The sequence below is a fragment of the Gorilla gorilla genome, chromosome X, assembly GCF_029281585.2.
Source record: "Gorilla gorilla gorilla isolate KB3781 chromosome X, NHGRI_mGorGor1-v2.1_pri, whole genome shotgun sequence".
Taxonomy (NCBI): Eukaryota; Metazoa; Chordata; class Mammalia; order Primates; family Hominidae; genus Gorilla; species Gorilla gorilla.
In genome coordinates, this window is record NC_073247.2 from 81,194,676 (window position 1) to 81,266,764 (window position 72,089).

A 72,089-nucleotide genomic window follows, 5' to 3' on the forward strand; every position below is an offset into this window, starting at 1 on the left:
CTTAAGTTCGTAGGTTTGATAGTTTTCAAAGTTCTTTCAGTCCACATTAGACTACCTATCACCCACTACCTACAAACCAGAGGATAGACTGAGTCAAACAGCAAGATAATAGAAGGGTATCTCCTGGTCTAGGCATCACAGCCACCATGGGGACTCCATCTAGCTCCCCACCACCAAGCTAATCTCTAAGAACTCCTTGTCCCTCTCCACCCAGAGCATGCCTTGGCCTTCTAATTATAGGCTTCACCCTCTACTTCCTAAAACCACAGAGTACCACCATAGTCACAGACCACCCAGGGAAACCTAACAAACTCTGTGTGATTCAGCAGGAAATGATACCAGGCTTATGGCAATAGGCATCAAACACTAGTCAAAGCTGGGCTTGTGACAGTCAGCTGTTTCATTCAAAAGACTAAAAGGATATTCCTTTATAGCGCTGGATCAGATATGACTTTTGTGAAGCATCTATTGTGCAATTCCTTCATCTGAGCATAACCTCTGACAGTAGGCTATGCCTACTATACATTTGGAGATGATCATTTTAATGATGTATGAGGAGTCAGATTGTGGTAGTCCAAGATAGGAGCCAAAGCAAATCTTCTCTAACCCCCTAGCAGGTTTACACTTTTGTGGAATCCCCCCAGAGACCCCAACAAAGAATGGCAGTTTGACTGGAGAAAAGTATCTATAAATTTGTGAATGTGCCCTATAACCATAGATATCCTCCATGATCCACAGATCTGGCATTCTAGAAATTAGAACAATATAATTGGCATTTTCTTACTCCCCATCCTGAAGGTCTTTCTCTCTAGATTGGTCTAGAAACGGTGGTCTGAGGACCACATGGACCTCTCAAAGTTGGAATTTATCAGTCTACAGTCCTCCTACATGCAAAATAATAGCTCAGAATACTAAGGAGGCATGTCTGGGAGTGTGTTAAGATGTCATGGAGGTGGTCCGTCACACTTGGTCTAAGAGGATACGGGAGATACATTCTGCCTTGTGATTGGAGTGTTTAATCCATTCACACTTAATGTTATAATTAACATGGTAGGATTCACATCTGTTGTTTTGCTATTTGTTTTCTATATGTCACATCTTTTTTTCTTCTGTTTTTCCATACTGCCTTCTTTTATATGAAATGCATATTTTCTAGTCTAGTATTTAAGTTGTTTTGTTGTTGTTTTACTACATTTTTATTGTTTTTTTTTTTTTTTTTTTTTGACGAAGTCTCACTCTGTCGCCCAGGCTGGAGTGCAAGTGGCACGATCTCGGCTCACTGCAGGCTCCGCCTCCCAGGTTCACACTATTCTCCTACCTCAGCCTCCCAAGTAGCTGGGACTACAGGTGCCCGCCACCATGCCTGGCTAATTTTTTTGTATTTTTAGTAGAGACGGGGTTTCACCATGTTAGCCAGGATGGTCTCGATCTCCTGACTTCGTGATCTGCCTGCCTTAGCCTCCAAAGTGTTGGGATTACAGGCATGAGCTACCACACCCGGCCTAGTTATTTTCTTAATAATTGCTCTGGGGATTACAATATGCATCTTAATTTAAAACAATCTAATTCAAATTAATACTAATTCAATTACAATAGTATATAGAAACTGCAGCTCCCTTCTACCTCCCTCTTTTGTATTATTATTGTTGTACGTCTTTTTTTTTTTTTTTTTTTTTTTTTTTTTTTGAGACGGAGCCTTGCTCTGACGCCAGGCTGGAGTGCAGTGGCCCGATCTCGGCTCACTGTAAACTCCACCTTCCAGGTTCAAGTGATTCTCCAGCCTCAGCCTCTCAAGTAGCTGGGATCATAGGTGCCCGCCACCACACCCAGCTAATTTTTTTTTTGTATTTTTAGTAGAGACGGTGTTTCACCCTGTTGGCCAGGATGGTCTCGATCTCCTGACCTCGTGATCTGCCTGCCTCGGCCTCCCAAAGTGCTGGGATTACAAGTGTGAGCCACCACGCCAGGCCTATTGTCATCCCTCTTTATGTTAATTCCATTAACAGTTTTGTAATTATTGTTTTACGCATTCATCTTTTAATTTAGTTAAAAGAAGGAAAGAGTAAACCTATATATTTTTATACTGTATATTGATCTATGCAATGACCTTTGCCAATGCTCTTTATTTCTTTGTGTGGATTCAACTAGCCATCTAATTTGTTGTCCTTTCAGCCTAAAGGACTCCTTTTAGTATTTTATTTTATATTTTATTTTATTTTATTTTATTTTGAGATGAGGTCTCACTCTGTCGCCCAGGCTGGAGTGTAGTGGCACGATCACGGCTCACTGCAGCCTCGACCTCCCTAGGCCCAGTTGATCCTCCCACCTCAGCATCCCGAGTAGCTGGGAATATAGGCGTGCACCACCATGCCCAGCTAATTTTTGTATTTTTTGTAGAGACCGAGTTTTGCCATGTTGCCCAGGCTGGTCTCAAACTCCTGGGCTCAAGCAGTCTGCCTGCCTCGGCCTCCCAAAGTGCTGGGATTACAGGCATGAGCCATGTATTCCCATATTCCCAGCCCGTTCTCCAGCCCTTTTTTTTTTTTCTTAACAACAGAAATTTATGTTCTCACAATTCTGGAGGCTAGAAGTCCAAGATGAAGGTTTTGTCAGGGTTGATTTCTGATGAGGCTTTTCTTCCTGGCTTGTAGACAGCTGTCTTCTTGCTCTGTCCTCACATGGCCTCTTCTCTGTGCATGCAAGGAGAGCAAACTTCAAGGCCTCTTCCTCTTCTTATAAGGACATCAACCCTGTTGAATTAGAGCCCCACCCTTATGACCTAATTTAACTTTAATTACCTCCCTAAAGGTCCTCTCTCCAAATACAGTCACATTGGGGGTTAGGGCTTCAACATATGAATTTTGGGGGAAACACATTCATTCCATAATATTTGGTATTATGTAAAGAAGGTATTTGGCAGTTGACTGTTCTCACGTTCAACAGTCCCCTGAAGACTTTGTCACTTCCTATTAATTATTCCTATACTTGTAAATCCCTGACAGACAGATTGCCTTTTTAAAAATGTAATCTTGGGCTAGAAAAGATATTTTTAAATGCACAAATTATAAATGTATAGCTCAGTAAACTATCACAAAGAAAACATCTATGTAAATATATAACCCAAGTCAAGAAATAGAACATTGCTATATCCCAACTTTTACCTCATAACTTTTACCCTTTCCCTTCTCCACAAAGGTAAACCACTATATTGACTTTTAATACTACAGTTTAGTTATGCCTGTTTTTGAACATTATGAAGGGGAATCTTATAGTGGATGCTACTTTGCAGTTGGCTTTTTAATTTGGTGTTGTTTGTGAGATTCATCCATGTTGCTGGGTGTAACTGTAGCTTGTTCATTTTCACTGCTGTATAGTATTCCACGGCAGGAATATACCACAACTTATTTATTCCTTCTACTACTGATAAACATTTGGGTGATTACAAATAATCCTACTATGAATATTTTTATACATCTAATTGGTAGAATTTAGAAGTGGATTTGTTGGCTCACAAGGTATATGTGTTGTTAATTTTAAAATACATGACAAATTATTTTCTTTTTTTAAACTTTTATCTTAGTTTCAGGGCTACATGTGCAGATTTGTGATATAGGTAAATTGCATATTATGGGGATGCACAGATTATTTTATCACCCAGGTGCTAAGCACAGCACCCAATAGGTAGTTTCTCAATTCTTACCCTCCTCCCACTCTGTACCCTCAAGTAGGCCCCAGTCCATTGTTTCTTTCTTTCTGTCTATGTGTACTCAATGTTTAGCTCCCACTTAAAAGTGAAAACATGTGACATTTGGCTTTCTGCTCCTGTATTACATCACTTGGGATAATGGTCTCCAGCTCCACCCATCATTGAAGAGACTGTCCCTTCCGCATTGTGTGTTCTTGACACCTTTGTTGAAAATCAACTGACCATATATGTGTAAACTTATTTCTGGGCTCTCTATTCTGTTCCATGGGTCTATGTGTCCGTTTTTATGCCAGAACCATGCTGTTTCGGTTACTGTAGATTTGTAGTATATTTCAGTCAAGTAGTGTTGAGAAGTGACAGCTGCTGGCAGTCCTCGCAGCCCTCGCTTGCTCTCAGCGCCTCCTCGGCCTTGGCGCCCACTCTGGCCGTGCTTGAGGAGCCCTTCAGCCCCCCACTGCACTGTGGGAGCCCCTTTCTGGGCTGGCCAAGGCCGGAGCTGGCTCCCTCAGGTTGTGGGGAGGTGTGGAGGGAGAGGCGTGTGCGGGAACCAGGGCCAGCGCGAGTTCCGGGTGGGCATGGGCTTGGCCACCCCGCACTCGGAGCAGCCGGCTGGCCCGCAAGCCCTGGGCAGTGAGGGGCTTAGCACCTGGGCCAGCAGCTGCTGTGCTCGATTTCTCGCCAGGCCTTAGCTGCCTCCCCGCAGGGCAGGGCTCGGAACCTGCAGCCTGCCATGCCTGAGCCTCCTCCCCCTGCCGCCCCCGCCCCCCAGCCCCCCCAGCCCCCTCCCCCCCGCCGTGGGCTTCTGCGCAGCCAAGCCTCCCGGACAAGCACCACTCCCTGCTCCATGGTGCCCAGTCCCATAGACCACCCAAGGGCTGAGGAGTGCCGCGCACGGGACTGACAGGCAGCTCCACCTGTGGCCCCAGTGTGGGATCCACTGGGTGAAGCCAGCTGGGCTCCTGAGTCTGGTGGGGACTTGGAGAACCTTTATGTCTAGCTAAGGGACTGTAAATACACCAATCAGCACTCTGTATCTAGCTCAAGGTTTGTAAACACACCAATCAGCACCCTGTGTCTAGCTCAGGGTTTGTGAATGTACCAATCAGCACTCTGGATCTAGTTAATCTGGTGGGGACTTGGAGAATCTTTATGTCTAGCTAAGGGATTGTGAGTGCACCAATCGGCACTCTGTATCTAGCTCAAGGTTTGTAAATGCACCAATCAGCACTCTGTGTCTAGCTCAGGGTTTGTAAATACACCAATCGACACTCTGTATCTAGCTAATCTAGTGGGGACATGGAGAGCTTTTGTGTCTAGCTCAGGGATTGTAAATGCACCAATCAGCACCCTGTCAAAACGGACCAATCAGCTCTCTGTAAAACAGACCAATTGGCTCTCTGTAAAATGGACCAATCAGCAGGATGTGGGTGGAGCCAGATAAGAGAATAAAAGCAGGCTGCCTGAGCCAGCAGTGGCAACCCTGTGGGGTCCCCTTCCACACTGTGGAAGCTTTGTTTTTTTGCTCTTTGTAATAAATCTTGCTGCTGCTCACTGTTTGGGTCCACACTGCCTTTATGAGTTGTAACACTCACCGTGAAAGTCTGCAGCTTCACTCCTGAAGCCAGTGAGACCACAAACCCACCAGAAGGAAGAAACTGCAAACACATCCGAATATCAGAAGGAACAAATTCCGGACACGCCGCCTTTAAGAACTGTGACACTCACCGCGAGGGTCTGCGGCTTCATTCTTGAAGTCAATGAGACCAAGAACCCACCAATTCCAGACACAGTGTGATGCCTCCAGCTTTGTTGTTTTTGCTCAAGATTGCTTTGGTTATTTGATATCTTTTATGGTTCCATATTAACTTTAGGATTTTTTTTCTGTTTCTGTGAAAAACGTCATGAGAGTTTTGATAGGAGTTGTGTTGAATTTGTAGATTGCTGTGGGCAGTATGGACATTTTAAGAATATTAATTCTTCTAATCCATGAACACAATGTATCTTTCATTTTTTGTGTGTGTTTTCTTCAATTTGTTTCATCAATGTTATATAATTTTTAATGTATAGATCTTTCACCTCTTTGGTTAAGCATATTTTTAGAGCTATTGCCTGGACCCTGGATTTACTGGAGTCTGGGGCTAGTCTGGTGCTGGGGCAGGTCTGGATACTGGATCCATGGGAGCAGTCCCAGAGGCTGGGTGTGTGGTGTTTGTTTGGAGGCTAAGTCTGAAGGCTGGCCTGGTGCCTGGGTCCATGGGGGTCATCCCAGCACTGGGGTCTGCTTGGACAAGCCTGGACCCTGAGTCTGCTAGAGCATGGGGTTGCAGGAGACAGCCAGGAGCCTGTGTCCACAGGAGACAGCCAGGGGCCTGTGTCCACAGGAACCAGCCTGGAGGCTGGGTTCATCGGGGCAAGCTTGGGTTTGGGGGCTGCAAACTGTAGCCTGGTGCCTGGGGCTAGAGGTGCTGGCCTGGAACTGGGGCCTAGCCTAGAGGCTGGGTTCTTATGGGCTAGCCCAGTGCTGGGTGGTCTGGAGCTGCTTATGGCAACTGGGGTCCAGCCTGGAGGCTGGTGCCATGCAGCCCTGCCTCGTGCTGGATTTTACTGGGGCAGCCTGGTGTTGGGATCCCAGGAAAAGTCCAGTGCTCCTTCCCCTTTGTGGGGGATATCTCCCTCTGTGCACTGTGCTGCCTGGGGTTAGGAAAGGGGTGACAGAGGTAATATGAAACTGTCCTTTCTACCCTCTTCAAATAATCTTTTCTTATTTCTGTGCTACATTCAGCTTCTGTCGTCTCTTACCTCGTCGTCTTAGCTCTTGTGAACGTATCTTTGTGTGTTTATAGTTGTTCAAATTGATGTTTTTGTTAGGGGATGAGTGCTAGGAAGTCCTATTCTGCCATCTTTCTGATATCACTCTCCCTCAACTTTTGTTTGTCAGAAAAAGCCTTTACTTCTCCTTCACTGTTAAAGGCTAATTTCACAGGGTACAAAATTACCAGTTTTTTTTTAATATCAACATTTAAAAGTATTACACTCTACTGTCTTGCTTGCATGGTTTCTGAGAAGTCAAATGAAACTCTTATCTATAGGTAAGGTGGTTCTTTTCCCCTCTGGCTTCTTACAATATTTTTTCTTTATATTTGATTTTTGAAGTTTGAATAAGATATGCCTAGGTGTAGATTTTTTGGTATTTATCTTGTTTGGTGTTCTCTGAGATTCCTAGATCTGTGGTTTGGTGTCTGGCATTAATTTGGAAGAAATTCTCTGTCAATATTGCTTCAAATATTTCCTCTATTCTGTTCTATCTTTATTCTCCTTCTGGTATCCCCATTACCTGTATTTTACTCCTTTTATATAGTTGTTCTGCAGTTCTTGGATATTCTGTTACTTTTTTTTCCCCAGAGCATTTTTTATCTTCATTCTTCAGTTTTGGAAGTTTCTATTGCCATGTCCTTAAGTTCACGGGTTCTTTCCTCAGCTATGTCCAGTCTATTAATGAACCCATCAAGGGCATGCTTCATTTCTGTTATAGTGTTTTTGATCTCTAGCATTTCTTTTTTTACAATCTCTTAGAATTTCCATCTCTGCTTACATTATCTATCTGTTTTTCCATATTGTCTACTTTTTCCATCGAAACCCTTAGTGTATTAATCATAGCTTTTAAAATTTCTAAACTAGTAATTCCAATATTCCTGCCATATCTGACTCTGGTTCTGATGCTTGTTTACACTCTTTAAACTGTAAACAAGCAGTTTGCAGTTGTTTAAACTGTGGTGGTTTTTTTTTTTTTTTTTTTTTTGCCTTTTTGCATGACTTGTAGTCTTTTGTTGGAAAGTGGACAAGATGCCTTGGCTACAGGGAACTGTGGTGAATAGGTCTTTAGCAATATAATAGTAAGGTGCATTGCTAAAGGAGGGAAGGGGAAGCATTTTATACTCCTATAATTAGGTCTCAGTCTTTTGGTGAGCCTGTGTCCCTGGACTGTGAACTTCACAAGTACTTCTTGGCTTCCCCCCATCTTAAGTGTGTCAGGATGGCTAGCGGGGACTGGGATTGGGTATTTCCTTTCCCCCAGGTAGGTTAGACTCTGATAAAAGTTCAGCAGGTTAGACTCTGGTAAAATAGTTTCTCCTGAGGGCGGACCTTGTTAAGAAGAACAGAATGTTCTGCATATTTCAAAATGGTTAGTTTTCCCCCTCCCCTTGCTGAAAGAATGAGAGGATTTTTCTGATATTTACTGTGAGAACCTCATAGAGCTCCTGGAGCTAAAATTCAAAAAAGAGTTGGGGTCCCCTAAGACTGGGTCCCCCTGGAGTTTTTAACCCTCATATTGTCCACCTTGAGTCTTGAGCAACTGGTCCATTACAGTTCAGGTTTTCTTCCCCTGACACTAGTTCTTGCAGAGGTTTCTGTTTATAGGTTTCTTCTCTGGTAAGTAGTGATTCTGTGTATTTGCTTGTCTGTCTCTCCAGTTTTGAGGACAGTAATTTGCCCTGTGACCTTACTTCTCTGATGGATCTAAGAAGAGTACTTGAATTTTTAGTTTTTTTCAGCTTTTTACTTGTTGTTAGAATGGAGTGGCAATTTCTAAGCCCTTTACATGCTAGACTGGAAACCAGAAGTTCTTTGTGTTCACTTAAAAGATAAAATTTCAAAAAGAAAAATTCTTAGCTGCAACCATAGTCTAGATGATGCCTCACTGACTCTTGCAAATGTTGGTGAGAGTCAGGATTAGGCTTGACACATGGGTTATAAACCTGTATTGATAGCCTGTAAGCCCCAAGTTTTTCTGTATGTCCTTGATCACTTAGGGGTTTGCCATTCAAGTACTGCAGGCATTTTGTCCTGTATCAACAAAGCCAGTGTTTCCCAAAAGTCAGAAGTATCAGAACTATTTTTTAAAAATTAATGAGGCTCCCATCTCCAGAATTTCTGATTTAGGAGATCTCCGTGAAGCCTGAGGATTTGTTGTTTTGTTTTGTATTTTCTTTCATTTGGCTTTTTATTTGTTTTTTGATTCTCAGCCATTGGGATGCCCATCGAGGGTTAGAAACTACCAGTCTAGCTCTCCCTCTCCCTCTCCCTCTCCCTCTCCCTCTCCCTCTCCCTCTCGTCTTCCCACGGTCTCCTTCTCCCTCTCCCTCGTCTCCCCATGGTCTCCCTCTCCCTCTCCCTCTCTCTCCATGGTCTCCCTCTGATGCTGAGCGGAGGCTGGACTGTAGTGCTGCCATCTTGGCTCACTGCAACCTCCCTGCCTGATTCTCCTGCTTCAGCCTGCCAAGTGCCTGGGATTGCAGGCACATGCCGCCACGCCTGACTGGTTTTCGTATTTTTTGGTGGAGACGGGGTTTCCCCGTGTTGGCCAGGCTGGTCTCCAGCTCCTAACCGCAAGTGATCTGCTAGCCTCGGCCTCCCGAGGTGCCGGGATTGCAGACGGAGTCTCGCTCACTCAATGCTCAATGTTGCCCAAGCTGGAGTGCAGTGGCGTGATCTCGGCTCGCTACAACCTCCACCTCCCAGCTGCCTGCCTTGGCCTCCCAAAGTGCCGAGATTGCAGCCTCTGCCCAGCCGCCACCCCGTCTGGGAAGCTAGGAGCGTCTCTGCCTGGCCGCCCATCATCTGGGATGTGAGGAGCCCCTCCGCCCAGCCACCCAGTCTGGGAAGTGAGGAGTGCCTCTTCCCGGCCGCCATCCCGTCTAGGAAGTGAGGAGCGTCTCTGCCCGGCCACCCATCATCTGAGATGTGGGGAGCACCTCTGCCCCACCGCCCCGTCTGGGATGTGAGGAGCGCCTCTGGCCCAGCTGCGACCCCATCGGGGAACTGAGGAGTGTGTCTGCCCCACTGCCACCCTGTCTGGGAGGTGAGGAGTGTCTCTGCCTGGCCGCCCCGTCTGAGAAGTGAGGAGCCCCTCTGCCTGGCAGCCGCCCAGTCTGGGAAGTGAGGAGTGTCTCCGCCTGGCAGCCGCCCCCTCCAGGAGGTGGGGGGCAGCCCCCGCCCGGCCAGCCGCCCCTTCCGGGAGGGAGGTGGGGGGCGCCTCTGCCCGGCCGCCCCGTCTGGGAGGTGGGGGGCCCCTCTGCCCGGCCGCCACCCTGTCTGGGAGGTGTACCCAGCAGCTCATTGAGAACGGGCCATGATGACAATGGCGGTTTTGTTGAGTGGAAGGGGGGGAAGTGTGGGGAAAGGAAAGAGAAATCAGATTGTTGCTGTGTCTGTGTGGAAAGAAGTAGACATGGGAGACTCCATTTTGTTCTGTACTAAGAAAAATTCTTCTGCCTTGGGATGCTGTTAATCTATGGCCTTACCCCCAACCCCTTGCTCTCTGAAACATGTGCTGTGTCCACTCAGGGTTAAATGGATTAAGGGCGGTGCAAGATGTGCTTTGTTAAACAGATGCTTGAAGGCAGCATGCTCCTTAAGAGTCATCACCACTCCCTAATCTCAAGTACCCAGGGACAAGTACTAGGGACTAGGCCTAGGAAAACCAGAGACCCTTGTTCACATGTTTATCTGCTGACCTTCCCTCCACTATTGTCCTATGACCCTGCCAAATCCCCCTCTCCAAGAAACACCCAAGAATGATCGATATATACTAAAAAAAAAAAAAAAAAAAAAAAAGACGGTGCAGAATTGAATAAATTGAACCTCAACACTTAATTGTTTCAGGACATGAAATCCAAAACAACCTTCTGTAATGGCCAGTGATTGGCACTTTTGAGCATTTCTTATTTTATTTTATTTTTATTTTTTGAGACACAGTCTTGCTCTGTCGCCCAGGCTGGAGTGCAGTGGCACGGGCTTGGCTCACTGCAACCTCCACCTCCCGGGTTCAAGCAATTCTCCTGCCTCAGTGTCCCGAGTGGCTGAGACTACAGGTGCGCACCACCACACCCGGCTAACTTTTTGTATTTTTGGTAGGGATGGGGTTTCACCATGTTGGCCAGGCTGGTCTTGAGCTCCTGACCTCAGGTGATTCACCAGCTGGGCCTCTCAAAAGTGCTGTGATTACAGGAATGAGCCACCATGCCAGGCCACTTGTGAGCATTTAGTGTCCTAAAACAAATTCTCAGACAGATTATAAATGTGTACATTTTTACACTGAAAATACCACAAAAGGGGCCAGGCACGGTGGCTCACACTTGGAATCCCAGCACTTTGGTACGCCGAGGTGGGTTGATCACCTGGGGCCGGAAGTTCCAGACCAGCCTGGCCAATAAGGTGAATGGTGAAACTCCATCTCTACTAAAAATACAAAAAGCACACAAACAAACAAACAAACAAACAGAACAGCTGGGCATGCACCTGTGGTCCCAGCTACTTGGGGGGCTCAGGCACAAGAGTCACTGGGACCTGGGAGGTGGAAGTTGCAGTGAGCTGAGATTGTGTCACTGTCACTGCGCTCCAGCCTGGAAAAAAGAGTGAGACTCCTGTCTCAAAAAAAAAAAAGAGAAAAAAAAGAAAAGAAAAAAAGAAAGAAAGAGCCCCTCTTACAACTAAAAAAGTCTGGGCATAGCAGAACAAACAAACATGAAGACTTTCAAAGATGATGCTGTGGTCTGAAGGTTTACGTCCTACTCAAATTCAAATGTTGAAATCCTAAACCCCCAAGATGATGACATTAAAAGGTGGGGCCTTTAGGAGGTGAATAGTTCATGAGGGTGGAGCCCTCATGAATAGAATTAGTGCCCTTACTAAAGTGGCCTGAAGAAACGTGTTTCCCCATTCTACCATGTGAGGACACAGTGAGAAGGCACTGTCTATGAGCCAGAAAATGGGCCCTCATCAGACTCTAAATCTTCTGGCACCTAGATCTTGGACTTCCTAGCCTCCAGAACTGGGAAAAATAAATTTCTATTGTTTTTTTTTTTAAAAAAAAAAAGAAACTACTAGTCTATATCTCTTAATTAGAATTCTAGGATTCAAATTCCAAGTTGTCAATATGCATTTCTTTAGTGTGACCTGCAGGTGGTGCTGCTGTAGTATTCCAATATAACTCAGAAAAAGAGCTAATGGAAAGAAAGCCAGGTTTAGGAAGGAAATTAATATAAATTCAAAGCCCTAAATCCAACCAGAATAAAAGATGGCATTCTTAGGTGACAGAAAACTAAAGGTTAATTCATACCCCGAAAGAATCATTTGTTCCTCGTATTACCTCGGAGTGGATCTGAAATGCCATTTTCCACCCTTCTAACTTGAATGAGCTTATATGTAGATAGCCAGCAAGTCCAGATTCATCAATACCTGGGCTCTCTCAAAACACCATTGCCTTTAACCACTGAAGACCTGCCACCACCTGAAATCTTCTCACTTCTCTTTTACAAAAAAGAGCCAAATTCAAGTAGAGGAACTTGAAAACTTGATGAACTTCTGCCATAGTTTATACATAGAGTCCTGGAGCCTGGGGATGCGGAATTAGAGTGAACACATTCCCTTTTCAAGGCTGAGCATCCTAACTGTAAGACCTAAGAATAAGTTGAAGGTCTGATACAGGAATAGAACTTTCCTCTTCTGAGAACACCTCTCAAGTAGATGATAATTTACTTGGCGAAGTGGATAATTTGGCTGTGAGCCTAGCCCAAAGATAATGTTGGCAGCACTTATCACAGATGAAGCGCAGGGTCTCAATTGCTCCAGGAGATAAGTTTCTGGTTCTCAAGCTAGATATTTCTAAGGTCAAGCAGACATATGGCCAGGGAGTGGTGGTGGTTTGGATTACTTAGCTCTGAGCTCCAAGGTGCCACCAGAAGCAGATGCCCTTCAATAAAGCAGAGCTTCCTAGCCTGTGTGCTGCAACACAGATATTAATCTCCTCAGCCTTAAGTGACTGGGCAGAACCTGAGGCGGCTGGAACCTGGACCAGTCACCTCCCTGACCATGAGTACTTTCATGTTTATCCTACTGTGCTATACAAATGTTACCATTTTCTATGTGTGCTATGAATGAGAAAGGTTAGGAAGTTCTGCAATAAATTCTGCCAGGACTGGGGCAGGCCTGGACCAGGTAATTGCTGGGCCCACTAGACTCAAATCCCCAATAATGCCAAAGACCACCAATACATACAATACATGGGTATCACCAGTCTTTTTTAATGTGCGGTTCAGATATCAGGGTTATGGCTGAGCCAGCCCTATTTTCCTGTCACCAGCTGCTCCAATGTTATCCAGTTATGGATTCAGGCCACGCAGCATGGTCTTTTCTTGTGGCCTGCCCACTAAGCTACTATCAACTAGGACTACTTCCCTCTCCAATCTGTATCTTCATGCACTGGTTCCTCCTCATTTGCCTCACGAAATCACGTGACCAGTGGTTCTTCAGTCCAGGGTGTCTAGGAATTTTTCTGGTTCCATGATCTAGGCTAGTGTGTCTCAGATAACACTTTGTCTTGGAAGCATGACCTCAGGGTAACATTGTTTCCTTGTGTTGATAGGTCAGTAGAATGTGATAAAATGATGGCTAACTGACCTTGTTTATAATAGAGGCAGAAAATAGTGGTGTTTTTTTCTATTAGAACATGGATGTAATGTGGCTAGAAATCTCATGGAATCTTTCCTGAGGGGGGCTGCTAACCTATATGTAAGGAACAGTCTATCTTTCTACTACATATCTGCCTCCAATTCATACCCCCACCTAGATTAGGAGATAATTGAGAAATGCCAGCAGCCCAGAATTTCCATGGAAGTCTATAGCAACACAGACACAGATTGGAAGCCCACGGACAGTAGCCTGAGCCTATTCATATGCATAATAGTTCACAGGGGTCACCAGGCCTGTGAACACAAGGTGAGCATCTCTGCCCTAGCTTCTATCAGTTGACTCTTGGGGCAACTGTAACTTCCCTCCGTCACTCCAAATTTTCAGTAAAGGTTTATATGCCCATTCAGTCTTTTGTGGTGAACTGTGTTGAAGAAAGGTAGAGGGCTTCCAAAGGAGTGTGTCTTATCCCCTTTCCTCCCACTCACTGAGGCTATGTAGATGTACCAGCAAAAAATCAGAGGGAACTGTAGTTCATGACTTATAGGTGGTGACAGGGTGAAGCCAAGAGAGATATTAGCAGGGATAAGCATATGGAACAGAAGAGCAGTGCTCAAGCACAGCTCAGTGGTGGACATGAGACAAACCTCCCTTTCTTTCCCCCAAATATACCAGAGGGTAGGACTCTTGAGGAAAGAGCTTTGATACCTGAGAAACAAGCAAACATTATAATCATTTTTGGGGAAAATATTCAACTGCTCACACTATAATAAATGTAAAACAGGTAACTGCATATATACTATGTTTACCATTTTGAAATGATATATCTATATCTCCACTTATTTACCAATAGATAGATAAATAGATAGGGAAATACAAACTACATCAAAATGTGAACAAGGGTTACCTTGAGGCAGTGGGATATTGAGTGATATCTATCTAAATCTTTATACATTTTTATGTTTGAATAATAGCTTTATTGATATACAATTTATATACCATAAAATTCACCCTTTTAAATTGTACAATTCAGTGGCTTTTAGTATGTTCACAAAAGTGTGCAACCGTCACAATCAATTTTAGAACATTTTCATCACCTCCAAGAGAAACTCCATACCCATTAGCAGTCACTCCACATTCCTCCCTCCCACTACTCCCTGGCTACCACTAATCAACTTTCTGTCTCATCTTTATGGATTTTCCTATTCTGGACACTTCGTTTAAATAGAATCATATAATATGTGGCCTTTTGTGTTTGGTTTCCTTCACTTAATGTAATGTTTTCAAGGTCATCCACATTGTAGCATGTATCAAAACTTCATTTTTTTTAAGGCTGAATAGCATTCCATTGTATGGATAGACCACATTTTGTTTATCCCTTCATCTGTTGATAGAAATTTGGGTTGTTTCCACTTCTTAGCTATTATGAATGACGTTGTTACAAATGTTAGTGTATCAGTCTTTGTGTGGACAAGTTTTTATTTCTCTTGGATAGATAACTACGAGTGGAATAATTGTGTTATTTGTTTCATAACTCTATGTTTAACTTAAGAAACTGCCAAACAGTTACATTTCTTATTTTCCAAAATTTCTACTGTGAGTATCTACTGCTTTTATGATCATAAAAAATAAGCAATTCACAACAGAGAAAGAAACCAGAAAAGCTTCTGTCGCCTCTCATATACTAATCAACTCAGAGAATCACTCCAGGCTCAGCCTGCCGCCTTACTCTTCTCATCTTTCCTCTTGTCTGATCCCCTAGTTTCTGTCCCACTGGTATTGTACCTAAATGAAAGCCATTATGTCTGGAACAAAAGAGGTAATGGGAAAGGCCCCCAGGTGAGTATGCTGAGCTTAAGAAACAACAGCAAAAAGGCTGATGTGGCTGGAGCAGAGGAAGCAAAAGAAGGAAAGAGTGGTGGGCGAGGTCACAGAGGAAATGGTGTTGGGCTGGGAAGACCTCTCTAACAAGGTAGTATTTGAGCAGATATCCTCGCAAAAGCATTTTAGACAAAGGGAACAGCCAGTACAAAGGGCCTGTGGTAGAAACATGCTTGACTTGTTTGAGGAATAGGCAAGGAAGCTGGTATGGTTGGAAGGAGTAAGCAAGGGCGTGAGCAATAGCAAAAAGGGCAGAGAGTGATGGAGAAGGGCAGATTTGGTAGTGTCCTGATGGCCATCGAGAAAGTATTCATTTTCAGAGAAATAGGGAGCCATAGGAAGGTTTTGAGGAAAGGAGGGACATGATTTGGCTTATTGGGCTGCTCTCTGAGGCGATGCTGCAGAGGTGAACAGAGGCCCTCCAACTATCCCAAATTTCTGGACCAACTCCAGATAGCCCTGTGCTTCACAAAGCCTGATATCTAGATATGTACGGATACATCAGCCAGAGGGATTTTTTTTTACTAACTTAAATTACATTACAGCATCCTCTGTTTAACACCTTCCAGTGGCTTCCCATCACGTATTGGCTTCTCCAGTATCCTTGCCTGCAAGATCAGTGTCTGGCTTTGTCCTCATCACCTCCCACTCTCCCCTTTTCTCCCTCCCACATTGAGCTGCCTTCTTGGTTGCCCTCCCCCCACCCACTTGCCTGGCTCATTCCCACCTCAAGTCATGTGCACTTGTTCCATCTGCTGGGACACTCTTCTCTGAGCTCTTCTGATGGCTTGCTCTTTCTTATCATTCAGATCCCAGCCATTATGTCACCTCCACAAAGAGATCTTCCCTGATCACTCTCTATAAAGCAGCCCTAGAAGCCCTCCCTTTCATAACACCCTGATTTCTTCCTTCTCAGCACTTATCTTTCCATGTAATTGTCTTGACTATTTACTTATTGTCTAAGTTCATCCCTAGAATGTGAGTTCCAGAGGATAGAGACTTTATTTTGTTCATTACTATATCCCCAAAAACCTAGGACAGTGTTGGCGCATAGTAGGCAGTTAATAAATGCTTGCTGAATAGATGACTGAAAGAAAATCAAGCCTCTCTCGATTTCTCTAGCACTGCAGAGACAGTCAAGATTTTTCAAAAGAAAATGTACAAAAAAGGAGGCTAAAAGTAAAATAAAGAAAACACAAAAAGTATAGCAGAGCTTTACAATAAAGCATTGGTTATTTATGAAAGAATTAGTGAGACTACATCTACATAAAACCCACAGCTAACATCATACAATGGTGAAAAACTGAAAGCTTCCTGCTAAGACCAAGAACAAGATGCAGATATCCACTTTTGCCAGTTCTATTCAACATTGTACTGGAATTTCTAGCCAGGGCAATTAAGCAAGAAAAGAGAATAAAAGACATCCAGATTGGAAAGGAAGATGTAAAGCTACCTTTATTTGCAGATGGCATGATCTTGTATATAGAAAATCCTAAAGAATCCACTAAAAACTATCAGAACTAATAGATGAGTTCAGTAAGTTTGCAAGGAGCTTCCAGGGAAACAAGGGCTGGTAGGTAGGGTTTCCTGCCCCTCCCAGAGCTGCTGGGAGTTCACACTTCTTCAGGTACCATTTCTGTGGAATGAAACAGTCCAGACACACAAAGACTCTTTTTGCCTTTCTGCAAGCTCTTCCCCCGCCCCATGGCTATCGCCCCTTTGTGAAAAGGTTGAAGGATTATAGTCTCATATCCTGTGTGCCCTGTGAGCTGTGCTAGCCAAGACAATCTTCAACCAGAGTGTAGTTATCTCAGGATAAGGAATCGGGAGTGTGTAATGCATCCTCTCCTAAGCTTTTGTATTTTCTCTCTCCCTCTCTCCCTCTCTCCCTCCCTTTCTCTGGTTTTGTTTTTCACTTGGTTTCCTAGCAAATTTCCTTTCGATAAATTCTAATATTGTTTCATCTGAACTGAAGGGAATAGGATTTGTCTACATCTCAGTCGCTGCAGGGCTAGCTTGGAGGTCAGAGGTCCCTTGAGGCTAGGTGTGGGGGTGGCTGTAGCCAGCACAGCTGGAGATGCAGGGAAGGGTTGAAGCTGTGCAAATTTGTGTTTTGGACAATGGCTTAAGATACTGGAGGGATAGACTTTTGGCTAGGGATCGAGTGCATCTCACTAAGGAAGAATGTGGTTGCCTGGAGACTTGCCGATCTGATCAAGATGACTTTAACTGGAAAAGGTGGTGGGAGGGGGGAGCAAAACATGCCCATATCAGACTGTAAGACCAGATACTATAGACAGCAGCAGACATATCAGCGACAGAAGAATAATAGTGAAAGAGACACCCAGTGATTTGCAGGAGAAAATGACTGAGAAGGAAATTGGGTATGGCGCTTCCAGCCTTGACTGTCAATATGCCAGTGTGAAGAGTAAGAGCTGAAAACAAAGCAAAATGAGATTTTTCAATACGAAGAAGTAAAAAAAAATCAAAGATATCATTAAGACTTAGATGGAAGGGATTCACAACTGAAAAATATACTAACGGGCACTTTTAAAGGATAGAAGGATATGGAAGCACTAATTTTGTGGCATCCAGAGGGGCATGTTAAGAACAGAGAATCGGGAGAGAGTACTAGGGAAAATAAACAGGACTCCAAGAATTGTGGAAAATAATCATTTGCTCACTCATTTTGTGCCCTGCAGTCCGGATAGAGCAGGGAACAAGTTGGTCAAGGTTCCTGCTCTCATGAAGCTGATACTAAGGGGAGCTAGATAATAGACACATGAACAAGTAAATTAACAAAATAAAATCAGATAGTGAAAAGGCTCACAGAAAAATAAAACTGACAGACAATGAAAGGGAGGGAGGAATTACTATAATTTGGGTGGTCCTGGATGGCCTATGTGCAGAGGTGGCTTTTGAGCTAGTAACAAAGTGAGGGAGTGAACCATGTGAACATCTAAGGGAAGAGCATACAAGCAAAGGAAACAGCAAAGGCAAAGGAAACAGCAAAGGCAAAGGACTTGACCTGTTGGAAGAAATGAAAGAAGGCAGTTATCTCAGTTTGGTTCTCTCAGATGCAGACACAGAGACAAGGATCTGAGGGCAGCTAGTTTATTGGGTGGGGTGGGAATACCAGTAGAGCAGTGGGAAAGTCAGAAAGGGAAGCAAATGCAGTCAGTAAAGGGTATGTTAATAAACCAGCTGCACAGTGGATAACGGTCTTAATATCCCGGGGAAACTCTGGGAAATGGGACAAAACACACATCTCAGAATTACTCTATCTTCTTGGAGTCATTAATTTATGGCTGTTCTCCATGAAGAGAGTGACCTTTCAAGCTTCCAGCAAAAGCAGCCAGATACAAAGCTGTAGTGGGAGTGCACTGAAATGACAAATCTGAGGAATCTGAGAAGTAGATGACACTGCCGGCTATAACTAGTAAGCCTGGAGCAGACCAAGATCAGTTTCCAAACTAGTAGCCAGCAGAGGTGTTTGACTTAGCCTGCAGAGTTCTCTCTTGTTTCTGTTTTATTTTGTTTTTGCTTTTTGTTACCAATAATTAAAAATCAGATGATTTCACATTATTAATCTAGATTTCTAGTTCTCTTGGGAAAAAAGATCAAAAGATCTCATAATAGTGGATCTTCATTTGGCAAGGTGACGGTCTATTGGAACTGAGTAGCAGATGCCTCACTGAGAAGGATTATGTGCTTTCCAATTAACAAGTCTTTAAGTTTTGGATCAGTGGTCTAGGGTATTGTAGGTAGTGATAAGGAGTCTTAAAGCAAATTAAAATGGAGACCAGGCTTGAAGAATCCCTGAGCAGACAAAACCAGTTAGGCCTTGTAAGTGACCTAAGCCTCGCTTGATTTGCAAACGTAAGCAAAACTTAACTTGAGCTACTTCTTGTAAATGTCTATATTTTTTAAAAAAACAGAACTTAAGCTCAATCAATTATAAACAGTCAACAAACTTGTAATTATATAACTAGGAACTTTTCAAAGGGATAAACCACATAAGACAATTGTAAAATTGTAACCAATCAAATGTTTGCTTTGCTTTGTTTCTGTGTCTGTCCTATAAAACTTCCCACTTGTGTTCCCTTGGTAGAGTTCCTGAACCACTTCTGATTTGCAGCTGCCCAGTTCATGAATCATTGTTTGCTCAAATAAACTTTTAAAAATTGTATTATGCCTCAGTTTACTTCTTAACAGGAGTTAATATTTCATTCTAAGCACATGGGCAAATTGAAAGTAGGGGACTGATGCAATCTGTTCACTCTGTATGCAGAAAGAGTCAAGAGGAGAAGCAGGTAGACAAGTAAGAAGGCTGTTGTAATCCTGGGCAAGAGATGATGGGGTCTTGGAAATGGGTTAAATGGTGAAGACAAGCAGTGAAGGAATTTGGAGTGAATGGGACAGAGTATACTGATATAGAGGGTGAGGGGGAATGAGGTATTTTGTATTATAGCCAGATTTCTGGCATAAGTAGATGTGTATATAGTACTACAAATTCACTGAAATAGGGAAGACTGGAGAAGAAACTGGTTTGAGGAGAAAATCAAAAGTTCTATTTTGAACATGATACATTTAAAATGCCTATCAGACAACCAAGTGGACATATGAAACCGGATATACGAGCTGTCTCTTAGATGTGGATCAGGAGCTCAGGGGTGAGGTGGGGGGTGGGGAGACAGGAATTTGGGAGTTATCAGAATTTAGAAATGGGACTACACCTTACGTTTCTGGCAATATTTTATCTGAGATATCCAGACAATAACTTTCTCCTACAAAATACCTAGAAACACTGGATGAAAGATAACAAATATCCTTTTAAATCCATTGCTGAACTCAAAAGGAAGCAAGCAAAATCCCCAAGAGCCAAAACAAAGAGCCCAGCTTAAAAGAAGAGCCCTAGGCTGGTGCCACTTTATGAGTGCCCTGGAGGCAACTGTGGATTACCAACCAAGTAGAGTTTGAAGGGTTTGGCTGTTTATTCTGGACCTCCTTTTTGTTGGATTTGGGGTTGGGGAAGGCAAACTACCAATCATCACATTTATCGTAAAAAAGGCCCTATGCAGTTTTGTTTTTTAGATTTACTTTTATTATTACCTATATTTTAAGTTATTATGCAATTAACCACTTTTATTTTTAACAGCATTATTGAGGTATAATTGCTATTCAAAAATTGCACATATTTAATGTATACAATTCAGTGACTTTGGACTATACATATACTTGTGAAACCATCACCATTTCCATCACCTACAAAAGTCTCCTTGTGTCTCAATTTTTGGTGGTAAGAACACTTAACATGAAATCCACCCTCTTAACAAATTCTTAAGTGTACAGTACAGTATTGTTGACTATAGGCACTATGCTGTAAAGCAGAACTTTAGAAAGAATTCATCTTGCATAATTGAAACTTTATACCAGTTAAACTCCCTATTTTCCCCTCCCTAAAGTCCCTGGTAACCACAGTTCTATTCTCTGCTTCTCTAAGTGTGACTAATTTAGGTACCTCATATAAGTGGAATCATGAATATTTGTCCTTCTGTGACTGGCTTATTTCACTTAGCATAATGTTCTCCAGGTTCATCCACACTGTTTCAAATCACAGGATTTCCTTCTTTTTAAAGGATGAGTAATATCATATCATATATGTATATATCACATTTTCTTTATCCATTCATCTGTCGATGGACACTTGTGTCATTTCCATAACTTGGCTATTGTGAATAATGGTGCAGTGAACACGGGCATGCAAATATCTCTTCAAGATCCTGATATCAGTTTTTTTGGATATATACCCAGAAGTGGAACTACTGGATCATGTGGTAGTTCTACTTTTTAAAATTTCTTGAAAAACTTCTGTGCTTTTATCAGTAGCATCTCCACCATTTTACATTCCCACCAACTGTGTGGAAGGGTTCCAATTTCTCCACATCCTTGCCAACACTTGCTATCTTTTGCTTTTTTTATTTTAATATCTTCTTCTTTTTTTTATAAACTTTAAGTTCTAGGGTACATGTGCACAATGTGCAGGTTAGTTACATATGTATACATGCGCCATGATGGTGTGCTGCACCCATTAACTCGTCATTTACATTAGGTATATCTCCTAATGCTATCCCTCCCCCTGCCCCCACCCCATGACAGGCCCCGGTGTGTGATGTTCCCCTTCCTGTGTCCAAGTGTTCTCATTGTACAATTCCCACCTATGAGTGAGAACATGCGGTGTTTGGTTTTTTGTCCTTGCAACAGTTTGCTGAGAATGATGGTTTCCAGCTTCATCCTTGTCCCTACAAAGGACATGAACTCATCATTTCTTATGGCTGCATAATATTCCATGGTGTATATGTGCCACATATTCTTAATCCAGTCTATCACTGGTGGACATTTGGGTTGGTTCCAAGTCTTTGCTATTGTGAATAGGGCCGCAATAAACATACATGTGCATGTGTCCTTATAGTAGCATGAATTATAATCCTTTGGGTACATACCCAGTAATGGGATGGCTGGGTCAAATGGTATTTCTAGTTCTAGATCCCTGAGGAATCGCCACACTGACTTCCACAATGGTTGAACTAGTTTACAGTCCCACCAATAGTGTAAAAGTGTTCCTATTTCTCCACATCCCCTCCAGCACCTGTTGTTTCCTGACTTTTTAAAGATTGCCATTCTAACTGGCGTGAGATGGTATCTCATTGTGCTTTTGATTTGCATTTCTCTGATGGCCAGTGATGATGAGCATTTTTTCATGTGTCTGTTGGCTGCATAATTGTCTTCTTTTGAGAAGTGTCTGTTCATATCCTTTGCCCACTTTTTGATGGGGTTGTTTGTTTTTTTCTTGTAAATTTGTTTGAGTTCATTGTAGATTCTGGATATTAGCCCTTTGTCAGATAAGTAGATTTCAAAAATTTTCTCCCATTCTGTAGGTTGCCTCTTCACTCTGATGGTAGTTTCTTTTGCTGTGCAGAAGCTCTTTAGTTTAATTAGATCCCATTTGTGAATTTTGGCTTTCGTTGCCTTTGCTTTTGGTGTTTTAGACATGTAGTCCTTGCCCATGCCTATGTCCTGAATGGTATTGCCTAGGTTTTCTTCTAGGGTTTTTTATGGTTTTAGGTCTAACATTTAAGTTTTAATCCATCTTGAATTGAATTTTGTATAAGGTGTAAGGAAGAGATCCAGTTTCAGCTTTCTACATATGGCTAGCCAGTTTTCCCAGCACCATTTATTAAGTAGGGAATCCTTTCCCCATTGCTTGTTTTTCTCAGGTTTGTCAAAGATCAGATGGTTGTAGATGTGTGGTATTGTTTCTGAGGGCTCTGTTCTATTCCATTGGTCTATATCTCTGTTTTGGTACCAGTACCATGCTGTTTTGGTTACTATAGCCTTGGGGTGTAGTTTGAAGTCAGGTAGCATGATGCCTCCAGCTTTGTTCTTTTTGCTTAGGATTGTCTTGGCAATGTGGGCTCTTTTTTGGTTCCATGTGAACTTTAAAGTAGTTTTTTCCAATTCTGTGAAGAATGTCATTGGTAGCTTGATGGGGATGGCATTGAATCTATAAATTACCTAGGGCAGTATGGCCATTTTCATGATATTGATTCTTCCTACCCATGAGCATGGAATGTTCTTCCATTTGTTTGTGTCCTCTTTTATTTCATTGAGCAGTGGCTTGTAGTATCCTTGAAGAGGTCCTTCACATCCCTTGTAAGGTGGATTCCTAGGTATTTTATTCTCTTTGAAGCAATTGTGAGTGGGAGTTCACTCATGATTTGACTCTCTCTTTATCTGTTATTGGTGTATAAGAATGCTTGTGATTTTTGCACATAGAGTTTGTATCCTGAGACTTTGCTGAAGTTGCTTACCAGCTTAAGGAGATTTGGGGCTGAGACGATGGGGTTTTCTAAATATACAATCATGTCATCTGCAAACAGGGACAATTTGACTTCCTCTTTTCCTAATTGAATACCCTTTATTTCTTTCTCCTGCCTTATTACCCTGGCCAGAACTTCCAACACTATGTTGAATAGGAGTGGTGAGAGAAGGCATCCCTGTCTTTTGCCAGTTTTCAAAGGGAATGCTTCCAGGTTTGCCCATTCAGTATGATATTGGCTGTGGGTTTGTCATGAATAGCTCTTATTATTTTGAGATACGTCCCATCAATACCTAATTTATTGAGATTTTTTAGCATGAAGGTTGTTGAATTTTGTCAAAGGCCTTTTCTGCATCTATTGAGATAATCATGTGGTTTTTGTCTTTGGTTCTGTTTATATGCTGGATTATGTTTATTGATTTTCATATGTTGAACCAACCTTGCATCCCAGGGATGAAGCCCACTTGATCATGGTGGATAAGCTTTTTGATGTGCTGCTGGATTCAGTTTGCCAGTATTTTATTGAGGATTTTTGCATCAATGTTCATCAGGGATATTGGTCTAAAATTCTCTTTTTTTGTTGTGTCTCTGCCCGTCTTTGGTATCAGGATGATGCTGGCCTCATAAAATGAGTTAGGGAGGATTCCCTCTTTTTCTATTGATTGGAATAGTTTCAGAAGGAGTGGTACCAGCTCCTCCTTCTACCAGACGTACAAGGAGGATCTTTTGCTTTTTGATAATAGCCATCCTAACTGATGTGAGATTGTATCTCATTGTGATTTTGATGTGCATTTCCGTGATGATTAGTGATGTTGAACATCTTTCCATATACCTGATGTCCATCTGTATATCTTTGGAGAAATGTCTATTCAAGTCCTTTGCCCATTTTTAAACTGGTTTTTTTTATTGAGCTGTAGGGCGTTCTTATGTATTTTGTATATTTTTGTTTGTTTTACATTTGGAATTTAATTTTTATTTTATTATTTTTTGGCTTAAACTGTTTTTATTTTAGGTGTGGGAGTACATATGAAGGTTTGTTATACACATAAACATGTGTCATGGGGGTTCATTGTATATATTATTACACCACCCAGGTATTAAGCTCAGTACCCAATAGTTACATTTACTGCTCCTCTTCCCCAGCCTACCCACCCCCCTCAAGTAGATCTCACTGTCTGTTGTTTCCTTCTTTGTGTTCATAAGTACTTATCATTTAGCTCCCACTTATAAGTGAGAAAATGCAGTATTTGTTTTTCTTTTCCTGTGTTAGTTTGCTAAGGATGATAGCTTCCAGCTCCATCCATGTTCCCACAAAAGACGTTATCTCATTCTTTTTTATGGCTGCATAATATTCCATGGTGTATATGTACCACATTTTCTTTATCCAATCAGTCATTGATGGACATTTAGGTTGATTCCATGTCTTTGCTATTGTGAACAGTGCTGCAATGAACATTTGCATGCATGTGTCTTAATGGTAGATTGCTTTATATTCCTCTGAGTACATACCCAGTAATGGGATTGCTGGGTCAAATGGTAGTTTTGATTTTAGCTCTTTGAGGAATTTCCATAGTGCTTTCCACAATGTTTAAACTAATTTACACTCCCACCAACAGTGTATAAGGGTTCCCTTTTCTCCGCAACCTCATCAGCATCTGTTATTTTTGATTCTTTAATAATAGCAATTCTGACTGGTGTAAGACGGTATCTCATTGTGGTTTTGATTTGCATTTCTCTAATGATCAATGATATTGAGCTTTTTTTTTCATATGCTTATTGGCTATGTGTATGTTGTCTTTTGAGAAGTGTCTGTTCATGGCCTTTGCCCACTTTTTAAATGGGGTTTTTTGTTTTTCTCTTGTAAGTTTGTTTAAACACCATATAAATGCTGGATATTAGACCTTTGTCAGATCCATAGTTTGCAAATATTTTCTTCCATTCTGTAGGTTGTCTGTTTACTCTGTTGATAGTTTATTTTGCTCTGCAGAAGCTCATAAGTTTAATTAGATCCCATTTGTCAATTTTTGCTTTTGTGGCAATTGTTTTTGGTGTCTTGGTCATGAAATCTTTGCCCATTCCTAGGTCCAGGATGGCACAGCCTAGGTTGTCTTCCAGGGTTTTTATAGTTTTGGATTTTACATTTAAGTCTTCAATCCATCTTGAGTTGAGTTTGTGTATGGTGTAAGGAAGGGGTCCATCCTCAATCTTCTGCATATGACTAGCCAGTTATCCCAGCACCATTTATTGAATAGGAAGTCTTTTCTCCCTTGCTTGTTTTTGTCAGCTTTGTCAAAGATCAGATGGTCATAGATGTGCAGCCTTATTTCTGGACCCTCTATTCTATCCCATTGTTCCATGTGCCTGTTTTAGTACCAGTACCATACTATTTTGGTCACTGTGGCCTTGTAGTATAGTTTGAAGTCAGGTAATGTATTTCCTCCTATTTTGTTCTTTTTGCTTAGCATTGCCTTGGCTATTCGGTCTATTTCTTGGTTCCATATAAATTCTAAAATAATTTTTTCTAGTTCTGTAAAAAATGTTATTGGTAATTTGATAGGAATAACATTGAATCTGTAAATTGCTTTGGGCAGTATAGCCATTTAATGATATTCTTCCAATCCATGAGCATGGGATATTTTTCCCATTTGTCTGTGTCTTCTCTGATTTCTTTGAGTAGTGTTTTGTAATTCTCATTGTAGAGATCTTTCACCTCCCTAGTTAGCTGTATTCTTAGTTATTTAATTTTTTTGTGGCAATTGTGAACAGGATTGCTTCTCTGATTTGGTTCTTAGTTTGGTTGTTGTTGATATATAGGAATGCTAGTGAGTTTTTACATTGATTTTGTATCCTGAAACTTTGCTGACATTGTTTATCAGCTGAAAGAGCTTTTGGACAAAGACTATGGGATTTTCTAGATATAGAATCATGTCGTCTGCAAACAGAGAAAGTTTCACTTCCTCCCTTCCTATTCGGATGCTCTTTATTTCTGTCTCTTGCCTGATTGCTCTGGCCAGGACTTATGATACTATGTTGAACAGGAGCGGTGAGAGAGGGCATCTTTGTCTTGTGCTGGTTTTCAAAAGGAATGCTTCCAGCTTTTGCCCATTCAGTATAATGTTGGCTGTGTGTTTGTCATAGATGACTCTTATGATTTTCTGTATAATTTTGAGGTATGTTCCTTCAATACCTAGTTTATTCAGAGTTTTTAACATGAAGTGATGTTGAATTTTATCAAAAGCCTTTTCTGCATCTATTGAGATAATCATGTGGTTTTTGTCTTTAATTTTGTTTCTGTGATGAATCACATGGATTGATTTGTGTATGTTGAACTTCATTCTGGGGATGAAGCCTACTTGATCATGGTGGATTCACTTTTTGACGGCTGCTGGATTTGGTTTGCAAGTATTTTCTTGATAATTTTTGCATTGATGTTCATCAAGGATGTTGGCCTGAAGTTTTCTTTTTTTTGTTGTGTCTCCACCAGGTTTTGGTATCAAGATGATGCTGGCATCATAGAATGAGTTAGGGAAAAGTCCCTCCCCCTCAATTTTTGGGAATACTTTCAGTAGGAATGGTACCAACTCTTCTTTGTACATCTGATAGAATTCGGCTGTGAAACCATCAGGTTCTGAGCTTTTTATGGTTTGTAGGCAATTTATTACTGATTCAGTTTCGGGGTTTGTTATTGATCTGTTCAAGGAAACAATTTCTTCCTGGCTCTGTCTTGGGAGGGTGTATGTGTCCAGGAATTTATCCATCTCTTCTAAGATTTCTAATTTGTGTGTGTAGAGGTGTTCATAGTGTTTGTTGATGGTTGTTTTTATTTCTGTGGGGCCAGTAGTAACATTCCCTTCCTCATTTCTTTCTTTTTTTATTCTTTTTTTTTTTTTTTTTTTTTTGAGGTGGAGTCTCACTCTGTCACTCAGGCTGGAGTGCAGTTGTGTGATCTTGGCTCATGGGCTCACTGCAACCTCTGCCTCCCAGGTTCAAGTGATTCTTCTGCCTCAGCATCCTGAGTAGCTGGGATTACAGGCATGCACCACCGTGCCTGGCTAATTTTTCTTTTTTTTTTTTTGAGATGGAGTCTCGCCCTGTTGCCCAGGCTTCAGTGCAGCAGCACGATCTCAGCTCACTGCAAGCTCCATCTCCCAGGTTCACACCATTCTCCTGCCTCAGCCTCCTGAGTAGCTGGGACTACAGGCACCCACCACCACACCTGGCTAATTTTTTGTATTTTTAGTAGAGATGGGGTTTCACCGTGTTAGCCAAGATGGTCTCGATCTCCTGACCTCATGATCTGCCCACCTTGGCCTCCCAAAGTGCTGGTATTACAGGCATGAGCCACAGCAACTGGCACTAATATTTGAATTTTTAGTAGAGACGAGTTTCACCATGTTGGCCAGGCTGGTCTCAAACTCCCAACCTCAAGTGAACTGCTACCTCAGCCTCCCAAAGTGCTGGGATTACAGACGTGAGCTACCACACCCAGCCTCCCTTCATTATTTCTAGTTGTATTTATTTGGATCTTGTCTCTTTCCTCCTTAATTAGTCTAAGCTAGTGGCCTATTTTATTAATTTTTTCAAAAAACCAACTCCTGGATTTGTTTATTTTTTTGAATGGTTTATTGTGTCTTGATTTTCTTCAGTTCAGCTCTGATTTTTGTTACTTCTCATCTTCTGCTAGCTTTGGGGTTGATTTCTTCTTGCCTCTTGAATTCTTTCAGTTGTGAGTCTAAGTTGCTAATTTGAGATCTTTCTAACTTTTTGTTGTATTTAGTGCTATGAATTTCCTGTTTAACACTGCCTTAACAGTGTCCCAGAGATTCTGGTGTATTATATCTTTGTTCTCATTATTTTCAAAGAACTTCTTGATTTCTGCCTTAATTTCATTATTTACTGAAGTCATTCAGGAGCATGTTGTTTAATTTCCATGTAATTGTATGGTTTTGAGCAATTTTCATTGTATTGACTTCTATTTTTATTGTGCTGTGGCCTGAGAGTGTGTTTGGCATGATTTCATTTTTTTTACATTTGTCAAGGATTGTTTTATGTCCAGTTATGTGATTGATTTTAGAGTATGTGCCATGTGGTGATGAGAAGAATGTATATTCTGTTGTTTTGGGGTAGAGACTTCTTAAAAGTCTATCAAATCCATTTGATCCAATGTTGAGTTTAGGTCCTGAATATCTTTGTTAATTTTCTGCCTCAAAGATCTGTGTAATACTGTCAGTGGAGTGTTGAAGACTCCCACTATTATTATGTGGGAATCTATGTCTGTTGTCAGGTCTCTAAGAACTTGCTTTATGAATCTAGGTGATCCTGTGTTGGGTGCATATATATTTAGGACAGTTAGGTCTTCTTATTGAATTGAACACTTTAACATTATGAAATGCCCTTTTTTGTCTTTTTTGATTTTTGTTGGTTTGAAATCTGTTTTGTCTGAAATTAAAATTGCAACTCCTGCTTTTTTCTGTTTCTCATTTGCTTGTTAGATTTTTTTCCATCCCTTTATTTTGAGCCTATGAGTGTCATTACCTGTGAGATGGGTCTCTTGAAGACAGCATAAAGTTGGGTCTTGCTTTTTTTTTTATCCAGCTTGACACTTTGTGCCTTTTAAGTGGGGTCACTTAGCCTATTTACATTCAAGGTTAGTGTTGATATGTGGGATTTGATCCTGTCATTGTGCTGTTAGCTGGTTATTATGTTGGCTTGTTTGTGTGGTTGTTTTACAGTGACACTGGTCTGTGTGTTTAAGTGTGTTTGTGTATTAGCTGGTAGCAGCCCTTCTTTTCTATATTTAGTGCTCCTTTCAAGATCTCTTGTAAGGCAGGTCTGGTGGTAATGAAGTCCCTCAACATTTGCTTATCTGAAAAGGATCTTTTTTCTTCTTCACATATGAAGCTTAGTTTGGCTGAATATGGAATTCTTGGTTGAAGAATTTTTTTCTTTAACAATGTTTAATATAGTCCCCCAGTCTCTTCTGGTTTGTAGGGTTTCAGCTGAGAGGTCCACTGTTAGCCTGATGGGGATCCCTTTGTAGGTAACCTGCCCTTTCTCTCTAGCTGCTTTTAACATTCTTTCTTTCATTTTGACCTTGGGAAATCTGACAATTATATGTCTTGGGATGATCTTGTGTATCATCTTGCTGGAGTTCTCTCTATTTCCTGAATTTGACTGTTGGCTTCTCTATCAAGGTTGGGAAGTTTTCATGGACAATACCCTGAAATATATTTTCCAAGTCATTTGCTTTCTCTCCCTCACTTTCAGGGGTGCCAGTGATTCATAGATTTGGCCTCTTTACATAATCCCGTACTTCTTGGAGGTTTTGTTTATTCTTTTTTCTCTATTTTTGTCTGAATGTCTTATTTCAGAAAACCAGTCTTCAAGTTCTGAGATTCTTTCCTCAGCTTGGTTTATTTTGCTGTTAATACTTGTGATTGCATTGTGAAATTATCCTATTGTGTTATTCAGCTCTGTCCGATGTGTTAGGTTTTCTATTATACCAGCTATTTCATTCTTCAGCTCCCTTATCACTTTATTGTGATTCTTATTTTCCTTGGATCAGGTTTTGCCATCCTCCTGCATCTCAACAATCTTTGTTCCAATCCATATTCTGAATTCTATTCCTGTCATTCCAGCCAGTTCAGCTTGGTTAAAAACTCTTGTTGGAGAACTGGTGTGGTTGTTTGGAGGACATATGACACTGGCCATTTGAGTTATCAGAGCTCTTGTGTTGGTTCTTTCTCATCTCTGTGTGTGGCTGTTCCTTTAACTGCAGTGTAGATTGAGTACAGTAATATACTTCCTTTCTGGATGTTTTCGCCTGGCAGAGGCTTTGTGTAGGATCTTTATTTGAAGCTGACTTCTTGTCTCTGGCTTCACAGGGGTGTACGTTAGCAAGGTCTTTTTTGTGTTGAAGCTTTGGGGTGTGATCCAGCAGGTGGCACTTAGGCTTACTGGTCAGTTGGTAGACTCTTGCTCAGTTGTGTGATTCCCCTATGTTTCCTCACAGTTGCAGCCATGTTCCCTCTCAGTTCTCTGAAAGTGAGGATTCCTCTCCCCCTTGAGTGCTGGCTGTAGTTCATGGCAATTTCAGTGTTTGTGTTTCTTCCCCAGGTGAGAGACAGCAGATGAAGAGATCTCAGTAGTGGTTGGGGCCAAGGGTTGTTTGCTTGACTCCTGGGGGCCCCACCCCAGAGAGATGTAGGTCAGCAATCTCTCAGTGCAGTCAGCCCAAGATGGAGGATTTCTGCTGTGGCCCCAAGCCAGGGGTTCCCTGTCTGGTGATGAGCTCTGAGGGGTGTGTGGGACCCATGGGAGACAGACTGGCCTCCTCTCCTTGGGTTGACTGTAGTTTGCTGATGGTATGGATAAGGCACTTAGGGTCTTTTCTCCTTCATTAATCCAAGGGTGGCAAGGGAAGTTCCACTGGAAAGGCAGTGGCAGAGAGGCTTCTGGTGCCCCTGGGGGCTCTGTCCTGGGAGTTGCTGAGTTGCTACTGGCTCAATAGCTCTGGTGGGGAGTGGCTGGAGGCCCAGGCCTAGAGGACCTGTGTGAGGAGCTATGGGAACAGGCATCCACGTTACAGTCTGGCCCCTTTTACATAGGGTTGCTGCAGTATGCTTGGGGCCTGCTCCAGTCCCTAGTCACCTCAGATTTTCCAGAACCTGGAGGTGTCACTAGTGAAGACTGCAAAACAGCAAAGATGGCAGCCTGCCCTCCCCTTGGGAGCTTTTTCCCAGGGAGGTTCAGACCTGTCGCCAGCCCAAAGGCACCTGTAGGAAGTGACTGGAGACCCCAGTTGGGAGGTCACACTAGTGAGGAGGAACAGGATCAGGACCTGCTTTAAAAAGCAGTCTGCCCACGTTTTGGTAGAACAGTTGTGCTGTGCTGGGGGTCCACTTCAGCCCCTGGTCACCTCAGACACTCTGAAGCTCAAAGGCTGTAATGGCTAAGTCACCCAAACAGCAGAGATGGTGGCCCACCTCCCCCTCTGGGAGCACCGTCCCAGGGGGAATTCAGATCTCTGTCAGATGTAGAGCTTGGGCAGGGGTGGCTGGAGGACCTGGTTGTGAGGTCCCACCCAGTGAGGAGGAATGGGATCGGGCATCCACTTAAAGCAGCAGTCTGGCCACATTTTGGTAGAGAAGCTGTGTCATACCAGAGGATCAGTTCTGCCCTGGGTCAGCTCACACTCTCCAAAGCCTGAAGGCTAGAACAGCTAAGGTGCCCGAACAGCAAAGATGGTGGACTACACCTCCCCCAAGGAGCTCCTTCTTAGGGAGATGTAATGCCACTACTGGCAGCCAGCTGGAACTCCAATCCAGTAGGTCTTATCTTGTGAGGTGCCATGGAATTGGGGCCTGCAGGCTGTTGCTGCTCAGCCCTCTGGATTCTGCCTATTTCCTACTATTCTATTTTCCCACTTTGCTGAAGCTGCAGCTACTTTTGCCAGAAATCCCAAGTATCTAAGGCTCCAGGGTCTCTGTGCATGCCTGAGCAGCAGCTCTGCTGAAACTCCACATAGCTCTGACTGTCAGACTGAATACTGAAGGCCCTGGTGGAGTGGGTTCACAAGATCTCCTGACCTGAGGTTTGCAAAGATCTGTGGGAGAAGCATGGTTTCCAGGGATCACTCATTCACTCATTACTTCCCTGGGCATGGGAGGATCCTTTGGCTCTGTGTTGCTCCCAGGTGGGCTGTTGTCCTGTCTCGCTTTTCTCCCTTCCCTGTGGGTCAAGTTGTTTCCTTGATTAATCCCAATGGGCATACCTGGATGTTTCAGTTGAGCATATTGTATTTACTCGCCCCTTCTCTTTCTTTCCATGAGAGCAATGCACACTAGCTGCTTCTAGTCAGCCATTTGGCCACTCCTTGTATTTTGGATATTAAGTTTTTATCAGTACCATCATAAAAACAGACCTATAGACCAATGGAACAGAATAGAGAGCACAGAATTAGACGCACACATCTATAGTTAACTGATCTTCAATAAAGGTACCAAGAATACACAACAGGGAAAGGACAGTGTCTTCAACAAATAGTGATGGGAAAACTCAATACCTGCATGCAAAAGAATGAAATTAGACCCTTATCTTACACCTTACACAAAAATAAACTCAAAATGGGTTAAACATTTAAACATAAAATCTGATACTAAAACTCCTAAAAGAAAACATAGAGGAAAAGCTTTATGACATTGGTCATAATTAACAAATTTAAAGTAAAACTTTAATTAAATTAACTCTAATTAAAGTAAACTAACTCTAATTAAAGTAAAAATTTTGCAAAACGAAAAAACAAAAAACAGTTTTTAACTTTAAGATACCAATGACCTCTCATTACTTATTTTTCCATATCCAAACCTGGGCCTCAGTTCTTTTTCTATTTTCCGAAAGTAAATTAGTATTGAAGTATAACATACAAATAGAAAAGTGTATATATCTTAAGTGTCTAGCTTGATAACTTTTATTTTATTTTATTTTATTTTATTTTTATGGAGTCTCGCTCTGTCACCCAGGCTGGAGCGCAGTGGCAAGATCTCGGCTCACTGCAACCTCCAACTCCCTGGTTCAAGCAATTCTCCTGCCTCAGCCTTCTGAGTAGCTGGGATTACAGGTGCATGGCACCACACTAGCTAATTTTTTTGTATTTTTAGTACAGACAGGGTTTCACCATGTTAGCTAGACTGGTCTCAAACTCCTGACCTCAGAAAATCTGCCCGCCTCAGCTTCCCAAAGTGTTGGGATTACAGACATGAGCCACCTTGCCTGGCCAATAAATTTTCTTTAAGTGAACAAATCCATGTAACCAACACCCAGATCAAGAAACAGAGCATTACCCCAGAAGCCTCACTTTACATCCTGTTCTGTCACTATCTCCCAAAGGTAACTCTATTCTAACTTCTAACATTGTAGGTCAATTTTATCTGTTTTGGAACTTTATAGAATGGACTTATATAGTATGTACTCTTTTTTATCTGGCCTCTTTTGCTCAATACTTCGCTTGTAAAATTCACCCGTGTTTTGGATGGAGGTGTAATTTGTTCATTCTCATTGCCGTATAGTATTCCAGTGTATGAATACATCACAATTTATTTATCCATTATACTGGTGATGAATGTTTGGATTGTTCCAGTTTGGAGCTATTACAAATAATGCTGATAATAATGATGCATTGTCTTATACATGTCTTTTGATGGAGAAATATTTGTATTTCTGTTAGGCATATACTAGAAGTGGAATCGCTGAGAGATAAGATATGTGTATATTAAGCTTCAGTAGATACTTCCAGTTTTCCAAATTTGTTGTAAAAATTTACCCTCCCACCAGCAGTGTATAAGACTGCTTACATTTAATACAATTAATTTTTTATTATTTCACATTTTTCCATTCCGGTAGGTATAAAGAAATTTCACACTGTGGTTTTAATTCACATTTCCCTGATGACTAATGAAGTTAAATACTTTTTCATATGTTTACTAGTCATTCCAGTATCTTTGTTTTTTGGGGGGGGTTATTTTTGTTTTTCTTTGTGATTTACAAGTGTTTCTTATATAGTCTAGATACAATCTTTTGTTGGATCTATACATTGCAAATACCTTTACCTGCTTTGTGACTTCTCTTTTCACTTGTTAATGGTACCTTTTGATAAACAGAAGTTCTTAGTTTCAATACAATCCAATTTAACAATGTTTTCTTAAATGGTTAGTACTTTTATGTCCTGATCATGAAATCTCTGCTTATCTTAAGGTCATGAAGATATTCTCTATTTTTTTCCCGAAAAGCTCTATTGTTTTGCTTTTCACATTTAGATCTCTGATCACGCAGCTTTTGATTTAACAGACATATGGATGTAGCAGAAAAAGGCTCTGGGCCCTTGTAAGAAGTAAGAGTAAGAATTAAAACCATCACACACACTAATGAAGGCCCCCAATGAACCAAACCTTAGTAAAGTATAGACTAGAAAAAAATCCCACTTCATAATCATATGGGAAAACAAGCACTTAGCTATTTTGACTTTAGCATTATTGTATACGTATCAGTGAAGTCTCTTTTAAGGATTCGTACCACAAAGAGTTAAGGCTAAAATTTATATGACTTGTATGTCCAGGAAACTGCAACTAAATATTAACAAAAGTGTTCCCAGATTGGTAGTGGTCTGGAGCGCCTAGTAGAAGCAAAGGTAAATCAACTGTAAGGATGGAACTTCAACCCAGGCCATACAGAACTCTGACAAATAAAGCCACATAAAACTGAGCTCACAATTCAAAGAAACAAAAGGCATGAGGAAATATGACACCATTAGTGAGAATTGGCAGAAATAAGACAACAGGATTATACCTCTATGAAATCCATATAATGGAATTAGCAGGTACAGAATATATAAGTATGTCTCATATGGTAAAAGAAATAAAACTTAAAACAAGAAAAGGAAAAAGGAGCAATATACTATTTGAAAAAGACCAGAAATTATTTTCAGATTTTTAAAATAAAAACTTTTGAGATAATTATAGATTCACGTGCGTTTGCAAGAAATAATGCAGAGAGATCCCATTATCTTTTACCCAGTTTCCCCCAATGGTAACATCTTACGTAACTATAGCACAATATCACAACCAGGATATTGACATGGAAACAACCCATTGATTTTATTCAAATTTCTCCAATTTTACATATAATCATTTATTTGTGTGTGTGCATTTAGTACTATGCAATTCTATTACTTATAAATTCATGTATCTGCCACCACAGTTAAGATATAAAAGTTCTATCACCATCAGGTTCCCTCATGTTGCCCTTTTATAACCCACCTCCTTCCTGCTCCCTCACCCATACCTAATCCTTAGCACCCACTTATCTGTTTTTCATCTCTATAATTTTGTCATTTCAAAAATGCTATATAAATGGGATCATACAGTATGTAATATTTCAAGGTTAGTGTTTTCTACTGGCCATAATTCCCTGGAAATTTATCCCAGTGGTTGTGTTCATCAAGTTTGTTCTTTTTTGTTGCTGAGTAGTGAGAGATAGGACTAGCTGGATTTCCTAGGCCGACTAAGAATTCCTAAGCCTAGCTGGGGAAGGTGACCATGCCTATCTTTAAACTCGGGGCTTGTAACTCAGCTCACACCCAACCAATCAGGTAGTAAAAAGGGCTCACTAAAATACAAATTAAGCTAAAAGCAGGAGGTAAACAAATAAGTCAAATCATATATCACCTGAGAGCACAGGGGGAGGGACAATGATCAGGATATAAACCCAGGCATTTGAGCAGGGAGTGGGCAACCCCCTTTGGGTCCCCTTCCATTGTATGGGAGCTCTGTTTTCACTCTATTAAATCTTGCAACTGCACACTCTTCTGGTCCGTGTTTGTTATGGTTGGAGCTGAGCTTTCGCTCACCATCCACCACTGCTGTTTGCCGCCATGGCAGACACGCCACTGACTTCCACTCCTCCAGATCTGGCAGGGTGTCCACTGTGTTTCTGATACAGCAAGGTGCCCATTGCCGCTCCTGACTGGGCTAAAGGCTCGTCATTTTTCCTGCATGGCTAAGTGCCCAGGCTCGTCCTAATTGAGCTGAAAACTGGTCGCTAGGTTCCATGGTTCTCTTCTATGACCCATGGCTTCTAATAGAGCTATAACACTCACCACATGGCCCAAAGTTCCATTCCTTGGAATCCGTGAGGCCAAGAACCCCAGATCAGAGAACAAAAGGCTTGCCGCCATCTTGGGAGTGGCCCGTCCCATCTTGGGAGCTCTAAGAACAAAAACCCAACCATAACAGTAGTATTCTGGGGAGGAGCCAAGATGGCCAAATAGGAATAGCTCCTGTCTACAGCTCCCAGCGTGAGCGATGCAAAAGACAGGTGATTTCTGCATTTCCATCTGAGGTACCCGGTTCATCTCACTTGGGAGTGCCAGACAGTGGGCCCAGGTCAGTGGGTGCATGCACCGTGCATGAGCCAAAGCAGGGCGAAGGCATTGACTCACTTGGGAAGTGCAAGGGGTCAGGGAGATCCCTTTCTGAGTCAAAGAAAGGGGTGATGAATGCACCTGGAAAACAGGGTCGCTCCCACCCGAATACTGCGCTTTTCCGACTGGCTTAAAAAACGGTGCACCAAGAGATTATATCCTGCACCTGTCTTGGAGGGTCCTACGCCCACGGAGTCTCGCTAATTGCTAGCACAGCAGTCTGAGATCAAACTGCAAGGTGGCAGCGAGGCTGGGGGAGGGGTGCCTGCCATTGCCCAGGCTTGCTTAGGTAAACAAAGCAGCCAGGAAACTCCAACTGGGTGGAGCCCACCACAGCTCAAGGAGGCCTGCCTGCCTCTGTAGGCTCCATCTCTGGGGGCAGGGCACAGACGAACAAAAAGACAGCAGTAACCTCTGCACACTTAAATGTCCCTGTCTGACAGCTTTGAGGAGAGCAGTGGTTCTTGCAGCACGCAGCTGGAGATCTGAGAATGGGCAGACTGCCTCCTCAAGTGGGTCCCTGACCCCGAGCAGCCTAACTGGGAGGCACCCCCCAGCAGGGGCACACTGACACCTCACACGGCTGGGTACTCCAACAGACCTGCAGCTGAGGGTCCTGTCTGTTAGAAGGAAAACTACAAACAGAAAGGACATCCACACCAAAAACCCATCTGTACATCACCATCATCAAAGACCAAAAGTAGATACAACCGCAAAGATGGGTAAAAAACAGAACAGAAAAACTGGAAGCTCTAAAAAGCAGAGCGCCTCTCCTCCTCCAAAGGAACACAGTTCCTCACCAGCAATGGAACAAAGCTGGATGGACAATGACTTTGACGAGCTGAGAGAAGAAGGCTTCAGACTATCAAATTACTCTGAGCTACGGGAGGACATTCAAACCAAAGGCAAAGAAGTTGAAAACTTTGAAAAAAATTTAGAAGAATGTATAACTAGAATAACCAATACAGAGAAGTGCTTAAAGGAGCTGATGGAGCTGAAAACCAAGGCTCGAGAAATACGTGAAGAATGCAGAAGTCTCAGGAGCCGATGCGATCAACTGGAAGAAAGGGTATCAGCAATGGAAGATGAAATGAATGAAATGAAGTGAGAAGGGAAGTTTAGAGAAAAAAGAATAAAAAGAAATGAGCAAAGCCTCCAAGAAATATGGGACTATGTGAAAAGACCAAATCTACGTCTGATTGGTGTACCTGAAAGTGATGGGGAGAATGGACCCAAGTTGGAAAACACTCTGCAGGATATTATCCAGGAGAACTTCCCCAATCTAGCAAGGCAGGCCAATGTTCAGATTCAGGAAATACAGAGAAAGCCACAAGGATACTCCTCCAGAAGAGCAACTCCAAGACACATAATTGTCAGATTCACCAAAGTTGAAATGAAGGAAAAAATGTAAGGGCAGCCAGAGAGAAAGGTCGGGTTACCCTCAAAGGGAAGCCCATCAGACTAACAGCTGATCTCTCGGCAGAAACCCTACAAGCCAGAAGAGAGTGGGGGCCAATATTCAACATTCTTAAAGAAAAGAATTTTCAATGCAGAATTTCATATCCAGCCAAACTAAGCTTCATAAGTGAAGGAGAAATAAAATACTTTACAGAAAAGCAAATGCTGAGAGATTTTGTCACCACCAGGCCTGTGCTAAAAGAGCTCCTGAAGGAAGCACTAAACATGGAATGGAACAACTGGTACCAGCTGCTGCAAAATCATGCCAAAATGTAAAGACCTTTGAGACTAGGAAGAAACTGCATCAACTAACGGGCAAAAGAACCAGCTAACATCATAATGACAGGATCAAATTCACACATAACACTATTAACTTTAAATGTAAATGGACGAAATGCTCCAATTAAAAGACACAGACTGGCAAATTGGATAAAGAGTCAAGACCCATCAGTGTGCTGTATTCAGGAAACCCATCTCACCTGCAGAGACACACATAGGCTCAAAATAAAAGGATGGAGGAAGATCTACCAAGCAAATGGAAAACAAAAAAAGGCAGGGGTTGCAATCCTAGTCTCTGATAAAACAGACTTTAAACCAACAAAGATCAAAAGAGACAAAGAAGGCCATTACTTAATGGTAAAGGGATCAATTCAACAAGAAGAGCTAACTATCCTAAATATATATGCACCCAATACAGGAGCACCTGGATTCATAAAGCAAGTCCTGAGTGACCTACAAAGAGACTTAGACTCCCACACATTAATAATGGGAGACTTTAACACCCCACTGTCAACATTAGACAGATCAACGAGACAGAAAGTCAACAAGGATACCCAGGAATTGAACTCAGCTCTGCATCAAGCAGACCTAATAGACATGTGCAGAACTCTCCACCCCAAATCAACAGAATATACATTTTTTTCAGCACCACACCACACCTATTCCAAAACTGAACACATACTTGGAAGTAAAGCACTCCTCAGCAAATGTAAAAGAACAGAAATTATAACAAACTATCTCTCAGACAACAGTGCAATCAAACTAGAACTCAGGATTAAGAATCTCACTCCAAACTGCTCAACTACATGGAAACTGAACAACCTGCTCCTGAATGACTACTGGGTACATAATGAAATGAAGGCAGAAATAAAGATGTTCTTTGAAACCAATGAGAACAAAGACACAACACACCAGAATCTCTGGGATGCATTCAAAGCAGTGTGTAGAGGGAAATTTATAACACTAAATGCCCACAAGAGAAAGCAGGAAAGATCCAAAATTGACACCCTAACATCACAATTAAAAGAACTAGAAAAGCAAGAGCAAACACTATCAAAAGCTAGCAGAAGGCAAGAAATAACTAAAATCAGAGCAGAACTGAAGGAAATAGAGACACAAAAAACCCTTCAAAAAATTAATGAATCCAGGAGCTGGTTTTTTGAAAGGATCAACAAAATTGATAGACCGCTAGCAAGACTAATAAAGAAAAAAAGAGACAAGAATCAAAAAGACGCAATAAAAAATGATAAAGGGGATATCACCACCGATCCCACAGAAATACAAACTACCATCAGAGAATACTGTAAACACCTTTATGCAAATAAACTAGAAAATCTAGAAGAAATGGATAAATTCCTCGACACATACACTCTCCCAAGACTAAACCAGGAAGAAGTTGAATCTCTGAATAGACCAATAACAGGATCTGAAATTGTGGCAATAATCAATAGCTTACCAACCAAAAAGAGTCCAGGACCAGATGGATTCACACCTGAATTCTACCAGAGGTATAAGGAGGAGCTGGTACCATTCCTTCTGAAACTATTCCAATCAATAGAAAAAGAGGGAATCCTCCCTAACTCATTTTATGAGGCCAGCATCATTCTGATACCAAAGCCGGGCAGAGACACAACAAAAAAAGAGAATTTTAAACCAATATCCTTGATGAACATTGATGCAAAAATCCTCAATAAAATACTGGCAAACCGAATCCAGCAGCACATCAAAAAGCTTATCCACCATGATCAAGTGGGCTTCATCCCTGGGATGCAAGGCTGGTTCAACGTACGAAAATCAGTAAACATAATCCAGCATATAAACAGAACCAAAGACAAAAACCACATGATTATCTCAATAGATGCAGAAAAAGCCTTTGACAAAATTCAACAACCCTTCATGCTAAAAACTCTCAATAAATTAGGTATTGATGGGATGTATTTCAAAATAATAAGAGCTATCTATGACAAACCCACAGCCCATATCATACTGAATGGGCAAAAACTGGAAGCATTCCCTTTGAAAACTGGCACAAGACAGGGATGCCCTCTCTCACCACTCCTATTCAACATAGTGTTGGAAGTTCTGGCCAGGGCAATTAGGCAGGAGAAGGAAATAAAGGGTATTCAATTAGGAAAAGAGGAAGTCAAATTGTCCCTGTTTGCAGACGACATGATTGTATATCTAGAAAAGCCCATTGTCTCAGCCCAAAATCTCCTTCAGCTGATAAGCAACTTCAGCAATGTCTCAGGATACAAAATCAATGTACAAAAATCACAAGCATTCTTATACACCAGCAACAGACAAACAGAGAGCCAAATCATGAGTGAACTCCCATTCACAATTGCTTCAAAGAGAATAAAATACCTAGGAATCCAACTTACAAGGGATGTGAAGGACCTCTTCAAGGAGAACTAGAAACCACTGCTCAAGGAAATAAAAGAGGATACAAACAAATGAAAGAACATTCCATGCTCATGGGTAGGAAGAATCAATATCGTGGAAATGGCCATACTGCCCAAGGTAATTTACAGATTCAATGCCATCCCCATCAAGCTACCAATGCCTTTCTTCACAGAATTGGGAAAAACGACTTTAAATTTCATATGGAACCAAAAAAGAGCCCGCATCGCCAAGTCAATCCTAAGCCAAAAGAACAAAGCTGGAGGCATCGTGCTACCTGACTTCAAACTATACCACAAGGCTACAGTAACCAAAACAGCATGGTACTGGTACCAAAACAGAGATATAGACCAATGGAACAGAACAGAGCCCTCAGAAATAATGCTGCATATCTACAACTATCTGATCTTTGACAAACCTGAGAAAAACAAGCAATGGGGAAAGGATTCCCTATTTAATAAATGGTGCTGGGAAAACTGGCTAGCCATATGTAGAAAGCTGAAACTGGATCCCTTCCTTACACCTTATACAAAAATCAATTCAAGATGGATTAAAGACTTATATATTAGACCTAAAACCATAAAAACCCTAGAAGAAAACCTAGGCATTATCATTCAGGACATAGGCATGGGCAAGGACTTCATGTCTAAAACACCAAAAGCAATGGCAACAAAAGCCAAAATTGACAAATGGGATCTAATTAAATTAAAGAACTTCTGCACAGCAAAAGAAACTACCATCAGAGTGAACAGGCAACCTACAAAATGGGAGAAAATTTTCACCACCTACTCATCTGACAAAGGGCTAATATCCAGAATCTACAATGAACTCAAACAAATTTACAAGAAAAAAACAAACAACCCCATCAAAAAGTGGGCAAAGGACATGAACAGACACTTCTCAAAAGAAGACATTTATGCAGCCAAAAAACACATGAAGAAATGCTCATCATCACTGGCCATCAGAGAAATGCAAATCAAAACCACAATGAGATACCATCTCACACCAGTTAGAATGGCAATCATTAAAGTCAGGAAGCAACAGGTGCTGGAGAGGATGTGGAGAAATAGGAACACTTTTACACTGTTGGTGGGACTGTAAACTAGTTCAACCATTGTGGAAGTCAGTGTGGCGATTCCTCAGGGATCTAGAACTAGACATACCATTTGACCCAGCCATCCCATTACTGGGTACATACCCAAAGGATTATAAATCATGCTGCTATAAAGACACATGCACACATATGTTTATTGCGGCACTATTCACAATAGCAAAGACTTGGAACCAAGCCAAATGTCCAACAATGATAGACTGGATTAAGAAAATATGGCACATATACACCATGGAATACTATGCAGCCATAAAAAATGATGAGTTCATGTCCTTTGTAGGGACATGGATGAAATTGGAAACCATCATTCTCAGTAAACTATTGCAAGAACAAAAAACCATACACCGCATATTCTCACTCATAGGTGGGAACTGAACTATGAGAACACATGGACACAGGAAGGGGAACATCACACTCTGGGTACTGTTGTGGGGTTGGGGGAGGGGGTAGGGATTGCAGTGGGAGATATACCTAATGCTAGATGACGAGTTAGTGGGTGCAGCGCACCAGCATGGCACATGTATACATACGTAACTAACCTGCACAATGTGCACATGTAGCCTAAATCATTTTCCCACTGAAAGATATCTGTATAGTTTCCAATTTTTGGCTACTATGAATAAAGCTGCTATAAATATTCATGTACAGGTTTTTGTGTAAACATGTTTTCATTTCTCTGGAATAAATCCCCAGGGGTCTAATTGATGGATCACATGGTAGCTGCAGGTTTAGTTTTATAAGAAACAGCCAAACTGTTTTCCAGATGACTATACCATTTTATATTCCTAGTAATTTATGTGGAATCTGGTTTCTCAGCGTCCACACTAGCATTTAGTGTTGTCACTGTTTTTTAAATTTTAGCCATGCTGATGTTTGTAGTGATAACTTATTATGGTTTTAATTTGTATTTCCCTAATGGATAATGATGCTATAAATATTTTAATGTGCTTATTTGCCATCCGTATATCCTCTTTGGTGAAATATGTCTTCATGTCTTTTGTCCATTTTCTAATTGGATTGTTTTGTTTTTCTGCTTTTGAGTATTGATAATTCTTTATATATTCTAGATACCAGTACTTTATTGGATATATCACTTACGAATATCTTCCCCCAGCCTGTAGCTTCTGTCTTTATTCTCTGAACAGGATCTTTTCCAAAGTGAAGGTTTTTAATTTTGATGGGATCCAATCTATCAATTTTCCTTCTATGCATCATGCTTTTGATGCAAGTCTAGGAAATCTTTGCCTAGCCCTAGATTCTGAAGACTTTCTCCTGTTTTGTTCTCCAAAAGTTTTACAGATTCATGTTTTACATTTAAGTCTGTGGCCCATTTTGAGTTAATCCTTACATGAGTTGAGAGGTTTAGTTTGAGGTTCTCCTCCTCCTCCACCTCCTCCTTCTTCTCTTCTTCTACTTTCTTCTTCCTTTTTTCTTTCTTCTTTTTTCTTTTTTTGCCTATGTATGTCAAATTGTTCCTGCACCATTAGTTTAAAACACTCTCCTTCCACTGGACACAGTGGCTCGCGCCTGTAATCCCAGCTACTTGGGAGGCTGAGGTGGGAGGACTGTTTGAGGCCACGAGTTTGAAACCAGCCTGAGCAACATAGCCACCCCATCTCTAAAATAATAATAACAAATTAGAGGAATGATGGCTCATGCCTGTGGTCCTAACTACTCGGGAGACTGAGGCGGGAAGATTGTTTGAGCCCAGGAGTTCGAGGCTGCAGTGAGCTATGGTGTTGCCAACAGAGCGAGACTCTGTCTCTAAAAAAGGACCCTCCTTCCCTTTGTCCATCATTAAATTGGATTGCTTGTTGATTGTATGCACTCTTCTTTAACTATTGATATGGTGAATTATTTTGGCTGATTTTCAAATGATGAAAATAGGTTTCTATACCAGTAATAAACCCCACTTAGTCACTGTGTATAATTTTTTAAATAAATTGTTAGATTTGGATTACTAATATTTTATTGAGAATTTTTGTGTCTAAGTTCATGAGAGATGTTGGTCTGCAGTTGTCTTTTCTTGTACTTTTGTTGTCTATTTTTGATATCAAGGTAGTACTCATAAAATGAGTTGGGAAATATTCTTTCTCTTTCATTTTCTGGAGTGAATTGAATAAAATTGGCGCTAATTCATCCTTAAATGTTTGGTAAGACTATTCAGTGAAAACATCTTGGCCTGGAGATTTCTTTTCCAGGAGTTTTAAATTTCCTTAATAGCTATAGAGCTAGTCAAATAATATAGTTCGTATTGGGTGAGTTTTGACAGTTTGTGGTTTTTAAGGAACTGGTCCAATTCTTCTAAGTTGTTGAATTTATGAGTGTAAAGTTGTTATAGTATTCTCATATTATCCTTTTAATAGCCTTAGGATCTGTGTTGCTATCCTGCCTCATTCTTGATATTGGTGGTTTGTGTCTTCTCTCTTTTTATTTTTATCAGTCTCGCTAAAGGTTAATCACTTTTATTTTTAAAGAACCACCTTTTTGTTTTCTTTATTTTCTCTATTGTTTTCCTACTGCCAGTTCATTGATTTCTGTTCTTTATTGTTTTCTTCCTTCTGCTTCTTTCAAGTTTATTTTGCTCCTTTTCTAGTTTCCTGAGGTAAGAACTTATATTATTGATTTGAGACACTACCTTTTTCTAATGTAAGCATTTAATGCTAAAAATGTCCCTTTCAGCTCTACCTTACCTGCATTCTCTGTATTTTGATATGTGTATTTTCACTTTAGTTCAGTTCCATATATTTTAAATTTTCCTTTGAGACTAATAATTCCATGAATTATTCAGATGTATGTTGACTAATTTCCACAACTTCAGAGATTTTACAGTCATCTTTCTGTTATTGAGTTCTAGTTTGATTCCTTTATGGCCAGAGAACATACTCTGTATGATTTCAATTCTTAAAAATTGTTGAGGTTTTTTTTTATGATCCAGGATATGGTCTATGTTGGTGGATGTTTAATGGGCATTTGAAAACAATTTGTATTCTGCTCAATATATGTCAGTCAGATCCAATTGGTTTATGGTATTGTTCAGTTCTATATGCTTGCTGATTTTCTATCTAGAAGTTCTGCTCAGTTCTATACACTTGCTGATTTTCTGTCTAGAAGTTCTATCAGTTGCTAAGAAGATAGTGTTGAAGTTCCGCACTGTAATTGTGGATTTTTCTATTTCTCCTTTCGGTTCTATCAGTTTTTATCTCATGTGTTTCGAGGCTCTGTTTTGGTGTGTGCACATAGGAGATCACTATGTCATTTTGGTGCATTGATCCTTTCATGACTATGCAATATCCTTCTTTGTCTGTAATAATTTTATTGGCTATGACATCTACTTTATAGAATATTAACACAGCCATTCCTGCCTTTTTATGTTTGAATGGCAAGTCTTTTATTTTCAACCTATGCTGATAAATTTAAGTGAACTCCTTGTAAACAGCAAATATGTCATTTAAAAAAACCCACTCTACCAATTTGTCTTTTAATTAGTGTATTTACACCATTAACACTTAAGGTAATTATTGATATTTTAGGGCTTAAACGTGACATTTTGCTATTTGCTTTCTGGTTCCTGTTTCCCATTCCTCTGTTTCTCTTTTCTTGCTTCTTGTGTGTTAAACATTGATTTTTAGTGTTTTTAAGTGTATCAGTTTGTGTAGTTATTGTTTTATATTGTTATTACAATATGCATATGTAACTTATCAGAGACTACTGATATCAATTTCTTACCACTTTAAGGTGTTTTAAATGTATCTGTATTTTCTTTTTATTCAGGTATAGTGAGGCCAACAGATCAGGAGATGATTACCATTGAAAAGATAGTTTGTTACAAGATCCTAAGAGAAGGGCATAAGCAATGCCACACAGGACAGCATGGAAAAGTACCAGGCCAGTAAATTAAGTGGCTGAAAGAGTGAAGGGAAAGCATGGGCAAAAAGCTTTATTGTGGTTTTCTGAGGAAGGAATGCCCGAGGTAGGGCAAGTAATTGAGTATGCTTTGGTTTGGATAGTTTGAATACATTTGGCTGTCTCTAGGCTGTAGGGATGGTCCCTAGATGTCTAGCACCTGGCCTTGGGGTGATTAGGGCAGAGGAATATTGCCTCCTGGAGCATAAAATCCAGGTAGAAGAAGTGGTCTGGAGTGTGGGTTCCGGATTGGTTCATTTGCATATGAAAGACATGCTCCCTGGTGAATGTATCCCTGAGAATTGTTTAGCCCTAGGAGGAGCAGTCTCTCCCCAGTCAGCAATGCCCTAGGTGCCAAAGCATCAATAATATAGGAAATAAGAAAATATAGTAATACACAAATGAAATATAGAAACATCGCTTCCATTTAGGCTCTTTTACCTTCCCCATATTTAAATATCATTGCCTTGAGTATCAGGTGGTATTATATTTGTTTCAATCATCAAATATAATTTAGAAAACTCATGGGGATATGTAGCCATATTTCTGCTTTTTCTGTTGTTCTTTCGTCTTTCCTGCAACTCTAAGATTCCTTCTTTTATCACTTCCTTTCTACTTGAAGAAACTTCTTTAGCAATTCTTTAAGGCGAGGTCTACTAGTGACCAATTCTTTCAGTCATCTTTCATGTGGCAATGTTTTTATTTATTTTTTTATTTTATTTTTTCATACTTTAAGTTTTAGGGTACATGTGCACAATGTGCAGGTTAGTTACATATGTACACATGTGCCATGCTGGTGCGCTACACCAACTAACTTGTCCTCTAGCATTAGGTATATCTCCCACTGCAATCCCTTCCCCCTCCCCCAACCCCACAACAGTACCCAGAGTGTGATGTTCCCCTTCCTGTGTCCATGTGTTCTCATTGTTCAATTCCCACCTATGAGTGAGAATATGTGGTGTTTGGTTTTTTGTTCTTGCGATAGTTTACTGAGAATGATGGTTTCCAATTTCATCCATGTCCCTACAAAGGACATGAACTCATCATTTTTTAAGGCTGCATAGTTTTCCATGGTGTATATGTGCCACATTTTCTTAATCCAGTCTATCATTGTTGGACATTTGGCTTGGTTCCAAGTCTTTGCTATTGTGAATAGTGCTGCAATAAACATATGTGTGCATGTGTCTTTAAAGCAGCATGACTTATAGTCCTTTGGGTATATACCCAGTAATGGGATGGCTGGGTCAAATGGTATTTCTAGTTCTAGATCCCTGAGGAATCGCCACACTGACTTCCACAATGGTTGAATTAGTTTACAGTCCCACCAACAGTGTAAAAGTGTTCCTATTTCTCCACATCCTCTCCGGCACCTATTGTTTCCTGACTTTTCAATGATTGTCATTCTAACTGGTGTGAAATGGTATCTCATTGTGGTTTTGATTTGCATTTCTCTGATGGCCAGTGATGGTGAGCATTTTTTCATGTGTTTATTGGCTGCATAAATGTCTTCTTTTGAGAAGTGTCTGTTCATGTCCTTTGCCCACTTTTTGATGGGGTTGTTTGTTTTTTTCTTGTAAATTTGTTTGAGTTCATTGTAGATTCTGGATATTAGCCCTTTGTCAGATGAGTAGGTTGCAAAAATTTTCTCCTATTTTGTAGGTTGCCTGTTCACTCTGATGGTAGTTTCTTTTGCTGTGTAGAAGCTCTTTAATTTAATTAGATCCCATTTGTCAATTTTGGCTTTTGTTGCCATTGCTTTTGGTGTTTTAGACATGAAGTCCTTGCCCATGCCTATGTCCTGAATGGTAATGCCTAGGTTTTCTTCTAGGGTTTTTATGGTTTTAGGTCTAATATATAAGTCTTTAATCCATCTTAAATTGATTTTTGTATAAGGTGTAAGGAAGGGATCCAGTTTCAGCTTTCTACATATGGCTAGCCAGTTTTCCCAGCACCATTTATTAAATAGGGAATCCTTTCCCCATTGCTTGTTTTTCTCAGGTTTGTCAAATATCAGATGGTTGTAGATATGCGGCATTATTTCTGAGGGCTCTGTTCTGTTCCATTGATCTATATCTCTGTTTTGGTACCAGTACCATGGTGTTTTGGTTACTGTAGCCTTGTAGTATAGTTTGAAGTCAGGTAGCACGATGCCTCCAGCTTTGTTCTTTTGGCTCAGGATTGACTTGGTGAGGTGGGCTCTTTTTTGGTTCCATATGAACTTTAAAGTAGTTTTTTCCAATTCTGTGAAGAAAGGCATTGGTAGCTTGATGGGGATGGCACTGAATCTGTAAATGACCTTGGGCAGTATGGCCATTTTCATGATATTGATTCCTCCTACCCATGAGCATGGAATGTTCTTTCATTTGTTTGTATCCTCTTTTATTTCCTTGAGCAGTGGTTTCTAGTTCTCCTTGAAGAGGTCCTTCACATCCCTTGTAAGTTGGATTCCTAGGTATTTTATTCTCTTTGAAGCAATTGTGAATGGGAGTTCACTCATGATTTGGCTCTCTGTTTGTCTGTTGTTGGTGCATAAGAATGCTTGTGATTTTTGTACATTGATTTTGTATCCTGAGACATTGCTGAAGTTGCTTATCAGCTGAAGGAGATTTTGGGCTGAGACAATGGGGTTTTCTAGATATACAAACATGTCATCTGCAAACAGGGACAATTTGACTTCCTCTTTTCCTAATTGAATACCTTTTATTTCCTTCTCCTGCCTAATTGCCCTGGCCAGAACTTCCAACACTATGTTGAATAGGAGTGGTGAGAGAGGGCATCCCTGTCTTGTGCCAGTTTTCAAAGGGAATGCTTCCAGTTTTTGCCCATTCAGTATGATATGGGCTGTGGGTTTGTCATAGATAGCTCTTATTTTGAGATACCTCCCATCAATACCTAATTTATTGAGAGTTTTTAGCATGAAGTGTTGTTGAATTTTGTCAAAGGCCTTTTCTGCATCTATTGAGATAATCATGTGGTTTTTCTCTTTGGTTCTGTTTATATGCTGGATTACATTTATTGGTTTGCGTATATTGAACCAGACTTACATCCGAGGGTTGAAGCCCACTTGATCATGGTGGATAAGCTTTTTGATGTGCTGCTGGATTCATTTTGCCAGTATTTTATTGAGGATTTTTGCATCAATGTTCATCAAGGATATTGGTTTAAAATTCTCTTTTTTGGTTGTGTCTCTGCCTGGCTTTGGTATCAGGATGATGCTGGCCTCATAAAATGAGTTAGGGAGGATTCCCTCTTTTTCTATTTCTTGGAATACTTTCAGAAGGAATGGTACCAGTTCCTCCTTGTACCTCTGGTAGAATTCGGCTGTGAATCCATCTGGTCCTGGACTCTTTTTGGTTGGTAAGCTATTGATTATTGCCACAATTTCAGATCCTGTTATTGGTCTATTCAGAGATTCAACTTCTTCCTGGTTTAGTCTTGGGAGGGTGTATGTGTCCAGGAATTTATCCATTTCTTCTAGATTTTCTAGTTTATTTTCGTAGAGGTGTTTGTAGTATTCTCTGATGGTAGTTTGTATTTCTGTGGGATCAGTGATGATATCCCCTTTATCATTTTTCATTGCGTCTATTTGATTCTTCTCTCTTTTTTTCTTTATTAGTCTTGCTAGCAGTCTATCAATTTTGTTGATCCTTTCAAAAAACCAGCTCCTGGATTCGTTAAATTTTTGAAGGGATTTTTATGTCTCTATGTCCTTCAGTTCTGCTCTGATTTTAGTTATTTCTTGTCTTCTGCTAGCTTTTGAAAGTGTTTGCTCTTGCTTTTCTAGTTCTTTTAATTGTGATGTTAGGGTGTCAATTTTGGATCTTTCCTGCTTTCTCTTGTGGGCATTTAGTGTTATAAATTCCCCTCTACACACTGCTTTGAATGCGTCCCAGAGATTCTAGTATATTGTGTCTTTGTTCTCATTGGTTTCAAAGAACATCTTTATTTCTGCCTTCATTTTGTTATGTACCCAGTAGTCATTCAGGAGCAGGTTGTTCAGTTTCCATGTAGTTGAGTGGTTTTGAGTGAGATTCTTAATCCTGAGTTCTAGTTTGATTGCGCTGTGGTCTGAGAGATAGTTTGTTATAATTTCTGTTCTTTTACATTTGCTGAGGAGTGCTTTACTTCCAACTATATGGTCAATTTTGGAATAGGTGTGGTGTGATGCTGAAAAAAATGTATATTCTGTTGATTTGGGGTGGAGAGTTCTGCAGAGGTCTGTTAGTTCCACTTGGTGCAGAGCTGAGTTCAATTCCTGGGTATCCTTGTTGACTTTCTGTCTTGTTGATCTGTCTAATGTTGACAGTGGGGTGTTAAAGTCTCCCATTATTAATGTGTGGGAGTCTAAGTCTCTTTGTAGGTCGCTAAGGACTTGCTTTATGAATCTGGGTGCTCCTGTATTGGGTGCATATATATTTAGGATAGTTAGCTCTTCTTGTTGAATTGATCCCTCTACCATTAAGTAATGGCCTTCTTTATCTCTTTTGATCTTTGTTGGTTTAAAGTCTGTTTTATCAGAGACTAGGATTGCAACCCCTGCCTTTTTTTGTTTTCCATTTGCTTGGTAGATCTTCCTCCATCCCTTTATTTTGAGCCTATGTGTGTCTCTGCAGGTGAGATGGGTTTCCTGAATACAGCACACTGATGGGTCTTGACTCTTTATCCAATTTGCCAGTCTGTGTCTTTTAATTGGAGAATTTAGTCCATTTACATTTAAAGTTAATATTGTTATATGTGAATTTGATCCTGTCATTATGATGTTAGCTGGTTATTTTTCTCCTTAGTTGATGTGGTTTCTTCCTAGTCTCGATGGTCTTTACATTTTGGCATGATTTTGCAGCAGCTGGTACCAGTTGTTCCATTCCATGTTTAGTGCTTCCTTCAGGAGCTCTTTTAGGGCAGGCCTGGTGGTGACAAAATCTCTCAGCATTTCCTTGTCTGTAAAGTATTTTATTTCTCCTTCACTTATGAAGCTTAGTTTGGCTGGATATGAAATTCTGCATTGAAAATTCTTTTCTTTAAGAATGTTGAATATTGGCCCCCACTCTCTTCTGGCTTGTAGAGTTTCTGCCGAGAGATCTGCTGTTAGTCTGATGGGCTTCCCTTTGAGGGTAACCCGACCTTTCTCTCTGGCTGCCCTTACATTTTTTCCTTCATTTCAACTTTGGTGAATCTGACAATTATGTGTCTTGGTGTTGCTCTTCTCGAGGAGTATCTTTGTGGCATTCTCTGTATTTCCTGAATCTGAACATTGGCCTGCCTTGCTAGATTGGGGAAGTTCTCCTGGATAATATCCTGCAGAGTGTTTTCCAACTTGCTTCCATTCTCCCCATCACTTTCAGGTACACCAATCAGACGTAGATTTGGTCTTTTCACATAGTCCCATATTTCTTGGAGGCTTTGCTCATTTCTTTTTATTCTTTTTTCTCTAAACTTCCCTTCTCACTTCATTTCACTCATTTCATCTTCCATCGCTGATACCCTTTCTTCCAGTTGATCGCATTGGCTCCTGAGGCTTCTGCATTCTTCACGTATTTCTCGAGCCTTGGTTTTCAGCTCCATCAGCTCCTTTAAGCACTTCTCTGTATTGGTTATTCTAGTTATACATTCTTCTAATTTTTTTTCAAAGTTTTCAACTTCTTTGCCTTTGGTTTGAATGTCCTCCTGTAGCTCAGAGTAATTTGATTGTCTGAAGCCTTCTTCTCTCAGCTCGTCAAAGTCATTGTCCATCCAGCTTTGTTCCATTGCTGGTGAGGAACTGCGTTCCTTTGGAGGAGGACAGGCACTCTGCTTTTGAGAGTTTTCAGTTTTTCTGTTCTGTTTTTTCCCCATCTTTGTGGTTTTATCTACTTTTGTTCTTTGATGATGGTGATGTACAGATGGGTTTTTGGTGTGGATGTCCTTCCTGTTTGTTAGTTTTCCTTCTAACAGACAGGACCCTCAGCTGCAGGTCTGTTGGAATACCCTGCCGTGGGAGGTGTCAGTGTGCCCCTGCTGGGGGGTGCCTCCCAGTTAGGCTGCTCGGAGGCCAGGGGTAAGGGACCCACTTGAGGAAGCAGTCTGCCCGTTCTCAGATCTCCAGCTGCGTGCTGGGAGAACCACTGCTCTCTTCAAAGCTCAGATGGAGATGCAGAAATCACCCATCTTCTGTGTCGCTCACACTGGGAGCTGTAGACCAGAGCTGTTCCTATTCAGCCATCTTGGCTCCTCCCCCAGCAATGTCTTTATTTCCACTTTATTCCTGAAGTATAGTTTCATCAGATATAGAAGTCACAGTTGACAGCTCTTTTCTTGAAAAAAAGCACTTGAAAAATGTACCACTTCCTTCTGGTCTTCATAGTTTCAGATGAGAAATCTGCTGTAATTTGAATTGGTGTTCCCATATAGGTAATGTGTCATTTCCCTCTGTCTCCTTTCAGGCTTTTTCCTTTGTCATTACTTTTCAGAAGTTTAATTATGGTATGTCTTGATGTAGACTTTTTTGGGGTTGTCATTTTGGGGTTTGTTCAGTTTCTTAGAAGTTTTTAGTCATTATTTCTTTAAATATTCTTTCATTATCACTCTTTGCCTTCTCTTTCTGGGGCTCCAAAGGTATCAATGTTTGATTTTTGTTATGCCACAGATATATAAGTCTCTGTTCATATTTTTTCCAGTCTATTTTATCTCTGTGGTTCAAACTGGATGAATTCCATTGACAAGTCTATCAGTCCCAACTGATTCGATCCTCTGTTATCTCCACTCTAGTATTGAACCCATCTAACAAGTATTTAATTTCTATTTTGATTATATAACATATATTTGATTCTTTTTTATAATTTCTATTTATTTACTGAGAAATTCTATTTTTTTCTTTGTTGTAAGATAATTTTTATAATGGCTATTTTAAAATCTTTGTCAGATAATTTCAACATCTGATTCATCTTAGTGTTGCCACCTGTTGATTATCTTTTCTCATTAAAGTTGTGATTTTCTTCTTATGATAGGCAATTTTTTATTGTATCCTAAACATTTTGTCTATTATTTTAGGAGGCTCTGGATCCTATTTAAATATTTTATTATAGCAAGAAGTCACCCTGTTAGATATAGCATACAGGTCTTGGCCTACTTTTGTGGACTCTGATTCTAATGACAATTAAATTTTAGAGCCTTTGAAGTGCCATTTTTGTGAGCTTGATTATCTGGTGCGGCTGGAGCTCTCACTAGTTTCTGGCAGTGATGCTGAGTAGGGAGAAGGAGTTTCCCCAGGCCATCCCACAATAGTATAGAACATCCCCTGGTCCATGCCACTTGTGATGGGATCCTCCTTGCTGCTGCTACCCAGTTACTTTGTTTCTCTTGGTGGAGGATGGAAGTACCCAGCCTAATAAGGAAGGAGAACACTTCTCTTGGTCCCTTATCATCAGCAGGTTCTCCAATTGATCTTCCCTGCTAATGCTACCAGTTTCACCTGGGATTATCATCAAGATTCCCATATCATCCAGGGGAAAAGTGAGTCTACCTTGGCTGTCTTCTATTGCTAGGTAGAAAGGAGATCAGGAAACACTAGGCCTGGGTAGCCTTCTTTTTGGTTGGGGTCATAGGATATACTGCTAAGTTTCTTCCAATCCTAGAGTCTCTAACCAGTCTACCCTCCTCTTTCCACTGTTTACAGTTCTCTTTTGTCTGGCTCTTGCATTATTTCCTGGGTTTATCTTATCATTGAGTCTATACCACCTTGTCCAGGAGGAACTTGTTTATGCCATGTTATTTGGATCTGAAGCCCCATTTGTTTTCTTTTAAGAATTTGTAGGGGGAGGAGCCAAGATGGCCGAATAGGAACAGCTCCGGTCTACAGCTCCCAGCGTGAGCGACGCAGAAGACGGGTGATCTCTGCATTTCCATCTGAGGTACCGGGTTCATCTCACTAGGGAGTGCCAGACAGTGGGCGCAGGCCAGTGGGTGCGCGCACCATGCGCGAGCCGAAGCAGGGCGAGGCATTGCCTCACCTGGGAAGCGCAAGGGGTCAGGGAGTTCCCTTTCTGAGTCAAAGAAAGGGGTGACGGACGCACCTGGAAAATCGGGTCACTCCCACCCGAATATTGCGCTTTTCAGACCGGCTTAAAAAACGGCGCACCACGAGACTATATCCCACACCTGACTTGGAGGGTCCTACGCCCACGGAATCTCGCTGATTGCTAGCACAGCAGTCTGAGATCAAACTGCAAGGCGGCAGCGAGGCTGGGGGAGGGGCGCCCGCCATTGCCCAGGCTTGCTTAGGTAAACAAAGCAGCCGGGAAGCTCGAACTGGGTGGAGCCCACCACAGCTCAAGGAGGCTTGCCTGATTCTGTAGGCTCCACCTCTGGGGGCAGGGCACAGACAAACAAAAAGACAACAGTAACCTCTGCAGACTTAAATGTCCCTGTCTGACAGCTTTGAAGAGAGCAGTGGTTCTCCCAGCACGCAGCTGCAGATCTGAGAACGGGCAGACTGCTTCCTCAAGTGGGTCCCTGACCCCTGACCCCCGAGCAGCCTAACTGGGAGGCACCCCCCAGCAGGGGCACACTGACACCTCCCACGGCAGGGTATTCCAACAGACCTGCAGCTGAGGGTCCTGTCTGTTAGAAGGAAAACTAACAAACAGAAAGGACATCCACACCGAAAACCCATCTGTACATCACCATCATCAAAGACCAAAAGTAGATAAAACCACAAAGATGGGGAAAAAACAGAACAGAAAAACTGGAAACTCTAAAACGCAGAGCACCTCTCCTCCTCCAAAGGAACGCAGTTCCTCACCAGCAACGAAACAAAGCTGGATGGAGAATGATTTTGACGAGCTGAGAGAAGAAGGCTTCAGACGATCAAATTACTCTGAGCTACGGGAGGACATTCAAACCAAAGGCAAAGAAGTTGAAAACTTTGAAAAAAGTTTAGACGAATGTATAACTAGAATAACCAATACAGAGAAGTGCTTAAAGGAGCTGATGGAGCTGAAAACCAAGGCTCGAGAACTACGTGAAGAATGCAGAAGCCTCAGGAGCCGATGCGATCAACTGGAAGAAAGGGTATCAGCAATGGAAGATGAAATGAATGAAATGAAGTGAGAAGGGAAGTCTAGAGAAAAAAGAATAAAAAGAAATGAGCAAAGCCTCCAAGAAATATGGGACTATGTGAAAAGACCAAATCTACGTCTGATTGGTGTACCTGAAAGTGATGCGGAGAATGGAACCAAGTTGGAAAACACTCTGCAGGATATTATCCAGGAGAACTTCCCCAATCTAGCAAGGCAGGCCAATGTTCAGATTCAGGAAATACAGAGAATGCCACAAAGATACTCCTCGAGAAGAGCAACTCCAAGACACATAATTGTCAGATTCACCAAAGTTGAAATGAAGGAAAAAATGTTAAGGGCAGCCAGAGAGAAAGGTCGGGTTACCCTCAAAGGGAAGCCCATCAGACTAACAGCGGATTTCTCGGCAGAAACTCTACAAGCCAGAAGAGAGTGGGGGCCAATATTCAACATTCTTAAAGAAAAGAATTTTCAACCCAGAATTTCATATCCAGCCAAACTAAGCTTCATAAGTGAAGGAGGAATAAAATACTTTACAGACAAGCAAATGCTGAGAGATTTTGTCACCACCAGGCCTGCCCTAAAAGAGCTCCTGAAGGAAGCACTAAACATGGAAAGGAACAACCGGTACCAGCCGCTGCAAAATCATGCCAAAATGTAAAGACCATCGAGACTAGGAAGAAACTGCATCAACTAATGAGCAAAATCACCAGCTAACATCATAATGACAGGATCAAATTCACACATAACAATACTGACTTTAAATGTAAATGGACTAAATTCTCCAATTAAAAGACACAGACTGGCAAGTTGGATAAAGAGTCAAGACCCATCAGTGTGCTGTATTCAGGAAACCCATCTCACGTGCAGAGACACACATAGGCTCAAAATAAAGGGATGGAGGAAGATCTACCAAGCAAATGGAAAACAAAAAAAGGCAGGGGTTGCAATCCTAGTCTCTGATAAAACAGACTTTAAACCAACAAAGATCAAAAGAGACAAAGAAGGCCATTACATAATGGTAAAGGGATCAATTCAACAAGAGGAGCTAACTATCCTAAATATATATGCACCCAATACAGGAGCACCCAGATTCATAAAGCAAGTCCTGAGTGACCTACAAAGAGACTTAGACTCCCACACATTAATAATGGGAGACTTTAACACCCCACTGTCAACATTAGACAGATCAACGAGACAGAAAGTCAACAAGGATACCCAGGAATTGAACTCAGCTCTGCACCAAGCGGACCTAATAGACACCTACAGAACTCTCCACCCCAAATCAACAGAATATACATTTTTTTCAGCATCACACCACACCTATTCCAAAATTGACCACATAGTTGGAAGTAAAGCTCTCCTCAGCAAATGTAAAAGAACAGAAATTATAACAAACTATCTCTCAGACCACAGTGCAATCAAACTAGAACTCAGGATTAAAAATCTCACTCAAAGCCGCTCAACTACATGGAAACTGAACAACCTGCTCCTGAATGACTACTGGGTACATAACGAAATGAAGGCAGAAATAAAGATGTTCTTTGAAACCAACGAGAACAAAGACACAACATACCAGAATCTCTGGGATGCATTCAAAGCAGTGTGTAGAGGGAAATTTATAGCACTAAATGCCCACAAGAGAAAGCAGGAAAGATCCAAAATTGACACCCTAACATCACAATTAAAAGAACTAGAAAAGCAAGAGCAAACACACTCAAAAGCTAGCAGAAGGCAAGAAATAACTAAAATCAGAGCAGAACTGAAGGAAATAGAGACACAAAAAACCCTTAAAAAAATCAATGAATCCAGAAGCTGGTTTTTTGAAAGGATCAACAAAATTGATAGACCGCTAGCAAGACTAATAAAGAAAAAAAGAGAGAAGAATCAAATAGACACAATAAAAAATGATAAAGGGGATATCACCACTGATCCCACAGAAATACAAACTACCATCAGAGAATACTACAAACACCTCTACGAAAATAAACTAGAAAATCTAGAAGAAATGGATACATTCCTCGACACATACACTCTCCCAAGACTAAACCAGGAAGAAGTTGAATCTCTGAATAGACCAATAACAGGAGCTGAAATTGTGGCAATAATCAATAGTTTACCAACCAAAAAGAGTCCAGGACCAGATGGATTCACAGCCGAATTCTACCAGAGGTACAAGGAGGAACTGGTACCATTGCTTCTGAAACTATTCCAATCAATAGAAAAAGAGGGAATCCTCCCTAACTCATTTTATGAGGCCAGCATCATTCTGATACCAAAGCCGGGCAGAGACACAACCAAAAAAGAGAATTTTAGACCAATATCCTTGATGAACATTGATGCAAAAATCCTCAATAAAATACTGGCAAACCGAATCCAGCAGCACATCAAAAAGCTTATCCACCATGATCAAGTGGGCTTCATCCCTGGGATGCAAGGCTTGTTCAATATACGCAAATCAATAAATGTAATCCAGCATATAAACAGAGCCAAAGACAAAAACCACATGATTATCTCAATAGATGCAGAAAAAGCCTTTGACAAAATTCAACAACCCTTCATGCTAAAAACTCTCAATAAATTAGGTATTGATGGGATGTATTTCAAAATAATAAGAGCTATCTATGACAAACCCACAGCCCATATCATACTGAATGGGCAAAAACTGGAAGCATTCCCTTTGAAAACGGGCACAAGACAGGGATGCCCTCTCTCACCGCTCCTATTCAACATAGTGTTGGAAGTTCTGGCCAGGGCAATCAGGCAGGAGAAGGAAATAAAGGGTATTCAATTAGGAAAAGAGGAAGTCAAATTGTCCCTGTTTGCAGACGACATGATTGTTTATCTAGAAAACCCCATTGTCTCAGCCCAAAATCTCCTTAAGCTGATAAGCAACTTCAGCAAAGTCTCAGGATACAAAATCAATGTACAAAAAGCACAAGCATTCTTATACACCAACAACAGACAAACAGAGAGCCAAATCATGAGTGAACTCCCATTCACAATTGCTTCAAAGAGAATTAAATACCTAGGAATCCAACTTACAAGGGATGTGAAGGACCTCTTCAAGGAGAACTACAAACCACTGCTCAAGGAAATAAAAGAGGATACAAACAAATGGAAGAACATTCCATGCTCATGGGTAGGAAGAATCAATATCGTGAAAATGGCCATACTGCCCAAGGTCATTTACAGATTCAATGCCATCCCCATCAAGCTACCAATGACTTTCTTCACAGAATTGGAAAAAACTACTTTAAAGTTCATATGGAACCAAAAAAGAGCCCGCATTGCCAAGTCAATCCTAAGCCAAAAGAACAAAGCTGGAGGCATCACACTACCTGACTTCAAACTATACTACAAGGCTACAGTAACCAAAACAGCATGGTACTGGTACCAAAACAGAGATATAGATCAATGGAACAGAACAGAGCCCTCAGAAATAACGCCGCATACCTACAACTATCTGATCTTTGACAAACCTGAGAAAAACAAGCAATGGGGAAAGGATTCCCTATTTAATAAATGGTGCTGGGAAAACTGGCTAGCCATATGTAGAAAGCTGAAACTGGATCCCTTCCTTACACCTTATACAAAAATCAATTCAAGATGGATTAAAGATTTAAACGTTAGACCTAAAACCATAAAAACCCTAGAAGAAAACCTAGGCATTACCATTCAGGACATAGGCGTGGGCAAGGACTTCATGTCCAAAACACCAAAAGCAATGGCAACAAAAGACAAAATTGACAAATGGGATCTAATTAAACTAAAGAGCTTCTGCACAGCAAAAGAAACTACCATCAGAGTGAACAGGCAACCTACAAAATGGGAGAAAATTTTCGCAACCTACTCATCTGACAAAGGGCTAATATCCAGAATCTACAATGAACTCAAACAAATTTACAAGAAAAAAACAAACAACCCCATCAAAAAGTGGGCGAAGGATATGAACAGACACTTTTCAAAAGAAGACATTTATGCAGCCAAAAAACACATGAAAAAATGCTCATCATCACTGGCCATCAGAGAAATGCAAATCAAAACCACTATGAGATATCATCTCACACCAGTTAGAATGGCAATCATTAAAAAGTCAGGAAACAACAGGTGCTGGAGAGGATGTGGAGAAATAGGAACACTTTTACACTGTTGGTGGGACTGTAAACTAGTTCAACCATTGTGGAAGTCAGTGTGGCGATTCCTCAGGGATCTAGAACTGGAAATACCATTTGACCCAGCCATCCCATTACTGGGTATATACCCAAAGGACTATAAATCATGCTGCTATAAAGACACATGCACACATATGTTTATTGTGGCATTATTCACAATAGCAAAGACTTGGAACCAACCCAAATGTCCAACAATGATAGACTGGATTAAGAAAATGTGGCACATATACACCATGGAATACTATGCAGCCATAAAAAATGATGAGTTCATGTCCTTTGTAGGGACATGGATGAAATTGGAAACCATCATTCTCAGTAAACTATCGCAAGAACAAAAAACCAAACACCGCATATTCTCACTCATAGGTGGGAATTGAACAATGAGATCACATGGACACAGGAAGGGGAATATCACACTCTGGGGACTGTTGTGGGGTGGGGGGAGGGGGGAGGGATAGCATTGGGAGATATACCTAATGCTAGATGACGAGTTAGTGGGTGCAGCGCACCAGCATGGCACATGTATACATATGTAACTAACCTGCACAATGAGCACATGTACCCTAAAACTTAAAGTATAATAAAAAAATAAATAAATAAATAAATAAAATAAATAAATAAAAAGAGACATGACAACTAAAGGCAATACTTAATCCTAGGCTGGATCCTGTTGTGTGGGAGAAAAAAGACATTATTAGGTCAAGCAACCAATTGGAATATGGACAATAGATTAGATTAAATTATTGCATCAATGTTAAAATTGCTGAAGCTGACAACTGCAGCGTGGTTATACAGAAGAACACCCTAATTTTAGAAAACACACATGATGTACACCACTTACTTTTAAGTGATTCAAAAATTATATGTATGTGATGTTTATCAGAGAGAGAAAGGCAACAAATGATAGCAAACAAGTGAACTGTTAATAATAGGTGAATGTGGGTAAAGGGTATATGGGTGCTGTTTTTTCTATTATTCTTGCAATTTTTCAGTATGTTTAAAGTTATTTCAAAATAAAAAGCTAAAAGAGAAAAAAAAACAGGAAAAAAAAAAAGAATTTGTATTTTTTTGTTCAGATTCTCTATCTTTTAATCTTTATGGCCATATTTTTCCTTTCTTATTTATATAAAAATGCTTTAAAGCCCTTGTCTACAAATTCCAATATGTGGCTTATTTCAGGTTGGTTTATATTGACTGCTGTTTCTCTTGACATTGAGTCACATTTTTCTGTTTCTTCACATATCTACTCACTTTTTATTTTACTTTTGACCTTGTGGATTGTACAGTATAGTGACTGTAGATTTTGTTTTGTCCTCAAAGAGTGTTGACTTTTTGTTCTAGTGGGCAGATAAATCACCAGTTGATAACATTGAACTGATGGGGGCTAGATTTCATACTTTTTTAGGATGAGTATATTTCAATAATTTAGTCTTACTCTTAGGGTAAGTACCTTTATCCTTGGACATAGTCTTTATTCCAAAGTTAAAGGGTTTATGGGTTTCAATGAAAAGCTTGAAATATTTGCCAAGAGAAATTTACCCCTTTTACTTGGCAGCACTCAAACTCTAAATTCTGCCTTCTCTGCAGTGGGGAGCAGCTGAAATCTCTGCTCAGGATTTTCAGCCTTCTAGTTGTTACTTTCCTCCAGGTCCTTAGAGTCCCTCCATGCATGTGATTTCAGGGTCAGTCAAGGATTTTAGGGGCTCCCTCCACAGTTCCCCTTTTTAAAAAATCAGATTTCCCTCCTTAATTTCCAGCTGCTCTGGCAGGTCCAATCTCTGTCCTCTGACACTTCAGGCCAAAAATAATGTGACTGATTAAGTTCAAGCCATTCTGTGACATAAGAGCTGGGGATTGCTCTCAGGGAAAAGGCATATAATTGTGGATCTCAACCAGTGAAATTTCCTTCTTTTAAGGGTCAAATCTCTTCCTGCTTCTCCTTGTTTTTGTTCAATATCCAGTGCATTTAAATAGCTGGCATTTTTCAAATATTAGTTTTAAAAATATTTTTCTAGAGTTTATAATTGTCTGTGAGAAAGTTAGTCTAATACAACCTATTTTGCCATTACTGGAATTAGAACTCCTCTCCTTTAACTCACATCTTGGGCATCTCTGAACTAAGCTATTGTAATAGACTTCTTAATAGCTTCCATGCCTCTAGTTGTTCTTGTAATCCATGGTATGCACCACCAGCAGAGTGATTATTTGAAGATGCAAATCTGATCCTGGTATCCTCTGATTACAATTTTTCAGTGCCTTTCCCCTGTAACATATACAGGATAAAGTCAAAATTCCTTAACATGACAAGTCTGCTGTCTATCTCTTCATCTTTATATTAGGACAGCTGCTCATCCTTCTTGACATCTATCCTCTCACCATACTGAATTACTTGAAGTATCTCTATTATGCCCTGCTATCTTGTTTTAGGGCCTTTGCACCCTGCATTCTCCCCGATACTAAAATAAAACAAAATAGAAAAGAATGGAAAGAAATATACTGCTATAATAATAATTCTAGACAACATTTATTGAGTGCATTTGATGTGCCAGGTGCTATGGTCAGAGCTTTTATTTTCTCATTTTGTCCTCATAACATTATGAGGTAAGTAACTTTGTAATCCCCACTTCACAGATGGCAAAACTGTTGCTCAGAGTTGTTAAATGGTAGGACAACAGCACTATTCTAGAATCAGGCTATGCTCTACTGTCTCCCACTAAAGCAAACTGTACTTATAGGGCTTGGAAATGGAAGAACTAAGATTGCCTTTGAGAGTCAAACAGTTGAATTAACACAAGATGACTATTAACAGAGGTATGCAATGACACCTTAATAAGACAGAATAGCTCCCTTACCAGTAATGTTTGACTATAAACTGATGGAAGTCATTGGGACATACAAAGAAATAATGTGTCAAACAGAAGGACAGCTGGTCAACTATGATACTGTTATGGTTTGGATGTGGATTGTTTGTCCCCACAAAAACTCATGTTTTGATCCCAGTGTGGGGATCTTAGGAGGTAGGGCTTGGTGGGAGGTGTCTGGGTGATGGAAGTGGATCCCTCATGAATAGCTTGGTGCTGTTCTAACAGTGGTGAGTGAGGTCTCACTCTTGCAAGACTGTATTAGTTTTTATAATGATGAATTAGTTCCTGTGAGGGGGGTTATTATAAACCCAGCATGCCCCTCAGGTTTTCCTCTCTTTGCATGTGCCCACTTTCTTTTTGGCCTCCTCCACCATGTTGTGACATAGCAGAAAAGCCCTCACCAGAAGCCATGGTCATGCCCTTGAACTTTTCAACCTACAGAACCATGAGCTAAATAAACATCTTTTCTGTATAAGTTATCCAACTCAGGTATTTTTATAGCAACACAAAATAGGCTAAGACAGATGCATACACAAAAAGAATCACCGAGACAAATATGAGCAGCTCCCTCTAGGCACTTTCCAAATGATTTGGAATCCTGGTCTAAGGACCTACCCATGATAACCAGCATATTTATTGTAGAGAGGGAGATTTCCAGTTTTCTTGGCCAAATATTTTTATATATTTAAATAATACAGCTAGCTCCCTTCACTTTTATTTCATGCTCACTAAACAAGCTTCTCACTATAATTTTGATTTCTTATCCCTTGCCTACATGTAAGAGAATGCACAGGTATGGTTTACATGTGTGTTGCTACTATGAGGGGAATCAGTCTAAGAGAACAAGCTGAGGGTGGCATTATGGCTATGACAGCAGAGCAAAAAAAAAAAAAAAAAAGGGTATATCCTGGTTCCTACGTGATATTATAGAGCCACTGAATTAAGCAGTCTGGAACCTTCCCTGCCACTAGAGCTTTTGTTATGGGTGAGAAAATACATGTTCTAATAAAGAAGTAAGCTCATTTGGGATTTTCTGTTATATGTTGCCAAAAGCAACCCAACTTATAGAGTGAGGCAGATACCAAGTATTTAACGAATGTCAGGGAAGGGTATGATGAAAGAGAGTGTGAGCAGCGGGGCGAGGGGGAGTTACTGACATATTGGTAGATAACAACAGTGAGGAGGGAGTAGGGTGGTTTATATGGGTTGGCTCTCTGTCCCCATCCAAATCTAATCTCAAATTGTAATCCCCCAAATCCCCACGTGTTGAGGGAGGAACCAAGTGGGAGGTGATTGGATCATGGGGTGGTTTTCCTCATGCTGTTCTCATGATAGTAAGTTCTCATGAGATTTGATGGTTTTATAGAGGGTGGTTCCCCTGTGCTTGCTCTTCACTCCCTACTGCCTCCTTGTGAAGAAGTTACCTGCTTCCCCTTCCCCTTCTCCCAAGATTGTAAGCTTCCTGAGGCCTCCTAGCCATGTTTCCTGTTAAGCCTGCAGAACTGTGAGTCAAGTAAACCTCTTTCCTTTATAATTACCCAGTCTTTGGTAGTATTCTTTATAGCAGTGTGAAAACAGACTAATACAGTGGTATTGTTGATAGTATGAGTCCCATAAGCAGAATTTTAACACAAGAATTGGGAGTAATGGCTTATAAGGAAAAATTGAAAGCAAGAAGGATTCCTACCTCACAGTCCTGATATGTGTAGTATGAAGGAAAAAACACCTATGAGAGAATTGATGTGCTAAGGGGCCATCTAGATTGCAGTTATGGCAGGAAGTTGAGGGAATATTTCAAGAAAAGGCTGAAGGGATTTTGCTGATCACAGAGTGTGCATTCCAGAGGGCACAGTGAAAGGATTTGTCTGGATGAAAAAAGAGGAGAAGTTCAAGATCTGGTCAGCTAAGAGAAAGTACAGAGTAATCCAGGCAATAATGAATGGTGTGCTGGGCATTATCTGTCTGATTCAGATTCATTCCATGCTCTTCTCCTGTTAGTGATGTTACTCAGGTATTCTTGTCCACCGGCTTTGGCTAATGGGAAACACTGGTGGGAGATGGAGTATGGAAGAAAGTATAAGCCAGGGTACACCTCGGGAAGCACTTTGTGTCAGTGGCTCCATCTTTCTCCATAATTTTAGCTCCCCACTAGACATACCTTTCATCACGATCCCAGATCTCACCAGCTAACCTTGGCTTTCGCTCCTCCCTTGTGTTTCTCCAGTGCTAGAGATGGTAGAGACTTCCTGTTGTGGCTAATATCTGTGCTGCTTTGCTGTTTGACTCTTCAACTTTTCTATTACCTGTGTTGCTAATTTCCTATATTAAATTTCCTGTTTTAAAAATTTAGAGGCCAGGCATGGTGGCTCCTGCTTGTAATCCCAGCACTCTTGGAGGTGGAGGAAGGTGGATCACCTGATGTCAGGAGTTCAAGACCAGCCTGACCAACATGGTAAAACCCCATCTCTACTAAATACAAAAAAAAAAAAAAAAAATTAGGTGGGCGTGGTGATGAGCACCTGTAATTCCAGCTAGTTGGGAGACTGAGGCAGGAGAATCACTTGAACCCGGGAGTTATAGGTTGCAGTGAGCCAAGATCAAGCCATTGCACTCTAGCCTGGGCAACAGAGTAAAACTCCGTCTCAAAAAAAAAAAAATAGACTGCTTTGTTTTTTTTTCTCTGGCTGATATCAGTGCCTACAGTGGCTTGACTGTGACTAGAGCTGCACCCTTTCCAAAAATCATGTTAGTTTTGAATGCAGTGCTTGGGCCAGGAACTCCTCTTACATGGTTTAGTCCTGGTCTCTCTGGTTTCGCTTTCATAAGTAGTATGTCTTAAGGATCAGAATATTTTCCTGGGTCAAGTTAATACTGACGGTGTTGTTTAAAGTATCAGTTTAGAAACCTATTGACATACCAGGTTGGCCTCTTATGGCAGACAATTATTGAAAGGGGTGGCTGCTTTTCTGGAGGTCCGTTAAAGTGACCATAATAGGATTAAAAAGCTGGAAATGTTCATGATGTAACAGAAATCTCTGGCTATTTTGAGATTCAGAAGTGGAGGATCTTTAATGTCACATGGTACTACCTAACAAATTTAAATCATTGCATGTGCCTTCATGTCCCACAACAGGCACCACAGAAAAGCAGGCCTCATCCCATTATTCAAGGCCTTAGTTTGAACCATCTTCCTTATCCCACATTTTTAAATCTGTTTCCCATCCTCCTGATTGTAGACCTTACCACTAGTCTCCTTATAGCCTTTATTTGGCCTGATTTATCTAGAGTAAATATTTTTATTTCCTCATTGGCCACAATCTAGACTGTTCCTCTGGCTATGCTGTTTTTGGCTGCTTAAGGTAATTTGTTACCCTACATTGTTGGTCGAAATGTGTCCTCCAAGCTACTTGGCCACCTTGCCTCAGAGTCCTGTGGAGGGTACTCCACTAGGTTTTTTTTTCAAGCTCTAGGAGTGGGATCATAACTAGTAGGAGGAGTGCCTCTAACATACTTGTGGAAAGAGATAATTCAACCCTCGCTATAATGGTCATATGCTTTCGTCTGACCCAGTATCTGTTTGGGGAATCATCCCTCCCAAATTAGTTCATGTGATTCAGATGAGGAAAACCATCCCATTTTTCACATTCAGAGGGTTGGGTAAATGAACTAGGCCTGGCTAATTGAAGTCCTCCCTCTTCTTGGCCATAATCATTAGCCCAGGATTGGTTAATAAAAATCTGGTCAATGAAATTCTTCCTTGGCATTTTTGCTGTAACTATTGAGATAGATGCAGACTTTCTCTCTGAGATCAAAGACGCTAATGAACCATGTAATCCTAGAGCTGAGAGAGGCCATCTTTATCACCATGACCCCAAGCATGAAATCCAGCAAAGAAAGAAGCAGAACTAAAAGATGGAGAGACTGATTATGTAATTTGAGGCCTGGGTCTAGCTGTGTCTGTAGCCAGTTGTACTCCTGTACTTCCCTTTTGGTCTTATACCACTTTGGGTTAAGCTTCTGTCACTTACAACCAAATGAGTCCTTACTTTTCAAATTTCATCTTAGGGAGATATTTATGTAAACAGGTCAGGGAAATTTAGATATGTTCATGCTAAATGAAGTCATGAGATTTATGAAGATGTGATTGAGGCAAATTATAACTTTCTGCCCCTTCTCTTCCCTCCCTGCCACAATTCATAAATTTCTGGAAAACCACAGGTTAATTACAGAGGTTAGACCCATTTGAGTTGCCTATATATGATCTGGAAGACATTCTTCTTTTTCTTCTCCTGGATCTCCTGGAGATTTTCCCTGATGACAACTTATACTATTTAAAAAGAGTCCAGGGCTTGGGATCAGAAGTCACAAATGGTACCTACCTTTAAGAACCAAGGTCATAATGACTACACAAGCTTGAGTGAGAAGAAAACACAACTGTGGCCATAGTATTGTGACTAAGGTAATACTGACCAGAGTCTCTGAGCTCACAGTCTTAGTTTTTGAGGAGGCAATATAGTAAAATGTAAAAAGCAAGAGTTTTGGAATCACATAGACCCATTTTCCAGTTCTATCTCTGCCACTTCCTAGTGAGATAATCCTAACAAACTACTTCTCTGATCCTCAGTTACTCCAACAGTAAAATGAAGAATGTGCCCTACAAGGTTGTCTAGAAGGAGTAAATAAGATATTAACACCTATGGTCAAGGTAACTGCAATAGCTTTCTAATGCCCTGCAATTCTTGCCCCCTACCATCCATTCCCTACACAGCAGCTAGAAAGTTAAAAATTTACTATTGAGATATAAGTTATGTACAATAAGTGATTCGATTTGATTTGATAGTATGATTTTTTTGGTTTAATGGTACGATTTGTCAGTATGGTTCGATAAGTTTTGACAGATATATACACCTATGAAAACACCACTACAATCAGGATAACAGAACATTTTCATCATCCCCAAAAGATTCTTGATGCCCCTTTGCAGTCCAGTCACTCTTGCATGTCCAGCCCCATAGCTGGAATGACTTTTTTTAACATGTAACTCAGACCATGCAAGTCCTCTATTCCATTCCTTTCAATGGATTCCTATCCCTCAGGAAATTAAATCTAAATTTCTTACCATGTCCTTTCAATGCTGTTTGTGTTCTGAATCTTGCCACCTTGTAGCATGTGGTCCTTTATCAATACTATGTTTTAGCCACACTGGCCTCCTTTGTATTCACTAAGCCCTTCAAGCCCTTTACCACCTGTTATTGTTTCTTCTGCTTGGCATCCTCTTCCTCAATTATAATTACATCACTAGCTTGTCACCTTTCAGGTCTCAGCTTAAATGCAACTCCCTCAGAGAAGTCTTCCCTGTCTACCAAAAACGGACTCCCATAATTACTCTTTCTTTCTCAGGGTATCCCTAAGTACCCTGCTTCTTTCCTTCCTAGCCATCATCTCATTTATTTATTTATTTGCGTACATACACCATCTGTCTGCAGTGCCTGTCTCACTCAGTTGACTGTAGTCTCCATGGTAGAAAGATCATGAATCTTTTGCTTCCCATTGTATCTGTGGTGCCTGCCACCTAGCATTCAATAAATATTTGTTGAATGACTTAATTATGCATAAACATACCTAGAAGAGTGTCTGGCATATAACATGTGTGCAATAAATATTAGTTTCATCTGCCAACCCCTATCTTACTTTCCTCAACATCATAAAGGCCATATTAAAAAAACCCACAGCTAACATCATACTCAATGGTAAAAGTTTGGAAGCTTTTCCTCTAAGATCAGGAATAAGGAAGAAATGCCCACTTTTACCACTTATATTTAACATAATATTGGAAGTTCTGGCCAGAGCAATTAGGCAAAAATAAATAAATAAATAAATAAACAAACAAACAAACAAACAAAAGGCATCCTCATTGGAAAGGAGTAAAATTATCTCTTACACAGACAGCATGATCCTGTATGTAGAAAACACTAAAGATTCCAGAAAAGAAAACTGTTAGAACTAACAAATAAATTCAGCCAAGTTGCAGAACACAAAATCAACACACAAAATATTAGTTGCATTTTGTCAACTAGGAATGAACAATCCAAAAAGGATATTAAGAAGTAATTCTGACTGGGCGCAGTGGCTCATGCCTATAATCCCAGCACTTTGGGAGGCCAAGGCGGGTGGATCACCTGAGGTCAGGAGTTCGAGACCAGTCTGACCAACATGGAGAAACGCTGTCTCTACTAAAAATACAAAAATTAGCCAGGCGTGGTGGCGCATGCCTGTAATCCCAGCTACTCGGGAGGCTGAGGCACGAGAATTGCTTGAACCTGGGAGGCAGAAGTTGCAGTGAGCCAAGATCGCACCATTGCACTCCAGCCTTGGCAACAAGAGTGAAACTCTGTCTCAAAAAAAAAAAAAGTAATTCCATTTACAATAGCATTGAAAAGAATAAAATACTTAAGAATAAATTTAACCAAGAAGTCAAAAGCCTTGTAAATGAAAACTACAAACACTGCTGAAAGAAAACATAAATAAATGGCAAGACATCTGGTTATCATGGATTGGAAGATTTAAGATTAAGATGACAATAATACTCAAAGCTATCTATAGATTCAATGCAATCCTCATCAAAAATCCCAATTGAGATTTTTTTCACATAAATAGAAAAACCCATCCTAAAATTCATATGGAATCTCAAGGGACCCCAAATAGTCAAAACACCCTTGAAAAAGAAGGAAAAAAGTCAGAGGACTCACACTTTTTTTTTTTGAGACAGGGCCTTGCACTGTCACCCAGGCTGAAATGCAGTGGTGCAATCATGGCTGACTAAAGCCTCAACCTCCTGTGCTCAAGAGATCCTCCCACCTCAGCCTCCCTGAGTAGCTAGGACTACAGGTATGTGTCACCATGCTCAGCTAATTTTTAAATTTTTTATAGAGACAGTGGTCTCACTATGTTTCCCAGGCTGGCCTAGAACACCTGGCCTCAAGTAATCCTCCTGCCTCTGCCTCCCAAAGTGCTGGGATTACTTGTGTGAACCACTGCCCAGCTGTCTCACACCTCTGGATCTCAAAACTTACTACGAATCTACAATAATGAAAACAGTATGGTACTGACATAAGGACAGACATATAGATGAATGGAATAGAATAGAGAGCCCAGATATAAACATTCACCTATATAGTCAACATTTTATTTTTGACAAAGGTACAAAGACCATTCAATGGGGGAAAGAAATGCCTTTTCAACAAATGGTGGTAGGAAGACTGAATATCTACATTTAAAAGAATGAAGTTGGATCCTTACTCAGCACCGTATACAAAAATTAATTCAAAATGGATCAAATACCTGTACATAAGATCTAAAACTATAAAATTCTTAGAACACATGGGACATTGGATGTGGCATTTGATATGACAACAAAAACACAGGCAACAAAAGAAAAAAATAGATAAATGAGGCTTCATCAAATCAAAAACTTTTGTGCATCAAAGGACACTAACAAAAGAAAAGACAACCCACAGAATGAGAGAAAAGCTTTACAAATCATGTATCTGATAAGGAATTAATATTCAGAATATATAAAGAACTTCTACCATTCAATAACAGAAGAAACAAACAACCCAATTTGAAAATGGGCAAATAACTTGAGTAAAACATTTCTCCAAAGAAGATGTACAGATGGCCAACGATCATATGAAAAGATGCTCAACTTCACTAATTAGAGAAATGCATATTAAAACCACAATGAGAGACCATTTTACACCCATTGGGGATGACACTATTTTAAAAAATGTGAAATAACAAATGTTAGCAAGGATGTGGATAATTGGAACCCTCTTGCATTACTATTGGGAATGTAAAATGGTGCAGCTACTGTGAAAAAACAATTTGATCGTTCTTAAATGTAGAGTTACCATGTGAACTGGCAATTTCACTCCTGAGTATACTGAAAAGCACTGAAAGCAGGGACTCAAACAGATACTTGTACACCAAGGTCCATAGCAGCTTTATTCACAATAGCCAAAATGTGCAAACAACTCAAGTGTCCATCAACACATGAATGAATGAACAAAATGTGGTAAATACATAAAATTGAATATTGTTCAGCCTTAAAAAGAAATTAAATTCTGATGCATGTTATAACATGGATGAATCTTAAAAACATTATGCTAAGTGAAGTAAGCCAGACACAAAAGGACAAACATAGCATAATTTTATTTCTATGAGATACTCAGAATAGGCACATTTGCAGAGATAGAAAATAGAATAGAGGTTACTAGGAGCCAGGGGAAGGGAAAAATTAGGACTTATTATTTAATAGGTGCAGTGTTTCTGTTTGTAGTGATGAAAACATCCTAGAAATTGATAGTGGTGATGGTTGCTTGACATTGTGAATGTATTTAATGCCACCGAATTGTACATTTTTAAATGGTAAGTTTTATGTTATGTATATTACTACATTTAAAATGCAAAAAAAGTAAAGCCAAGATAGCTAACTTGAAAAAATAAAGGGATGGAGAAAGATATACCATGATAACACTAACTAAAGAACACTGGAATGTCTATATTAATTTCAGAAAAGGAGCTTCAGAGCAAGGAAATATCCAGGATAAAGAGGAGCACTGCATTGATGATAAAGGGGTCAGTTCTCCAAGAACACATAGCAATCTTTAATGCTATGTGTCTAATAACAGACTGTCAAAATGCATAATGCAAAAACTGATCAAACTGCGTGAGAAATAGACAAATCCACAATTATAGTTGCAGATTTCAACAGGCATCTTTCAGTAATTGATAGATCAAGTAGAAAGAAAATTAGTAAGGATATAGTGGAATTGAATGCCCCATCAATCAACTGGATCTAATTGACGTTTATGGAATACTTTATTCAACAACAGCAGAATACACGTTCTTCTCAAGCTCACATGGATCATTCGCCAATATAGACCACATCATGAGCCATAAAAAAACACATGAACAATTTTTTTAAATAAAAATTATACAAAGTATGTTCTCAGTACACAGCAGAAATACACTAGAAATCTATAACAGAAAAATAGCTGGAAAATCCCCAAATATTTGGGGATTAAATAACACATTTTTAAATAGCATATAGATCAAATAAATAGTCTCAAAAGAAATTTTAAAAACATTTTGTGGTAAAGAAAATAAAAATATAACTTACCAGTTTGTGGGATGCAGGGAAATTCAGAGGAGAATTTATAGCATTAAAAGTGTATATTAGAAAAGAAAGAAACTAAAATTAATAATCTAAGCTTCCAGCTATGAAACTAGAGAAAGTAGAATGATTTAAGCCTAAAGCAACTAGAAAAAAGAAAAAATTAAATCAGAAATCAATGAAATTGAAAACAGGAAAACAATACAGCAAATCAGCAAAACCAAAAACTTGTTCGCTTGTTTGTTTGCTTGTTTAAAAAAAGGTAAATAAGATCAATAAACCTCTAGCTAGACTGACTGAGGGAAGAAAAAGAAGGCAAAAAATTCCAATGTAAAAAATGAAAGTGAAGTCATCACTGCTGATCCTATGGACATTCGAAAGATAATAAAGGAATAATATGAACATCTCTATGCTCACAACTTGACAACTTATACGAAATGGAACAATTTCTTGAAAGACACAAACTACTAAACTGACACAAGGAGAAATAGATCATTTGAATAGGCCCATATCTAGCAGAGAAATTGAATTAATCATTCATAACATTACAAAAAAATAGTTACAGGCCCAAATAGTTTCACTGGTGAACTCTACCAAACATTTAAAGAAGAAATGCTACAAATTATCTACAATCTCTTCCAGAAAAAAAGATAAAAAATATTCCTTAACTCATACTATGAGGCCAGCATTACCCTAATATGAAAACCTAATACCACTACCCTAATACCAAAGATAAAGACATTACAAGAAAAGTCAACTACAGAACAATGTCTGTCATGAACACAAATGCAAAAATCCTCTACAAAATAGTATCAAACTGAATCCACAATGTATAAAAACTATACACATGACCAAGTGGGATTTATTTCAAGTATGCAAGACTGGTTCAGCATTCAAAAATCAATTAATGTAATCCGCTGCATCAACAGGCTAAGGAAGAGAAATCATATGATCATGTCAACTGATCCAGAAAAAGCATTTCACAAAATTCAAAACCCATTCATGATAAAAAAAAAAACCTCTCAGCAATCTAATGGGGGGAACTTTTACAATTTGATAAAGAACATCTACAAAAAAAACCTGCAGCTCACTTCATACTAATGGTGAGTAACAGGATGCTTTCTCCTTAAGATCAGGAACAGAGAAGGATATATCCTTTCATCACTCCTATTCAACATTATACTGGAAGTCCCAGTTAGCACAATAAGAGAAGAAAAGGAAATATAGTATATAAATTGGGAAAGAAAAAATAACACTCTGTTCACAGGTGACATTATAGTCAGTGTAGAAAGTCCCAGAAATTGACCAAAAAACCCCAAACCTCCTAGAACTAATATATACAAATTTCAATTGCTTTTATTTTCAAATTAGAATTTGAAATTAAAAACACAATAACATCTACAATAGCACCCAAAATTTAGATATAAATTTAACATGTATAGGATCTATATGTCAAAAACTAGAAAACTCAGATGAAAGAAATTAAACATGACCTGAATAAATTGAGAGAGGTTCTGTGTTCATGGATTAGAAGGCTTGATATTGTTAAATGTCAATTCTTCCCAATTTAATCTAAAGATTCAATGCAATTCTGATCAAAATCTCAGCAAGTTATTTTCTAGATATCAACAAACTGATTCTAAAGATTATATGGAAAAGCAAAATTCCCAGAATAGCCAACAAAATACTGGAGAAGGAGAATAAAGTTAAAAGATTGACACTATCCAACTTCAAGACTTATTATAAAGCTACAGTAATGGA